Source organism: Suncus etruscus, chromosome 3 (genome assembly GCF_024139225.1).
Source record: "Suncus etruscus isolate mSunEtr1 chromosome 3, mSunEtr1.pri.cur, whole genome shotgun sequence".
In the NCBI taxonomy this organism is placed as follows: Eukaryota; Metazoa; Chordata; class Mammalia; order Eulipotyphla; family Soricidae; genus Suncus; species Suncus etruscus.
Window position 1 is genome coordinate 65,101,554 of NC_064850.1, and position 71,751 is coordinate 65,173,304.

The 71,751-nt window shown below is 50.3% G+C and overlaps 1 protein-coding gene across 1 annotated transcript; it reads left to right on the forward strand.

The window, feature by feature from the left end:
* The first annotated feature begins 3,185 nt into the window (after positions 1-3,185).
* On the forward strand, positions 3,186-51,667 carry LRRN2 (leucine rich repeat neuronal 2). The gene is made up of 2 exons (XM_049770627.1): positions 3,186-3,471; positions 48,714-51,667. The coding sequence occupies exon 2, from the start codon at positions 48,924-48,926 to the stop codon at positions 51,084-51,086; it is 2,163 nt and encodes a 720-aa protein (XP_049626584.1). The 5' UTR covers positions 3,186-3,471; positions 48,714-48,923; the 3' UTR covers positions 51,087-51,667.
* The last annotated feature ends 20,084 nt before the right edge of the window (positions 51,668-71,751 follow it).

A 71,751-nucleotide genomic window follows, 5' to 3' on the forward strand; every position in this document is an offset into this window, starting at 1 on the left:
CACCCTCAGATCGGACCCTCAAGGAAAGATGTCTTCAAGAAACAGGATCAGAAATGCTTAGTGTCATATTTTCCACCTAGCATGTCCTCAACAAGTATAACTTCTATTATTTGAATTAATATTTTTCCAAACCAAGCTCAGAGTATTCCCTTTCCCCAGGCAACATGGCATCGGGCAGAGTTTACAACTTTTGTTAAATCAATGTTTGTCCCTTCTCAATTCTACCAGGCGGGAAGGCACTGGGGTCAGCTCCGGAGTAGACTCCCACCTCCCTCCCCACTAGCTGCACTAGGAGCACTAGCTCCTCCACTCCTACGCAGTTGGAGTTACAGACCCAGCACTCAGGAATCAACTGCTTGGCAAAGGTGGCTGCTCTAACCCTCTTACTCTTTGATCATTAGCGATGAAACACCTGTGCAAGTACTCATGCAGAAGGGAAATCCTCCAGAAGCTTCCTGCCTAAGGCAGGATGTAGAGGTCCCACCCCACACGGGAGGAAGGACACTGGCCCTGGAGCTGGTGAATGACTATCAACATTTCCCCCTTGTCATTATATACTTATTCGGTGACATCTGCTCTCAGGAAGGTGGGGTGACTCCGCTGAATTGACAAACGTACATTGCTCCAAAGCATTGACCCTTTCCCTGAACTGACGAGACTTGGGGACCAGCCAAGTCTTTCATGGGCTTTACTCCCCGTTCTTAATGTTCTCTTTTCCCTGGTTCCTACTACAGCTTCCTCTTCCCATCTCTCCCTTCCCAAATAGTCTGTGCACAAGTTTATGGTTAAACCCCACAACCTGGAGTCCAGGTATTTAGCTACTGCCACTCCACCACCTGCTGCTGTGATAGAGAAAGGGCACTGTGGATCCGGAGAAGAACGTTCGAACACTGTTTGAATGTTGCTAATCAGATACTCTGACCTTATATTCTCCTACTTGTTGAATGGGAAAAGATCTGACTCAGTGGTAGGGCTAAAGCAGTGAATTTCAGCACCTGCCTTGCAAGCCCCTGGCCATGAGTTCAGATTCCCATCATCCCACATCCCCTGAACACCATCCTAGAAGCTGTAATGTCAGAACCTAAGAGGTTTGCTGTCTGCAATTCCCTGGCACTGTGAGCAATTTCCACCTGCATCATAGCCAGAGGTATGCAAAACACCATAAAAGCTCTGAGCATGAGCTCTATAAGCTTGGGTACATGTATCAGAATTAATAGAGGATGAGTCTGTAGATACTGGAGCAATACAGGCTCTTGCCTTGCATGTACTACATTTGGTCCCTGAGCCCTCCAGCAGTGATCCCTGAGCATAGAGCTTGAGCTTGGAGCCTGAGTACCACTGGGTGTGGCCCCCAAACAAAAAAATAGTAAATACAAATAATAAAAGAGGACAGAGCTTGGTGAGCACGTCATGAGACCCCTGCTGAGTACCACAGTTGAAAATGTACAAGTATCACATGCTGGCATCACTCACACACACACACACACACACACACACACACACTATTGGAACAACAATACAGGGAAGAGAGAGGCAGGAAAAAAAAGAAAGTGATGAGTGGAGAAAAAGAAGAAGCAAGTCAGAGAAAATGCGAGCTATGGAAACGCCTGGTATGGTATCTAGCATAGCTCTCTGTCCTCTGCCCTGGGGACAGCCCGTTCTCTGCTTGCCTTCCTTTTCCCGTCTCAGCTGGCCCCCGTTTTCTCTGCCAGTTCAAACCCCATCCTTCCATCTGGGCTCAGCTGGAAGCTCAACTCCTCCATAAAACCTGCCATGAATAACCTGGGCCCATAATGGCTTTTTCTTTCTGTATTTCTGTGGCACTTTCATTATCCTTGAAATGTTAAAATGTGTTTCATGGAGTTCCAACTAGTCTCTCTAAACTCCTCAAGGCCATTATGCCGCACAGCATGGGTGAGCCAGGGGCGAAGGGGCGGTTTCCCGGTATAAGGGGAACTGGGGAACTGAATACCTGCTTCTGGACTATGTGGCCATGAGACATCCCTCCCCTATCCCCCATTCCATCTCATGCAGACAGAAGCCACAGGCCTTAGAGAGCTAACTTTACAAAAGCCCTTAGGCATAAAGTCTCCCCTAGCTGTGCCCTTGGAGAAAGCCAGGCAGCACTTTCTGGGTCTGGCCAGAGCTCAGGAGAGTCACTGAGCATCTCCCAGAGAGGTACCCAGGCAGATGCCCCTCCTTGGTAGGACTCCCCATCCCATTTCCCCATTGTGGTTTCCCAGGCTCTGCCTCTGCCCCTCCGGAGGGTGGCTGCCAGCCAGCTCAGCTTGCTGCACTGTTCTGAGTGATTTCCACTAAGGTGTGAGGTCCCTGAGCCCAGATTCCATCAGGACCCACCCACTCTCCTAAGCCCCACCAAGGGCAGCCACCAGTCTTCGCCAGGCACCAAGCTGCAACCCAGCTGTGCCAGTCCAGTGAGGTCCTGGCCCTGCACTTCACCCGGTGTCCCTAATGCTACCTAGTCCTTCAAAGCCACATACCTACCCAACACCCAGAGATTTCTGTCCTCTCCTGAGGGTCTTGTCCAGTACCAACACTACCCATATGGGCCTATGCTGGGCGGAGACCAGCACTCCATAAGGTGATCCATCCCATTCTCTAGGACACCAGGAGCACACGGTGGGTGGGGGGGCAGATGCTTGGCCAGCTCTGTACTCCCGACTGTTCTGGGAGTGGAGACCACAAGGCTAACCTGTGGCCCTTGATGCGGGCGCCGGGACTGACCCTTGTAGCCTCTGTTCCCCCCCATCTATCAGTCTGTTCTTTGCAAAAGGAAAGGGGCGAGGCAAGCCCGCAGAGCACCCGCATTCTCGGCTCAGACCAGGTGCAGGGCCCCCCTTTCCTGCAGGCAAGCCTCGCCCGCCGGAGAACACACCCCAGTGGGCTGTCCCCCTCCCGTCTCTCCACGCTGCAGCTTCAGCTCCCCCACCATCCCTCCAAGGCGCCGCCCAGAGTGCTGCCGGCCTCGGGGTGCTTGCGTGCACGTTGGGGAGAGGGGGGGCCTGTGGCCACTCAGGAGTTAAACGGCAGCGGGACCGGCGGGGGTGGCGTGGCCTGCAGACGGGCGGGCGGAGGCGACCGACCGGAGCAGGCTGGAGGCTGGGAGAGCGGCGGAGCGGCGAGCCACAGCGAGCGGAGGAGGGGAGCGAGGGGGCGCGGGCCGCGGGGGGCCGGCTCCGTCGCTCCGTGCCCGGCGATCGCTGCGCGCAAGGGGGGCGCCCGGCTCGCCTGCCAGCCTCGGGCCACGTCGCGCGCGGGACTCGGGCGCTGCTGCCCTCGGCCTTCCCCCCGACTCCCTCCGTCCCTGGCGTCGCCCCCGGACAACTCCGGAGGAGCGAGCGCCCCGGATCCTTCCTTCAAGGGGCTGCGCTGGCGGCGATTAGCGGATCTGCCTCCCGGCCGGGGCTGCAGCGGACGGTGGCTCCCCCGAGCCCAGACGGCGCCCGCGGGGTGAGTGTGCGGCTCGAGACTGACCCGGGCAGTGGGGGGACGGGGCAGCGGCCTCCTGTCGGGCCGCGGGGTGCGGGGGTGCTGGGGCGAGGCGCGGTGGGGTGGGGACTGCCTGCACGCTCTGGACGAGGGGGAAGGGACCCCGGCCTCCTCTCGCCCAGAGGCCCGGAGCACCCCCAAACTGTTGCTAGGCAGAGCTGGAGGGAGGGTGTGACGGAGAGGGGCCCCTGGGGACCAGCCCCCTCTCCAGATCTCGCTGGCCGTGGTCGCCGTGGCCTTGGCTCTGTCCCAAGTCTCCAAAGCATTGACCTGCCTGGGGCTTCCCGCGGTGGAACATTGGGGGCGGAGAAGGAGCGACCCGAGGCTCGCAAGTGGCCAAGCCAAGGGTGGGGAGAGCGAGCGGGTGTTCCGGGAGGTCGGGGTGTCGCAGCCCCCATCTCCATGCAGAGGGCGTCAGCCACAGGTGGGCCGGCCGTCCTGCGGGGCGCAGAGACCCAGCCCTCCGGTGCATATAGACTGGAGCCTCATTGAGGTTGAGCCGCTGGGTTAAGGGGTGCTCTGCAGAAGACCTAGTCCCTGGAAGTCCTGTGTGCGGGTCCCCTTCTTCCCACCCGGAGCTAGAAGGGAAATGTCAGGCAAGCTTTGTGCTGCCCTGGGGCTGCCGCAGCAGCTCCCATCTGTTGGAGCTTTCTAAAGGCGGTGGGCAGGATCAGAGAGAGCAGCCTGAGACCTCAGGGAGGGGGCAAAGAAGGGGCCCTGCCAGCCTGGCCCCTCATCCTAGGAAACTGGGGATCCCCAGACATCTGGCCCTGGCAGCCTGCGATGGTCACTGGCGCAGGGTCCTCTTCCCCTTCCCCTCCCCTACAGAACAGAGTGTGTGTGTGTGTGTGTGTGTGTGTGTGTGTGTGTGTGTGTGTGTGTGTGTGTGTGTGTGTGTGTGTAGGGGCCGGGTGTATGTGGGCCGGGTGTGTGTGTGTGTGTGTGTGTGTGTGTGTGTGTAGGGGCCGGTTGTGTGTGTGTGTGTGTGTGTGTGTGTGTGTGTGTGTGTGTGTGTGTGTGTGTGTGCAGGGGCTGGGCCATCCCTAGTTCCCTAGTCAGAGATTCTTGCTTGGGGCTGACCCACTTCCCTGGTGGGGAGAAAATGGAGCTAGAATTGGAGGGGTGTGAGCTCCCCCTGGGCTGGCTCTACTGACCCCCCCCCCACACACACACACACACACGCACCCCAGATCAGGAACCCTGTGTTTAGAAAGAGGAAAAGCAGGGCTTTGGGGACTGAGAGCTCCCCCAGGACTGGCAGAGCACCCCCTAAACTCATACCCTCCCCTTGGCATGGAAAACCCCCAAGGAGACTCCAAGTAGTCACAAAACTCTGGAGCAATGTACACAGGCTGGCAGGTCATCCTCTCTCCTGGTCGCCAAGTCCCCACTTTCAGGGCCTCCCTTTTCTCCCCTCATTGTTCTTCTCAGCAAGCATCCCTTAGCTTCCTAAACATACTGCCTTCTCCCCACAGTCTCCTCTCCTCCACACTGTCCCCCTTTCCTTCAGCCTCCCTCCCTTCAAGGTCTCAAGTCAGCCCCTGCTCTAGATTCTGCTTCTGAGACCACAAGCAGGGCCTGTGTGCCCTCCACAGCCTCCACGCCTGGCATGCTCTCACAGTGGCTCTGCTTGGCTCCAGAGGGAGAGCCACGCTGGAAGGCCTGGCTCCTACCATTTTTCCTTCCTATCTCCCACCTCCCTGTTTTTAGTTGTAAAGAAATGGAAAAATCTATTACTTTGTTTAAATGTATTTCTTTGTCTATTCCACAATTTTATAAATACTGAGCACTGTTTGGGGAGGCAAGTGTACAGCAAGAAAACCTATAGATCAGAGTAGAGCTAACAGTGTATTTGGACTTGCCAGGCTGTTCCAAACCCCATTGTTTGGGATGGCTGTATGCTTGTGTTTGAGTGAGTGTGTGTGTGTGTGTGTGTGTCTGTAGTGTGTGTGAGAGTACATACATCTGTGAATATGTGTGATGTGTGAATATGTTTGCATGCCCATGTATGTGATGTGTGCAAGTGTGTGTACAATCCTAATGAATCCTCCTCATCATCACAGTGATACAGTGATGGCCATCACAGTATTAAAGCACAAAGTATCAAATAATGTCACAGTCCCAAAGCACAATACCCCAGGTTCCACAAAGCCTACAAACCCTGAATCCTTATAGCATGTCTGACCTGTTCCTCCCTCGTCAGTGATCTGGGGGCACTGAGGGAGAGCCAGTGCTTAAGACAGAGCAGGGAGAAGAATGAGGAAGAATAAGAAAATGTGCCCTTGAGGTCCTTCTCAGCACCAGAGAAGCTTTCTGCGAAGACCTCATTTGATCTTGCAAGCACCGATAAGATCTGACCGAAGATGACATTTTAGAGCTGAGACTATTCAGGACCAGAGAGACTAAGGCACTTGCCCAGGTCACAAAGGTCTCCATCCACTTTGAAATCGCAGTTTCCTGCAGACCTTTGGGCCTGTATTGGCTGATTGTGCATGACTTGTAGAGTTGTTCAGAAATTTCATTGTGACCCTGTGTTTCCGGAGCTTCCCTGGTTCTTCAGGCAGAGTATTCCGATATAGGAGCATGCCTAGTAGTTGCACAAAGATCCTCAGTGGTCAGAAAGGCTTCCTGGAGTAGATGGAGACCTGGGAGGGCATGTAGGAAGGTCTAGCTTTTCCTGATGTTGCCACATCAATGTGCAGCCACTCAATTGCAGCCAGGTGGGGTTGCTGTGAAATTGCAGTTTCCAGCAGGATCAAGCTGTGGGATCTGGGTTCTAGGCCAATAACGAGTCAATGCACTGCTATCCTCAGACGCCTCAGGCACTTCAGCATGTCTGGGCTCTGTAGAAGTTCCCGGGCCAAGGCAAGAGTAGAAGACTTTAGAGTTTCACTTTGAAGAACTACAGGGAAGAAAGACTAAGGACAAGCAAAGAGGCTGGGTATGGTGGAGAAGGGGAGTGACACTGGAACAGAGGGAAAAGGTTAAAGACAGATTCACTCAGAAACACAAACTGGAAAACAAGAGACTTGTAAAAAAAAAAAAAAAAGAGATGTCGGACAGCAAGGAGCTGGGATGGGGCTGCAGGGGCTCCCAGAAAGGCCCTCACCTGACCTCAGGGAGCTTTTCCCCCACTCAGTTCAACCACCTTTTCTAACAGCAGGACCAGGACAGAAGCATGTTCAGATTTTGCTCTGCCTTCCAAGGATACTGAGTAAGAACAAGGATTCCTAAACCCCATAGCTGGGTGACCTTGGACAGGTCACCTCATCAGGAAATGTTTGAATTATAACATTTGCCTGAGTAGTGTACACCTGGCATGGTGTAGGGGCTTTGACGAACCTGGTATGGAGTGGGAACTCTGAGCATGGTATGCCCACAGGGCTCATAAGTGTTTTTTGGTAGTGGCATGGCCTTGACACAAAGGCTTGAGTTTCTCTATTTGAGGTTTTGGAGTTAGTTCCAAGAGGAGGTTCTCTGTGGGGAAGACTCATAGAGGGTGTACCAAGGGAACCTGAGGTGCTGGCACATGCAGGTTGATCCTGGTAGCTACCAGCCATCCCAAAGTCTGTGGCCCTTCAGGGCAGCAAAGCATTCAGCTGGCTGCATAGTGCCTCCTACACACTGTAGCCTGTAATGATGTTCTCTGGGTGGGGATTGGGGCTCTCTGCCAGGCTGGTCTCTTAGCCTTCCATTTGTGCTTAGCCATCATCAGCCTCACACACCCCAGAGCCAGACTACTGCGACCCTGGTCCTCTAGCCAGGTGATACCTTGGACTGTGGGAACAGCCTTTCATGCGTGTCACCAGGCTGGTCTGGCCCAGTGCTTGGCTCTGCATTGCTTCTCCCCACACCTTCCCTGCTGCTCAGCATTTAATGGGCCAGAAGCGAGTCCCTGATGAAGATCAGGATCTTCATCTTCTCAGCTCCATTCACACTAGTGACCCAGAGCATGCAGCTTGTCCTAAGTGCCAAGAACTGGGCCAGGTGCTCTACTGCATGGTCCCAGCTATCCCCCAAAAACTGCATCTTCGGGGGTGTTCTTGTTTCTCTCACTTGAGCCAAGACTCCAGTCAGGTCTGAATGAGCTCCAAAGTACAGCAGTGGAGAAAATCCCTCTCTGACCGGAGGTCTCCTTTTCTCATCATCCCTGGAATTTGATATTCTCTGGGATGCATTAGTTCATCCTCTGTCTTCCTCCCATCAGATCATCAGATCCTCACTGCATCCCATCCCCTGAATACTGCTTCCCCTTCTCGAGAACAGGACTGAGAGACAGGGCCTCCCCTCTGCCTCTGAGCTTCTCTGTAAACCAGTGTCCCTTCCTCTGTCACACTAAGCACTTTGCTTAGGTGGTCTGGGCCAGACCAGACTCTCGCTGGACCAAGAGTCATTGGTAGGCCTCTGCCATAGGTCCTGGACCCTGGGTGATTTGTTGGGCATGGTAAGCGCACAGGACACAGAGTCCACATTCGACAAGGGAGGATGGATGCTGCTGGTGAGGGGACTGAAAAAGAACCTCCTTTCAGAGGTCTTGTGTGCTCACAAACATTGCAGGCAACCAAGTCTTTGAGAAGAACCACCGGGTCTTCTTATGGGAGTGCTCAGGGGGTAGAAGTAGGAAATAAAGGGCAGGGGAGGTTTGGGTTGGCCACAGAGGGCTCAGTATGTTTAGGAGGGCAAGTGATAATGCCTTGAAGAGGGACAGCCAACCGGTGGGTGGGCAAGCTGGAAGTGTGAACTCTGGGCATCGGAAGGAGGTAACTTTTCACCTCTCTTCTAGTGCCCCTATTTCTCAACAGACTTCTGAAAAGATGGTGAAGGGCTCTGGGATCTCAGGGGACTTCAGCAGCTCCTGCCCCTCAGGGGAATCTCTAGAAGGTTCCAGTGTTTTCCTCTCCTTAACCAGACAAGGTGTGGCCTGGACCTCCTCATCCATCTTTTCTTCTGCTCTTGTTTTCAGAGGGGGCCATGCCCTGCTGTGCTTAGGGGTCATTCCAGCAGTGCTAGGGGGCTTTGTGGTGCCTGGTGTCCAACAGGGCTTCCTGTACTCCAGCCAGTCATACTCTCTGGACACCAAAGATTTCTCAAGCTGCAGCTGGGGCCAGGGACTTGAGTGATCAGGAGCACCCATTGGACCCTGCCTTTGCAGAGCTTAATTTTATTATGACCCGGAGGCTGCTCAGGTGAAACAAGTAGAAAGCCAGTGAGGGAGGGAGTGTGGCTGCCGCAGGAGCCTGCTGAGATGGTAACTTGCAGCTCAAGTCTCAGTCAGTGGGGCCAGGGCTGCAGGGTCCCCGGATAGGTGAGCCCCAGACCTGGGCACGGAAGGAGATGGGCTTTCTACAGAGCAGAGGTGAAGGATTGGGAGGGGGACATCATCTCACCTTCTAAAGCCCCAGTGAAATGAGTTCAGTGGGTACTTGCCCTTTCATCCCAAGATGTTGGGGGTGGTCTTGGTATCAGAGGGTACAAAGAAACTGAAAGGTCTTTACTGGTAAGCAAACCTGCCGATGGGCTGGGGTGGCAAACTTGTACTCTCAAGAAATAACGAGGGAACAATACAGGCAGTATTTAAAACCAAGTGCTAAACTGTGTGATTTTGACTATAAATGTTATCAGAACTGTGAGCTGTGTGGGCGTCTACAGGGAGCTCTTCCCCAGGGAGGTGTTGCTGGTTCAGGCTGGGAAATGGGATGGGGTTTGATGTGCAGAACGGTTCTCCCGGGGGAGCCCATAGATTGGAGTGAGGGAAGAAGGGTGACCAAACTGGGAGGGGGACAAGACAGCAAGTGGGGAGCCCCTTCATTGTGTGATCACCCTTTCCTATCATCCAGGTTTCTGAGCCCCACCTAGATTCTCTGGGTGTAGGGATGGCCTTTAGAATGGAAAATCCTGCAAGTTCCTGTTCTTTGAAGCCTTTTTGCCCACTCTCCAGTTCTCACTGTTCCCCTCTCTTCCTCCAAACTCCCTGAGCCCGTCAATTCCTCTGTTGTCAGCAGGCCCTTAGAGCTCCACTGTTTCCCACTCTCAGCTTTTGCTCTCCCTCCTCTTGACCTGGCCTTCAATTTGGGAGGTTGTATCATGTTAGGGTGACTGAGAAGGAAGGAAATGGCACCAAACATTCCTCTGTCACCACCATGGGGCCGCTCTGTCCTTTCTCCTTTCAGGCTGAGTTTGTTCTCATCCTGCATGTGGAGGCAGCACTGGGGCAGAACGGGCTCCACGGGTAGTGCTTGCACCCCAGACCTAGGTAGACCCCAGCATGAGAGCCAGAGCCAAAGGTCTGAGGGACAAAGTCCTCAGCAGGGTAAGCTTCTGGCCTCTTTAGGCCCATAGAGTCTCCCACTAGCTCTGCCACAATGTTCCTGGCACCACCTCCAGGATGCCAACGAGCCGCTCAGCCTGGCTCACCACCAGAAGTCACCGGGCAGGAACTGCGCAGATTCCACTGCCCGGGTACATGCTCTGGTGAGTCTGACTTGACCTCACTGAGCCTCAGTTTCCTCCACTGTAGATGTGGGTGAATGGCCCCACTTTATTGGGGATGTAAATCTAAGCAAGAGATGACGCTGTTGAGTGCTTCAGAGGGAGTCAGAACTCTGGTTGTGACTCTGGCTGTGTCTCTCTCATATAATTCAGGAAAAAAGCCACAAAGCGCTGTGGAAAGCAGATTGCCCTGTGTTTTTGCAGTTGAGGAAATGGAAACTGGGAGATATTAAGTAACCTGCCCAAGGCTACACACAATCAGCAAGTGGCTGAGCCAGAAATCAGCCCTGAAGCTTCCTGATGCCAGAGCCCCCTCTCAACCCCCTCGTCTGCCGAGCTCATCTGTGTAAACTACCTCTCCCAAGCAGAAAGCTCAGGAAATGTCCCTTCCCGCTCTGCCGATTCCCCCGGGCCGCTCCCCTGAAATGAACGGCTTTCCCAGTACATCACATTTCTATTTCTTCCCCACAATCCCTGGGAGGGACTGTGGAGCAGAAATGGGAATGAGCTGCTGTTTTATACTGGGGACAGAAAAAGAAAGCTGATAGAGGGTGGAAATTTGCATAAAATCGTAAAGTCCAGGCTGTGATAACTACCCCGGGCACCTTTCTCTGGGCCCGTCTGGCCCAGGCAGATGGCATCTTGCAAGGGACTGTGCCATGGGGGAAATGAGAAGACACCAGTTCCAAGGGCACCTCCGACACTGCCAGCACTAGAGCGGGTCTCTGTGGACTTGCAGGGTGAGCTGGCGGGTTCGAAGCACTGTGTGCTCTGTGCTCTGGGCCCAGTAGGTCTCTGAAGTGCTGTCAAGTCCAGTTTCTGATGAACGGGCAAGAAGACAGCGCTGTCTGTGGGTGAAGGAGCTGGAGAGGGGCTGGGGTTGCATGTTCATGGCATCAATAACTTGTCTGCAGCCGAGTCAGGCAAGGAAAAGGGTTTGGGGAAAGAGGAAAAGAGAGGGACCCGAGCGATAGCGCAGCAGCAGGGCATTTGCCTTTTACATGGCTGATCTAGGATGGAACCTCGGTTCAATCCCCGGCATCCCATATGGTCCCCCAAGCCAGGAGCGATCTCTGAGCACAAAGCCAGGAGTAACCCTGAGCATCATTGGGTGTGGCACAAAAACAAAAACAAAAAACAAAAACAAAAATAAAATGTCAGCAAAGAGGAAGAAGGTCAGGCCGCAGTGGGATGAGAGAGGAGCTTTGGTACTGTGCACTCAGGTAACACTAAGGTACCCTTTGTCCTGGATTGCCCTGCCAGAGATCTCCCTGCTGTACCCAGCCAGGTTGGCATAGGTACTGGTCCTATCAAGGAGGCGGGCAAAATTCAGTGTCAAAGCAAAGTGACACCAAGTGTGGTGCCAGGTTTAACTGAGTTTCACCTGCTTTGGGGATGGAAGGAAATAGGAACCAATGTCTGTGGACAGGGAGAGGCAGGGTTCCTCTTTCCTGGAGTCATGGCCAGGCTGACATCTTGACTGAGCCCAGAGAAACCTGTTTGGGATTTGGAGCTTCTGACTTGAACAAAAAACTGTGTTTTTCTTATTTTGGTTTTTGGGCCACACTCAGTGATACTTAGGGATTACTCCTGTCTATGTGCTCAGAAATCGCTCCTGGCTTGGGGGACCATATGGGACACTGGGGATCAAACAGAGGTCCATCCTGTGTCAATCACATGCATGGCAAACGCCCTACCACTGTGCTATTGCTCCGGCCCTGAAACTGTGTTGTTCTATACACTGAGTTTCTAGCATGATCCAGCAGCAATGGACAATGAGCACAGGCTGCCATGGTTGGCACAGAACCCCACTGACCGTATCCCAATCTCCAGGAATTGCTTCATTTCTCTGAGTCCTGAGAAGTCCCATCTGAAACTATGTCTGAAACAGACCCAGTTACTTTGCCAATGATGGAGCCCAGGCCCTGAGGGTAGTGGCCAGGAACCCTGCTGCTGCCTCACAGGAATCCCCAGTTCTTCAGCTCATCTCAGCCGGGCATCCATTGTCAGCCACTGCCCAGTGTCTCTACCTATGAAGGTCTGGGAGGAAGCAACAGTGATTCCCAAACTTGAGAAGTGTGGGAGAGTGTGATGGAAATAAGCCCTGCCCTCAGCCCCTCTCTGGCCTCAGTTTCTCCAATCATAAGCAAGCAGCTCTGATAGGGGCAGACAAATGTCCTGCCCAGTCTGGCCCTGGGACTTGATGTCCAATGTCCAGTAGAAGGAGATAGAGGTCTCTGAAGCAGGGTGCGGGCCCTCACCCTGTGGGCCAACTATCTGGATTACAGCTAAGAGTGACAAGGGGGACATGCAGAGCTGGGGTGAGAGAGTTCAGAGAGCCTTGTCCACCTGGAATTAGTACTCCAGCACAAGTGTGCTGTGTCCCTCCACCAGACAATGTGGCCTTCCCAACACTCACAGTACACCTGAACCATGGGCCAGCCCCCGGGGCTGCAAGCTCTCATGTAGATCTCCATGGCAACCCCACATTTGCTGTTCTGGTTCCTAATGACTTATTGGCATGTGTGGTAATTTGCAGCGCTTGGCAGGCAGTACTAGGGGAGCTGGTGAGGAGGGGCAGTGAGAGGGACTCCGCCCTTCCTGGTCCCCAAGCTGATAAGCATCAGAGGAAAAAGCTTCTAGCCCAGGACCCTCTTTGAAGAGCTTCCTCTAGCCCCAGAGAGGCAGACAGATGGACAGACAGATGCAGAGCACAGCTGCTCACCTGTCAGGTAGGTGTGGGATGGGCGCTGGTGGTTGCTTGCATGGTGTGGTCAGAGCTCCTGTACCTGGATGCTTGGTCTGCTCCCACAGCTGAGAACCTCCAGAGCCAGAGCCTCTCTATACCCAGAGCAACAGAGGATGCGTGGCAGCTTGCCAGCCCAAGCTCAGGCCAGTAGCTAGCTTGCTGAATGGCTGCAGCGTGGACTCAGCGGTTGAAGACACTCTCCTCCCTCTTCTGCAAAGCTTATTCACCACAATGGAGCAAGGACCCTCAACAGTTCCCTGGCTCATGCCTCCTCTCTTCCACCCACCGATGATACTGTTGGCACACACACTCACATAGGTAAATACACTCACGTATGTACACACACACAAACTCACACATTTACAAACACTCACACACAAACTCATGAACACATATACATATATGCACTCACATGAGCTCACGCACATCCATATATACAATACGCACTTACAGAAACTCACACATTCACACTACGTACATAAATTCACTCACACACATACTCATGCATGCATTCACACATACTCACATTCACACATGCACTCACATGCTCAAGCACTCTCATACAATCGCACATAAACTCGCACACACACAGCCTTCGGTGCCAACTGTGAAACCTCTTCTAATGGCTCTGTGCTCATACCAGGTCTGGGACAATGACAGCAGCTCACCCTGGCCTCATTCTTGGCACAGAAGAGGCACCAATAAATAGTAGAAAATTCCTAAACTAATCTTAATCACCTACTCAAACAGGAGCAGTGAGAGATATTGAGACAATCCTTGGGCTCATAGGGCCTTTATTCTTTAAATATTTAAGGAGAGGTAAAGGCATTGGTATTTATTGAGCATCTACTTAGTGACAGCTCCATGCTACTCCTAGTAAGATTTCCAGGGGGGCTGCATGCTAGTCTCTAAGTCCATACATTATAGAGGGTGCTGAAGACTTGGGGCCAAAGATGGGGGCCCAAGGTCAGTGGTATCAGTGAGCTTCCCAGATTCTCTGGAGAGAGGCTGGCTGTGAAGCTCCCTGGGAAACAGCAAGGGTATTTGAGGACAGGGTCTCTGTCCTGTCAGCAGCCAGCATCTGCCCTTCCTCTTTGCCTTGTCCCAGGTGCTGGTCAGGATGCCACCAGGTGTGCTCAGTATGGCCTCCTCACACGTACCTGGAAGCCTTAGACTCAGCAGCTCTGAGCACCACGGAGGGCTCAGGGAATGTAGGGAGACAGGGCTAGGAGGGGAGATCGGAGCAAGTGTTATGGCCCAGGAGGAAGGCTCCTGCCTGCTGTTGACCAGTTCCTGGATCTCTCTTCAGCCCCATCCACTGATGGCCTGATTTCACCCTGTAGAATGCAGCAGGTTTCTGAATATAGTTTTTCCAAGAGCAACTCCTGTACAGACGCCACTAACATCCTGGATCTGGGTGTCCGCTGGCTCCTGCTCTTTTCTGCCATCTTTATTTCCTCTGCCGTTTCTTCTCTGCCAGGCGCCTTCTAGAACTTTCCTGCCAGCACTAAAACTTCCTGGGGCCTGGTGTCTCTGTACCCTCATCTGAAAAAGTCCCAGTTCAAATTAATCACTATCTGGATGCCATCTGCCTGCATCCAGATAACAGAAAAAGACACAGTGAGGCAGATTGGTAGCTCTAAAAATTCACCATCAGCAGCCCAGCTAATTCTTCAAAAGTGCCTGGTGTTCCTACCACTTCCCTCTCCTCCTTCCCAACACCTTCCCAAACCCCACCTCCACCCTCACTTGCAGCTGAGGACCTCACTTCCCACTTCTCAGAGAAGCAGAAGGGACCAGAACACTCACGACTTGTCCCCATTTACACCCCAAAATGCACCTGCCTCTGCATCATACATACGCCCTCCCCTCCTGCTCTACACAGGAGGCAGCATTCATTGCAGGTGTGTGTTCTGTATCCTTCCCTCCACACGTCTTCAACAACCTTACTCAAGCCCAACTCCATATCCAGGCACCACTATCTCTTTTCTCCAAACAGGCCATGCACACTCCACTTTGTTCATGTTGTCATGAACAGGGTCACAGCCCTTTGCGAGTGGTGCCCAGGAGTCTTGGTGGTGCATACTTAATGCACACTGCTTTGTACTCCCAGCTCTGCCCTCTTTGGTAACTGCACACAGCTGGCTATGATGCTCTGGAGAACACAAACCAATATACCTACCACCGAGGATCCCATAGGGATTTTGCTTGGCACATATGGGTGGCATTAGGGATCAGATTTGTGGTCTTCTGCTTGTAAAGCAGGTGCTTTTTGCCACAAGTCAGATTTCTTGACACTGTTGGCACTGGCTCTCTCATTCTGCTCCTCCCACTTCTTTGCCCTCTCCTCTTGCCTCCTTACACCTCACTGCTGAAACAGCTCTCCACATCACAGGTCAGATCGCTGTGCGCTCTGAGCCTTTCTCTCCCCTCACACATTCTTTGCCTTGGCTCTTGTGACCCCATGTTCTTGGCTTTTCTTGTTTTTCCTAAGTCATTTCTGATGACTCATCGTTCTTATCTCCTTTAAGCATCAAAGACTCTTGCCATCTGATTCAGTGTTTTCTTCCCATGGGCATGACCTGAGACCATCTCCTGAGTGACTTCCAGTATCAGATACATGCAGATGACACCCCCGCCCCCAATGGAGACACTGAGCTTTTTGTTTGAACTTCACAGCTTCACAGACACATGCCCAGTTAGATGGGATGTCTCAGGAAATCCCAGAATTAGCATAAAGACCAGACGGTTATGATTCTTCTCCTGTTCAGCAGTGTGTGTTGTCCAGTTGTGTCCTTCCCCCTGCTTCTCCACCCCCTCCAGTACCTCCTCCAGGCTTGCAGCATTGTGAGCAGTGCCAGGATCTTTGTCCAATCCCCCTTCCCCCCCATGTTCAGTCCTTCACCAGCTCTTGTCTCCAAAATAGCACCTAAATCCTTCAATGTCCCCATTTTCAGAGCCTTCTCTTCAGGCACCTCAGTTCTTCCCTGGGCCACTGTAGTCATCTTATTGGTCTTTAAATGGATATTTTGTATAAAAGAAATGGGGGCTGGGAAGATAGTACCTCCATTAGGGTGTCTGCCTTGCATGTAGCTCACTAGGTTTGATCCTCAACATCCCAGAGGTATCCCCCAAGCACCACCAGGTGTGTGACCCCTGACTGCAGAGCCAGAAGCAACCTGTGAGCATCACACGGTATGACCAAGAAATAAAAAGTCTTGGCGAAAAAGCCAGAGGGAAAAGTTGAGCATAGTTTTGGTAGACCCGATGACCACAGCAGCCAGTGTTCCCTGTAAAGAATTTCCTCCCTCTCCCCTCATCCTAAAATTCCTTGGCGAGCCAAGACTCTGGCCAGATTTGGAGATTAACTGTGCCTATCAGAGGCACAGACTTCCCATAACCCAAGGTACTTTCGGGAACAATCACCATCGTTTTCCACATTTGAACTGTCTCCACACTCTGTAGTGCAGGTGCTCAGTGTTTAGTTTTTTGTATTCCTTGAACCACCCAATAGAGAAACTGGAGCATTTGTGGCAATGATGTGTTCCAGTGGGGGAAGCACTGCTCAGAGAACTTCAGTGGCTTGCCTATAGCCCTGAAGGGCCATCCAGAGGCTTGACTCCAAGGTCTCTGGAGTCTGCACACGTGCTGACAGAAATGGCAGCTGCAGGTTTGTACCATCCGGCAAAGAAAAAAGTGGTCCCAGCTGCCCAGCTGGGCCAGGGGTGGGTCTATTGTGTGCTGCCCTCCTATGGAGTACTGGTGTGATGGTGCCAAGTTAGCTTTTGGGCCCTCTGCCTCCCAGACCCACACAGGAGAGACTAGTCTGTCCTAGCAAGCCCCTTGGAGAGAGCCAGTGCATCCTGAGTGAAGGTAGAAAGGATCATGGAGGACACAGAACCCCACCCTAGCCCCTGACACCAGGCATAGTGTCCTAACTCTTCAGGCACATGCTATGTCGCTGGTGCAACTCTCCCCTCTGTGCCAGCCTCTCCCTCCACCTTTGTCTGCCTTACAGATAAAACCCACTGTCTCTGGTTCATCAGCTAGCCCAGGGGTTCCTCGTTCTTGTGGATCTTCGGGGACTTTCTTCCAGCTGGAGTCTTTCATTTTCTCATTCCTCAGCCTCAGGGATGAGCTCTGTAGATAACACTTCTGAGAGCCTTTCCACTGTGGACTTAGACCTTCCCCCAACGGCGATGTTCATGCCTCTCTAGGCCAGACTGACATGTGTCCTGCTGACATGCCCTGAGCTGAACAGCTGCCACTATATCTGAGCTGGGTACTTGTCCAGTACTTTGTGTGAACTTTCACCCAACTTCGAAAGAACCTCATGTTTGTGGTTACTATCATCTGTTTCCTTAACTTTGTCCTTTTAAAAAACCTTTACTGATTTATATTTTATTTTAAGCACCACGGTTTACAAAGCTGCTCTGCATAATTTCATAAATAAAAGTTCCAACACCACATCCTCCACCAGAGTGCTGGCTTTCCTTCACCATTATTTCAGTTCACACAGACATAGACACACACACACACACACACACACACACACACACACACACACCATTCTCCTCATCAGGAAGACCACATCCTCCACCAGAGTGCTGGCTTTCCTTCACCATTATTTCAGTTCACACAGACATAGACACGCGCACACACGCACACACACACACACACGCACGCACACACACACACACACACACACACACACACCATTCTCCTCATCAGGAAGACCACATCCTCCACCAGAGTGCTGGCTTTCCTTCACCATTATTTCAGTTCACACAGACATAAACACACACACACACACACACACACACACACCATTCTCCTCATCAGGAAGCCAGTTCTGTTTCTATTGCCTTTGTGCATATTTTCTTCCCCTACCATGTTTCTTTTTACCTTGCACAGGAGATACATAATTCCACTTATAAGTAAATTACATGATTTCATCTTTTCTTATGGCCAAGTAATATTCCATTATGTAGATGGACCACAGTTTCTTTATCCAGACATTCATTCTTGGACACTTGGGTTGTTTTCAGATTTTGGCTAGTGTGAACTGCATAAATGTCATTTCTGAGTAGTGGCTTTGTCGTAAAGTAAGATAGATTCACTAGAAATAAAGGTAGCACTTTGCCTTGTAAAGATTCATTAGAAGTGCAAAGAGACACATAAGGGGTCCTATAGGAATCTCTCCAATAGGAATTTTTTCTTACCAGAGCATATGCCACCAACATGTAATTCACAGGTCTTGTCCAAATTTCCCCTCTCCATGTGTGCTGCCCATATGAGAATACTCACCAGCACACACTAATCTCTTTAACCAAGTACCCCCATCCTAAGCCCTGGGTACTCAGATCGGTTCTTTTACCCTATGATTTTGTTTCTGCACAAAATTATAAAAGAGAAGGAAAACAACTTAATTTCCTTGAGGTTCACCCAGATTGCTGCCTGTTACCAAGTTTGTTTCTTTTGTCACTGAGTTGCCTTCTATGAAAGGAGCATACCAATTTGGCTAACCATTCCCCTACTGGAGTACATTCACATCATCTCATTTCTAAGTGAGAACAGTAGCTTGTCCAAGCTCACACAGCTGCTAAGGCACTTCATGTTTAGAACAAGCAGGTACTTAGTGGTTGTTCCTTGTACCAAGCTCAACTGAATAAAGGTTCTTGGTTTCTGGTGCACTAAGGTCCCACTTAGCCCCCAGCATGCTTCGGCACTTTTTTGCCAATAGGATGTAATGAAATAGTATCACTGTTAGCACAGGTACTAGCAACGTCTGATTTACCCTGTGCCTACACATCCACAAGAGAGAAATAATCCCTCCCAACATCTTACATAACTGAACTTTCTGTTTTATTTGGAATATCAGAAAAGCAAAATTGGGACAGTAAATATGATCATACAGAGCTAGTGTTTTAGTGCCGAAAATGCCCAGAGCTATTGTTTCCAAATTAATATATGCCATATTTGCATGGTATTTGCATCTGACTTGCAGGTGGCTCACTTTATCAAAATGCAGAGAAACCCTTCCAGCTCCTGCTTCTTGTCACCCCACCCCCGCCCTCCCAGCTGTCACTGGCCCAACTACGCCTGCTCCTAGCTCCCTGTTCAAGGCTGTGGAAATGCTTCCCCCTCCACACCCAGGGGAAGAGTCAGCCAGTGTTTGCAGTGGCAGAGCAGTCCAGCCCTCACACCTCAGTGGGGCCTAGGGAAGTTTCATTAAGGATTTGTGGTGCCTCAGGTGTGGAGAGACAAATTCGATGAGGTGATTGGAAGGAGCCACAAGTTGGACTGATCCCCACGCTGGGCACAGTGCCCAGGAGATGGGCTTGCTTAGCATTTCTGCCATCCCTCTGCCTGGAAGGGGAGGGACAAGTGCCAAGCACATGGCCCGGGATACCAGGGCACTTTGAGGGAGTCTGTCAAGTGTCCTCATTTTCCACCAGAGCAAGGCCTTGCCAGAGGAACCAAGCCAGATGAACAAACAGGAAAGGCAAGGCTGGCCCATTCCAGAGGGTGAGAAGGACCAATCTTCCGTAAACTGCTCAGGGGTTATCCCAACCACAAATCACAAACAATGATACAGCAAACCAGATTGTATGGTTCCTAAGTCAGAGGTTGTACGAAACAAAGGGACCAAGGAAACAGGAAAGTGACCTGTGAGGAGCCGTGTCCCACAGGCCTGGAGAAGTAGGCTTGGGAGCATGGGATGCCAATGTGCAGGGAATGGTAAAAACAGAGTGTTCTGACAGATGTTCTGACAGATGATGGGATCTAGGGACCTCTCAAAGCCATTTGGGCTGTGACCACCAACTCTGGGGAGTCTGAATTATCTGTGGTCAAGGCATGGCCAGGGCAGAGTCAGGAATTGTTTTCCTGGCTGGGGGCCACTTGGCTGCCACATGTCATTTCATCAATGTCAGGGGAATCCAGTCAGGCTTTGTGCACTGGATGGAAAGCAACAGGCATAGGTGATGTTCAGGTGAAGCAGAGGGTGTGCCGCTCTGATATAACCTCCTGGCCACTCTCAAGAGAGCAGCCAGACCAACCAAGCTGTTGGAGAAGGGCTGATGGGCATGTAGGGTCATCTTGGGGCATAAGTGAAGGGTCTGAGTTTGGGCCAGTGTTTTAAGGATTCAAATGGAAGTTTGGACCCATATACATACACACACACATACATACATAATTTTATTATATTTCTATTTGGTTTTGGTTTGGTTTGGGCGGGGCATACTCAGGGGCTACTTATAGATGCCTGGGGTTCAAAGCCTTGGGCATACAACCTGGGGCAAATGCTTTGCCTATGAACCACATCCCACTCTTTTGGTGTTTTATCAAATGGGGCCACTCCCTGTCATGCTGATGGGCCACTAGACAGCAGGCCATGCCTTATGATGCTCAGAGAACTCCAGGAATGACTGTGTCCTGTGGTGTTGGTAGGGAGGGAACTCGTATGTTGAGGATGGAATTCAAGGCCTCACATGTGGATGAGCTCTATTCCTGGCCCCCTTTATCGTTGTTTTTAAAGGTGGAGCAAGGGTGAGAAAAGGACTAAATTTCCTGAGGAGGAGGCATGGGAAAAGATTCTTTCTCTGATTAAGGAAAGTGAATAAGGGCAGGCGGGGCAGATGGTAGGGTGCAGTCATGATAGTGAGTAGAACTCAACTAGACCTTGAGGCCAGCAAGGCCATCACTCCAAGGACAGGGTGTAGATGGCAGCACCAGCAGAAGCATCTAGAAAACAGCTCTGCTTAGAAAGCCACAGCAACCAGGGAGAGAGGGATTGAGGATTGCAGCAGAGGTCTGGGGCAGCATCGATGGAGCCCTAACAGGCTGGTCTGTCTTTTCTTTGTCCCCTGCAAGGCTTTGGGAGGACAGGTGGATGTGGAGAGCACTGCTAGTTTTTCCACTGAAATCAGTGCAGCCATGACCTCAGTGACCTTTCCTTCTAGGAGCTGAGCACCCCAGCTCTCCTGGGAGCCCCTTCTTCAAGGAGACCTGCAGGCAGGAACCACCAATGAAGAGCTGGGTATCTGGCCTGGAGCCAGGGCTGGGAGCTCTCCACTGTTGTCAGCTTGAGGCCATTCCTTTTCAGCCTGACTTATCCATGATCGGCTTCTAGAAGAGTCCCATTTGCCCTCTGCTGCTCTCCCTGCACTGTTTTCATTTTTCTCCCATCCTCAATCTTGCAACAGCAGCTTAATAGCCTGTGAGAGGGGCAGACTAGGGAGATGAATGCTGGCCGGCGGGCGAGGCGCCCTGCCTCTCCATTAAGGAGGGGTGATGGAAGGCAGGAGCAGAGATATGGGTAACCCAGGAAACACAAACAGACACAACAAGTAGCTTGCAGAATAATCCAAAGAGCATTCACACTTGCGCTTGGAGGGTGCAGCAAAGGTTTCAGAGGCCTCAGGTTGCAGGTTAATGAGGGCGGACTTGGGGAGCACAGGGACCAGCTACTTGTCTGGGGAAGGTTGTTTATTTATTTATTTGTATTTGGGCCACAGGCAATTTACTCCTGGCTCTGTCCCTGGGGATCACTGCTGGTGCTCAGGATCTAACCCAGGTAGGCAGGATACAAGGCAAAAGTCTTATCCACTATTCTATTGCTCCAACCTGGGCAGATTTTTCTTTATCTGATGGTCAGTTTCCACCCGTATAATGGAACACACAGAATACAAGGTGCTTGTGAGACTCAAAAATGTTTATTTGTGACTTGTCAATAGTGGGTGAGGAGACATAGGGGGGATAGGGAGGGTGATGGGACTCAGTCTTATGCACCTGAGTTAAAATTCTAACCATGCATTCGTGGCCTTGAACAAACTGGTGAGCTTCACTGGATCCCACCTGTCTGAGGTGTGTGAGTGACCCTTGTCAGAGAATCATTACAAGAATCACTTGAGAAGATGTTTGCAAGGAGCTAGCAAATGTAGCTGGCCAGATGTTCTCTCATCCTCTCCCCACACCCTGTCTTCAGCTCACCCTTCCTGCATTGCATCCTCCCATGCCTATCTCACACACTCCAGCCACGCAGCTTCCCTGGCATTTCTCTCCAGAAATACCACCACTGCACCCTCTGTAGCCTTCTCTCTCACCACATCTTCAGTCCTGACATTATTTCTATCCACTCACAAGGGCTGGCAGAGGCCCTTTCCACAACCCCATTGGGTCTTTAGGCCACTCCACAAAAGCCCACCTGTATGTGCCCAGCCTCAGCCTCTGTTAAAGAGCTACAAAGGAACCTTTGTTGGTAATTCTCTTCCCCCAAGAAGTTGTAGCTCTGTATTATCCCAATGAGACCAGAGAGATGCCCACTGTCATGTGTTCTATTCTAAAGATACTTCCCATGGGCCACAGTGTGACCAGTCTCTAGCATCTCCTACCCAGGGCATCTAGGAGCCCTTCATTACCAGCTACTCTGCCTGACCCCGAGAAGTCTGGCCCTTAATGGCTCCCAGGAAGCGCCATCTCCCTAGGGAGGAAGCTATGCTAACAACTATGCATGATCGCACTGGAAACCACTGTCTGCCCCCTTTCTAATTGAACCCCTGATTACAGATGCCCACAGATTCTAAGAGTGCAACATGATATTCTATGCACAGGGTAAAATTACACACACCCAGATCTAAACAGCATGCCCTTGCCCCCCCACTTCTATAGGCAAAACCCCCCACAAGAGGGAAGCCCATGCTCCAAACTTGCTTACTAAATTTCAGAGAATGAAATTGGGCTTCTTACACCCCATCTGCCTGGGCCTCATGCTGTCATTCTTTGTTTTGGTTTTGGGTTCACACTCAGTTGTGCTCAGAGATCACTACTGGCAGGCTTGAGGAACCGTATATGGTGTCAGGGACTGAACCCAGGTCGGAGATGTGCAAGGCAAGTGCCCTGCTCACTTTACTATCTCTTAGGTCCCTTTTCTCTGCCACTTTTAAGGCCCAGCCACATCGGGCCCAGTCTCTATAGTTGTAACAAGGCAGGCACGAAGGAGGTGGTGAAGGAAGAAGGGAAGAACAAGGAAGCTATCTCATCACAGCCTCCTCCATGCTCTTCATGGACTGTGGAGATAACCTGGTCACCCCCATAGTGCTCCAGTGCCTCTGAACCCTCTCAGGGTTGCGAGAGCCTGGGCCCTCCCCTCACAGTGTCTCTGTGGCAGCTACTGGGGACACTGATTTGTTGTGCGCACTCGCCAGAGCAAACGCACATTCCCCATGAAATTGGCCAATTTAGGCTACAAATGAAAAGACAAATGAGATGGAAATTGCACAGAACAAACCCACTTCTCCTCAGTGGGATCCATCATGACATGCTGCGCCATACTACCTGCTTCAACTCGGTGAGGTGGAGGTCACCAGGGTTTCCCAGGATGGGAAACTCCTCTCAGCTAGCCTGATGGCAGAGGAGTCCCTGAGATGCTTTTTAAGGGGCATCTGGGGGAAAGAGGGTGACACAAAAGAAACTTCACAGCCTTCTCAAAGGAGGAAAAGCTCAAAAAGAGGCCATGGGCCGGGCGTGGGCTAGGTGTTAGTAAGTCAACAAGACTTGGTTTAAGGGTCCCCCCAATTAGGGGAGGAACAGCAAGAAAGGGAAAAGTGGGTGAAAATGACAGAGAACAGCCAGGCAAGACAGGGGCATGTGTGATAAGAAGGAATAGCAGGTGGCAGGGAAGAGGGCAGAGCTGGAGGTGAGCACAACCAGAGGGAAGAGTGGGAGCAGAGACACATGGGGAGGAAGGGTTAAAGGAGGTGTGAGGCTGCCCCTGCAATCAAAGAAGCAGGCTAGAGGGGAGTTCCAGGTGGCTTTGTAAACTGACCACCCTATTCTTGCTCCATTGTCAGACTGGGAAGGGAGTGCCTGCAGGAGAGAGGATCCACAGCCAGAGTCCAGCCCCGGGCTTCATCTCAGCTGACCTCCAAGCTGAGGGAGTTGCAGGGGAGGAATTTGTTTTTATTGGGACCCGAGCTAAATGCAATTTTCATACTAATAATAATAGCAACACTTACCATGAGCCAGACCATTCTAAGCGTTTAGCCTGTATTAACTTATTTAACTGGTAAATCTACTGGAGGGAAATACCTAAGCATTCTAGAATCATACACAGGAGACTTTGGTATGGTCTATCTCCTCCACCCTCTCACACTCTCTCACTCTCACTTACTTAAAATGAACCATGAGATCTGACCACTGAGCCCACTTTGCTGAGGCACAGGGAGGCCCAATAGATGTCCTGAAGGATAAGGCTGGTCCTTTGTTGTCTGCAGCCCTCCCTGAGACTGCATTTTTCCATTATTAGAACCCAAGCTCAGGCATTATACCACTGGGATGTTGCTAAGCCCTCTATCACCAGGGAACTGGTTTCCATAGCAACAGAAGTACACTAGACCCTTGACATTCTCAATCGGTACATCATAGCTTTTGATGAATCCGTGCATTACCGACCACCACATATTTTTCCCCACAAAATGCAGTAAAGTATGACTATGAAATGCAACAATGAAAGCCAGTGAGCACAAAGGCACCCTCTTATGATTCTCTGTGAGTCTCTGGGACCTGGTGATCTGGCACTTACAGTCAGCATGGCACAACTGCTCAGTCAGATGGGGATATGAGGGCAGGAAGCATCTTCACCCCAGGTAGCTTACTCTGCCTCCTGCAAACAGGTGCTAAACTCCTCTGGTTAATAGGAAAGCACCTTAAGAGCAAAGGAAATTATTTTTGTTGATCGTGTTAGGTTTTGTCATTTTTTTTGGAACACACCCTGCAAACTTTCAGGGCTTATTGGCTTTGCCCTCAGCAATTACTTCTAGTGCTTCTTGGGAAACCAAATGGGATGCAGGTAAACCTAGGTTAGCCTTGTGTTAGGCAAGCTCTCTGCCAGATCTCTCAGCTCCAAGGGGGAAAAGGAATTTAAAAGCAGCAACCCACAGCCTGAGGATATAGTAAAGGGGAAAGCTCTCACCTTCCATGCAGCTGACCCAAGTTCAACCCCAGCACAACTGGGTGTGACCTACTACCCCACTCCCCCAAAAAATGAGGCAGGAGGTCAAGAGAAAAGAGCCAAAATGGCAGTGATGCTAAGATTAGAAAGAATCACAATGAGAAGAGCTGAAAAGAAATACTTGGATTCCTGTCACAGAACCACAGTGAGGCAAAGAAGTTGGGGATGCAGCAGAATACCTGGATTGGGCCCAAACAGGACATTGCGCCTCAAAGATTCCCCATCCTTTATTACCCCAGACCAAGCCTGGCTTTGTCCAGGTATCCTGAGAGAAATCTCCAAGCAGCTTAAGCCCCATCCCACAGTTTAGGAACACGAGTTGGGTGGGTAAAGACTGGAAAATGGGGCTTTGCCAAGCATTATACGAGGGGCAGCTTCTTGCCCTATGGCCTCTGGGAATGCTTGTCATATTAGGGGTCTCCTCTGAACCTTCATGAGACTATGAGTCTGTGAAATGCCACCCTATAAAGATGAGCCACAGCCAAGAACTTTTATTTTTGTTCTTGTTTATTTTAGTTTCGGGGTCATACTCAGTGGTACTCAGGATTTACTCCAGGATCTCTACTTAGGGATCATTTCTGGCAGTGGTTGGGTACCATCTGAGGTCCCAGTGATCAAACCCAGGTTGGTAGTGTGCAACCAAGTGCCTTCCCTTTGGCCCCTCAGTGTTGTTTAAGGAAAGAGTCTAATACGGAAAAAGCTGGGGATAAAACAGGCAGAAAACAGCTGGAAGAAAGCAAGGAAATACTAGGAAAGCCCCTGCTGCCCTTCAGGGCTCCCCCAAAGGGGACAAGAGACCAGCCCCTGTGCAGGCTTCATTCATGCTCAAGGTGTGCCAGCTACATGTTTGCAGAATTATCTCACCATCACCATTAGGCAATTCCTAAAGACATGCATCATCCCCAGAGGAACCCCAAACTCAGCAGTGTTTCCTGTCCTCTCTCCCCACCCATCTTTCTATCAGTGTCACTTCCTGGACATTTTCTTGTGGGCCCCAGTGGGTAGCTTTTGGGGCTGTTGCAGGCCTCACATCACCTCTAACTGCCAAGATGTTCAAAGGGCCTTTTCAGCATTGCATTAGCTCTTCATTGCTGTTTATGGCTAAGTAATAGCACGTCGTATGGATATTTCACATTTTATTTAGACACCTACTCATTGATGGGCACTTGCATAGTTTTTGTTTTTTAAAGCAATGCAGAGAGCAAACAGGAGCTTAGAAATTGACGATCTATTCTATTTTCTTCCCTGAAAACAACTGCTTCCCACATTGCAGCTCCACCAGGCATGGAGCACAATTAATGACAAACTCACAGAGACACAATGTTTTGAAATTTCAAAATGTCAAAGATAAAGTGAAAATTCCACAAGTAGACTTTAGGCTAGCAGCCGACTTCTTGAAGGAACCCTGGAAGCAAGTAGATGAAGCTTTAAGTAAGAGAGAACATTCTTTCCCACCTGAAATTACGTATTCGTTAACTCACAGATTTGCTATGGCAGAATAGACATTTAAAATATGCCGCCGTTCAAGAAATCTGCCTTTTTTCAAAAGCTTCCTGAGAATATAGCCCATGAAGGGATAGATGAACAGTCAGAACATTTCTAGACACAGGGACAGGTCAGAGAGGAGAGGTACCATGGTGATGTCAGTGGTGACCCTGGGAGATGGAAAGGAGATTCACTCCTATCTCTCCGTGCTTGTCCACTTTTCTGGTTGTCAGTAATAACACAGCTCTGTCTGTAACTGGTCTTTGGGTTTTGGGGGTCATATCTGACTGTGTTTTAACCTCAGGGACCACTCTTAGTGATGCTCAGGAAACCTTATGGGGTGCCAAAGACTATTTTGAACCCCACATTCCTGTTGGCCAGCTTGCTCCATCTTACATCTCTGGTCAGGAGATTGGGAGCTGGATTTGGGCTCATTTCCTGACCATCAGTCTGAGGCATCCTTTGAGGTGCTTGTGCCTGGCCCTGTGGGGGCCTGAGCTCCCAGACAGAGCTGGAGAATTGACAGGACTGGGTGGTCTCAGTCATACTTTTGATCTTCAGATCAGCAGCAAAAGACCACCAAGTTCCGCAGGTCACTTTCCTGCTCAGGGTCTCAGTTTTTCCTCTTTAAAAACCAAAGTGATTTAGTGAGTAGTTCTGACCTTCCAAGGCTCTACCTGTCCCAAGAGGTCCAGGGAGGAAAAAGGCAGCTGGGGACTCTGAATTATCTGTGGAACAACCTGAGAACCACCTTCTAATGCCCACTGCAACCAATTCTGCTCTCCACCACCACCCCCAAGCCCTGCACAGAGGGCAGAAGAGCTGGTTTCACTTCACCCAGGCCTGGTCAGGTGCCAGAGCTGTTGAACTGCCAAGGCAGGTGAGTGTGGGGTGACAAGCACCAGGCAATCCCTGCACACACAGATTCAAGAAGTTGGGTTGGGGGGCTGGGATTAGAATGGGAGGCGCTCCTAATGGAAATCGCTCCCATTTATCCAGTATCTACTCCACGTGGGGCTTTTGGACATCTCTAATCTTTACAGCCACCCTCCTGCAAAGTAGGTATTATTACTCTAATTGTACGGAAGAGAAAACTGAGACCCAGAGCAATTAGCTTGCCAGACATCACACAGATAATGAGACACAGAATCAACATCTTTGCTCCCACTACACAACTCTGGCTCCTGGTGGTGTCTTAAAGTACTCTCCGCCTCCCAGCCCTGTCCGGTGCCCTGCTGAACAGGGAGGGACGGGACATGTAAAGGAGGGGATGCAGAACCCCAAGGTGCAGCGCTGCTTTCCCTCCCCTCTCAGGCTTTCTTCTGCACTTCCACTGAAAGGGATGCTTGTCCACACACCTGTCCTCTCTCCCAGCCTTCTTTCTTTTGGCTTACTAATTAAAAACCTAATCCCCCCCCCCCTCTTGTTGCTGGCAGGGAGCCAGCATCCCTGGGAAGCTGTGCTAGCACCTGCACCTGAAGGCACCAGGTGCTGCAGAGCCCAGCTGAGAGGGGAGCAGGGCTGGATGGGGAAGAAGAAGCTGAATTCCTCCAGGTGTTTGGACGGATGCTGCATGAACCATAGTGCCAGCTGGGGAGAGGGCCCTGTTCTGTCAGCAGTTGCTGGGGTCCCCATCCTGGCTGACTCTCCTAGAACCCTCTGTGGTTTTTGTATGGAGCCTCCTAATCTCCCAGCCAGTCCAGCAGCCAAACCCAACCATCCACAGCTCTCCCTGCCTTCTGCTGGCACCTGGTCTCTGCTCTGAAAGGCTCTGGATTAGATAAATCCCCCCACACGTCAGGCGCTCAGCCTGCGGATGGTCCCTGTGTGCTGCTTTCATGTCTCTTTAGAGTGACTGCAGCATCATTACATGTTAATGGTCTGATTGTGACCTTCCTGTGAACCCCCAGAGAAGAAACTGTCTGCATTGCTATTGCCCACCCCTCGCCAGAGTCGTCCTTCAGCAGTGAACATCGGTGTTCAAAGAGATTGTTGGGTGGAGTAGTAGCACAGCGGTAGGGGCATTTTCTTGCTTGTGGCTGACCGAGGACAAATCAGGTTCGATCCCAACATTCCATCTGGTTCCCCGAACTTGTCAGGATCGATTTCTGAGTGAGAGTGAGGAGTAACCCCTAAGCACTACCAGATGTGGCCAAAAAAAGAGAGACTGTTGAACATTGAGTGTCACAAAGACTGTATGGAAATAGGAGTGCCTGAGGGTCAGGAAGAGATTCCCAGAGTCCCACCCTCAGCTGGACAGAAGCCAAGTGACATCCCTCTTCCACTTTACCCCATACTATTTGACCACAGGCTTCTGCTATCTCCTCCCAGGTCACCAGCCTCCCATCCCAGGACCCCAGTATCTCACTTCTCAGTTAGGACCCTGCTATTGGAGATGTGGAGATAGAGAGGAAATGAGGAGATAAAGGCTGGACTGTCTAGGCTCAGCTGGGTTCAAACCAATCCTTCTGGGACTTCAAACAATTAATTTCCCCAATCTGTGAACCGATCAGCTTCTAAGGGAAAACAATTAGCCCACTGCAAATTGTAATTGTCATCTCACTCTTGATTTTAATTTGGACTAATGAGGGCTAAGTGATTCCAGCTCCCGCCCTGTCCCCACGCCCCAGCCCTGTGCCCTCACCTGCCATCAGGCATTTAATCCTTAGCTGCCCACCTTGCACAGAACGGAACTTTGAGGACTAGCACAGGCCAGGCCAGGTATGACACTTGCCAGGAGGAGGGTGGCAGAAGAGCAGCACAGGCCCAAGGGAGCTGCCTGTTTAGGAGGCTCCCAGGCAATCACAGTTTGATTGAATGGAATTGACTACTGGCTTTCTCCTCTGTCACAGCCTGTTACCTCCACCACTACGTCCCTTGGGACCTGGCTTCCAGGAGCATCCATCTGCCTCCCATAAACCAGGGTGCCTCTGCCTAGCACACTTCCCCACCTTCTCTGTCCCAGCACCCCAGAGTGATGAGGCTAATTGTGTACAGCTAAGAGACCTTGGGCACCCCCCCCCACTACGCCAGTCACAAGTGTGATGTGACCTTGGAGAGTAGCCCCCCTCAATTTAGTCCATAAACCAGGAAAGAAGGGGACTTGCTGAAGGTCACACATGGCCCAACAAGCTTATGGCTTCGTCTGTTTTCCCATGGACCCTTCTCTCCTCTGACCTGTGCCTCGCACTACCCAGCACAGCACATGAAGAATGCAGACTCCTGGGTTCATTTCCAGTTGGATGGGTTTGAGTCATTACTTCTCATATTTTTTTTTCTTTTATCGTGGTAGATGGGATAGAAATGCTGGCCAGGGTCTACTGGCTTCCAAACATTCCTAAAGGCCCTTCTTCCTGCGCTCTTACCTGAATCCCTCAGGTGAGGAACCTGAGCCCACTCCCTTCTCCCCTTGGCTCTAGTTTGCATTCTTGTGAGAGCTTTGAGTCCTGACTATGCCATGGACTCCTCAGTGACTTCCATCATTTTCTTCCTGTCATACCATGCCTGGGGCCTCAATCTCTGACTCTGAGACAGAAAGAGCCTCCTTCCCTCACAGATGAGGGGCCAGCATGGCTGGCCTGAAAGCCCAGGGTGATAGGCAGCAGCCTGCATTCTGGTCACCATGACTGGCAGCATGGTATCCAGGCCACACAGAAAGAATGACAAGTGTGGTGGTTCTAAAACCAAATTTAGAGTGCCATGGAGAAGGCAGGAAAGTCCAGCTGTGGTCTTTACAGTGTGTGGGCAGCAGGCCTAGTGGGCAGTAATGTCTTGTCCATTGAGTACCAGCACACCCCATTTGGGTCACGACTGCTGTTTGCCTCCTACTATGATTCCAAGGCAGACCCTAGGGTCCAGAGAGTCGTTTAATTTTGGGAGGCCTCAAAGGGTCTCTGCCCCATTCCCATGATCTCGAAACCCAGAAACGCTGGTTTACAGTGTGTCACTTTCTCTAACACTCAGTGGCCTTAGAAAAGCCAAGCTGCTAGTTTGTGCACAGCCCAGAGAATATTCTGGCCCAGATATAGGCATATATATATATATGCATATATAGGCGGGGAAATTTACTGATCATCCAGTTGGCAGATATGCCGGAGACTTTTCTAGTACCACTTATGTCTTCACAAGCTCCTGTAACATTGTGCAACAATATTTGGGGGTTTGGTGGGTTGGGCCGCACCTGGTTAAGCTCAGGGGTTACTTCTGGCTATGCACTCAGAAATCGCTCCTGGCAGGCTCTGGGAACCATATGAGACACCAGGGATTGAACCTAGGTCTGTCCTGGTCAGCTGCATCCAAGGCAAATGCCCTACCGCTATGCTATCACCCCGGCCCCATGTAATATTATTTTTATGTTCCATAAGAAAACAGAGAGAGGGTAACAGACCAACAGGCCTTAAGTAGTAGAGAGAGGATTCAAACCGAGTCTTTCTGATTCATAGCGCTGGTCAATAGAATCATCAAGTAACTAATTGTAAAGTAAGAAATAAATGCAATTGGGGCTGGAGAGATAGTAAAGCAGGGAGCACTCTTGCCAATCTAGATTTGACCCCTGGTGCTCCGAGCCCAGCCAGGAGTGGTCCCTGAGTACATAAACAGAAGAAAACCCAGATATGTCCCAAAATTAAAAAGAAAAGTAAAGAAGTAAATGGAATTAATACTAGTTTACCTATTAGATCTAAAATATTATCATTTTGAAATGTAATTGGCATGGCCTCTTATCACTGAACTATGTTTTCCCTGTCAGATCTTCAAAAGCTGATGAGCATTTCCATGTACAGCATAGCCTACTTTGAACTGGTTCATTTCGAAGCTCACCAGGCACACCAAGGCCCCCTGCTGGACGCTTGGCCTTGGTTCCTTGTGGTTCCATTGTGCTGAATCATGGTTGACTCAGCATGAGGCCCTTCCACTTACCTCTGTGCCCTGAACTTCCCTTTCTCCCCAGGGCACACTTTCTCTCTCCCTCAAGTCACTCCTGCAGAAGACCTTTAATGTAGTTAGACATGAAACCTTTGCATAGGTGAGACGAAGGTGACAAATATTCTTCATTTGCATTCAGGCTCCTTTGGCTTTGTTGAGTGGCATCTCTATCACAACATCGCATTTGGGAATGTCAGCGTGGCTTTGATGCGTCATCAGTCACCCTGGTGGCAGCTGGCAGAGCTGTGGTGGCCTGATACTTTGAAATGCCTTATTTAGTCAGCGCCCTGAAATGTGTCACACTGCCGCCCCCTCCCCAAATCCTCTTCTTTCTACAACTTCCCGGCCAAGAGACAACTTTGTTCCTTTCCTCCTTGTATCAGAATATTTTGGCTAGAGCCATAGTACAGCAGGAAGGTACTTGCCTTGCACACAGCCTACCTGTGTTGAATCTCTGTTATCCCATATGGTCCCCAAGCTCTGCCAGAAGTGATCCTTGAGCGCAAAGCCAGAAACACTGTCATATGTATTCCTCCCCACAAAAAAAAGAGCCTCCTAGACCCACCAACCATGTTCCCAGGCCCCTCCTGTTCCTCAGGACCCAGTTCTGCTTCCTTGACCTTCTACCTACACTGGAAGCTGAGGAGGTTGCTACTAACTGGGGTACATCTCCCAGGGTCTGACCTAGCCCCACTCAGGGAGAAAACAAAATGTTGGGCCAGATAATCATCACTCCCATCCCCAGAACATAGACTGAGCCGACTTCACTGTCTACTTTTTTCAATTTCAGCAGAAATTAAAACTTTATTTAAAACCCAGTAAAGCAGCACTTGCAAGAAACAACTCAGAGGAACTGGGTTGAATCAGTTAGTCTAGTGTATTAGTGCTTTATTTCATCTGGTCACAGGTAAAGGAAGTCCAATGCAGCGGGCACAGCAGCTCTCCCTGTGTCTGGAGTCACCCAAATTTCTCTCCTTGCAGGCCTCCTCCTTGCATCCACATTTGCTCCTACTCTTTCAGATGAGCTTTTAACCAAATAACCTCTGGGTCCCAGGTGGCTGGCAGGTCGGGGGAGATATAGGGCTGGCATAGTCCTGCTCTTCAGATAAAAACATGGTGTCTGCTTCGAGGCCTGCTTGATCACCTGAACCCCACATGGACACCCCTAACCCACACCCCATTGCAGAGGAAAGGTTCTGTTCATTCTGGATTATTGGTTGTTTATCGGAGAGCTGCCTCACACACTCTCAGGACTAATAGGGCCTGTCCTTGTTTCTGTCTCCATGGAGCACAATGGTAGCTCTTCTTAGAGGTAGATTCTCAGTCTGGAGCCAGACCAGGAAGGGCTGGGAATGAGCTGTAGAGGGATAATCTGCAGTTCTGCAGATTAGCCAGGAACCCAGGGTTCCTTCTCTGCCACCACACTGCCCCCAAGCACCCCCGAGAGAAACCTCACCCAAAGCACTGAGCCAGAAATGTCCTCTGATCATGGCCTCAGGTGGCACAAAACAAAAACAACAGCAGAGTAGAACAATCAGGCATAATGTCAGCTCCCCACAACCCGTGAGTAACCTAGAGAATCTGCCATCTCTGAGTCTAATGTCCTCCCTAGAGCCCACTTGAGCTAAATCCCATACTCCCAGGAGCTCACGGTCCTGGCTATGGCCCTCCTCTCTTCTCTCTGGGCAAGTGGAGAAAGTTCTGGAATGATTGACAGAAGCCCTCCAATCCTCACATGGTACAAACCAGTGGTCTTTAACCAACCACCAGCCAGCCACAGGGAACAAACACTGAAAATCACTGGGACATGTGGTTGTAACTGCTGGTCCATGGGCCACTGTGCAGGCCAGTGCTGGTCCATAGCTGTGAAAACATCGAAGGCCAGTGCTGTAAATGAGTCAGAGTCTAAACCTAGTAGTCACTCACCTATGTGTCTGGTTTAGACCAGGCTTAGGTCTGATCCAGCAGGACTCAGGCTGGTTACCCTGGCAGGGTCCCCAGGCTGTCTGCAGGAAACAACTGTTCACAGGGTGGCCACATCATCATCCTTCATCCATGCCCACATTATAGTGCACCAAGCACAGGCCAGAAGGGTACTAGGGGTGTGAGAGGTAAAGGCAGCCCCAACCCTGCCTAGAGAGATTCAGTCCAGGCCCCTCCAGGACTGGCTAAACTTATTTGCAGGGAGGGAGTCAGAGGAGGTGGCATTTGGAGGATAATGAAGCAACCCGAACAGAAACTATTTTGAAAGCCTAAAAGCATAAGAAAGGAACCCCCCTCCCCCCCCCCCCCACACACACATCAGAGACAGGGTCCTGCTGCTAAAACCAATAGGCATGAAGGGCATCAGGGGCTCTCATCACTGGGGAGCTGAGTGCACAGGACATTGGAAGCCCAGTGAGGTATCAGGAGAGAGGCCTGAACCTAGGCTTTGGGGAAGGAGTCCCAGACAGCATGAAGGGGAGAATCTGGAGGCCTCTCACTGCCAGTCCACAGACCCCCTTCTTCTGGGAAGAGCTATGGGGAGAGACCCCTTTTCATCTACTCAGCCTCCCCCATTTCACAGTTAGGGATAGATTCTTCAGATTTCGGTCACCTCCTCAAGGTCACAACAAGGAGATGGATTCAGGATTCGAACTCAGGCTTCTCCTTGTCTAAAGGCTTTGTTTGCACTTAGCACTCAGCTCTGCAGAGCCTCTGCCTCTCTGCCTCCCTTCTCCTGGCTCCAGGCAGCCCCAGGCTTTGGGGAATTTCTGTGACATTGATGCTTCCTTCACCATGAGAAGGCTGTCATGGGGATGACAGGGAACAGGAGATATGGGGCTGTCACACTGGAAAAATGAGGTGCCAAGAAAGACACTTCATCACTGCCCTGGATAAGAGGCACCACAGCTCCGCCTGGCAGACTGGCCTGGTTCTGCAGCAGCGGCACCCGCCCCCCCCCCCTCCACAGCCCACTCCCCTTTCTAAACCCTAACCCAATACTGAGTTTGGAAAGATGAGCTGACCTGGCCGAGGAAGGGAGCCCTACTATGAAATTTAAAGGGGGGTGGGGGTCATAGACTCCCAGTGAGAGTCTGACAGAAGCTCTGGGCCTTCTCTCCAGAACACAGCATGTGCTCACATACATACTCGCACATTCTCACATGCATAAACATGATGGTACAAGTATCCCAGACCCTGCATCCACTGTGGGCTGAGAGTCGTGGCTTCTCTTAGAAGAGGCTAAGGGAGAAGTTTGTGAGAAAAGGGCCTGCCCATGGCTCCAACTCTGCCCATCCTGGCATTTCTTCTGCTGCTGGAGGAAGCAGAGGAAAACCCCCCAGCACCAGACCTTCCTTGCTTCTCAGACGAGTGCACATGGGGCCCTCCGGGTTTCTGTTCACAGCACCCAAGGCCTTCCATGCTCAACAGAGTATGAGCTGGGTGGTTGGGGGTGCAGCAGGGCCTCCTTGCACAGGATTCTCCTAAGCCTCTTCCCGCCTGGCCACACAGAGCTTCCTGTCTCCAGGCTAGTTTCCAATAGAGCAGCTCAACCCCTAGTTTAAACTGGACATTTGAGGAGGACGCTCAGGGGCAAGCCAGCCTCAGCCTCTATGCAAACAATGCTGCCAGCCTACAAGACAAGCTGTGCGAAGGGTCCCATTAGGCTGCTCCAGTATTCAATGACTGTGAGGGGAGGGTTAAGGGAAGCAGAACCTCTCAGGGAGTCCCATGTGTACTGACTTGGCTCCCAGCTGGGCGAGACAGAAGCACTCAGGCGCCCAGGCCCAGGGTAGGGCTGTAAAGCCAGCAGCTTTGCTGCTTGCCCAGAGTTTTGAGCTCTGGGGAGAGAGGCACTGGAGAAATAAAAGCGATAGCCATGTTAATTATTATTATTATTTTTATCATTATTATAGAGGGAAATGTCCCCCCTGTTAATTTCCCTGGGAAAATGTCTGTGAAAATGAGCTGGCACTACCCAGGCCTCATGCCCAAGAGAGCCAGCGCTGGCAATAGACAACTTCCAAATGAGCTCCTGAGCTGGCTCACCTGGCCGAGCACTGGCCTCAGGGCCTGCCTCCTCTCTGACACACAGGCAGGCGCATGCAGCATATCCAATACACATGCCAGCTCATAGTGCCATGTTTATCACACGCCTGCGCACAATGCACAGTCTCAGGTACATGTTTATGTGTTCCTGAACAGACTCACACACTCATGTAGTAGCCCACACACATGCTCATGCACACATGTGCCTATACACACAACCTCACACGCACACTTGTTCACACACACTGGAGTTACAGATTGCTCATATACACATGCTCATATGATGCTAGCTATGAACATACATACACAAACTCATATACTCATACATGTGCTTGTGTACACATGTTTATATGCATGTGCTTATGCACAACTATATTCAAATTCATATGCTCAGACACACATGCTCACATATACATAGACATGCATGCTCCTTCATGGCTACACTCATATTCATACATGTGTGCCTGCATTTGCACATGTGTATATTTGATCATGTACATGGTGCTTGTATTCACATGAAATCATGTACACTCATGTTGATTGCCCACATGCCCATCTGCTTCTGCATCAGGGAGGCTGATTTGCTGTGGCAGAGCTTGATGGTGCTGAAGACCTTTCCACAGGCCCCAAGTGCGAATGAGGGATGTCTCCGGGTCTCCAGCAATGTTCAAGCGCAGTCTCTCGTGCTTTCTGTATGTGCATGACCTTGGAAAGTCGCTCTACTTCTCTGTGATTCCATCTACCCTTCAGTGAATGTCATAGAACTGCTGTGTGTGGTCCCAGGAAGGAAAGCTGTGAGAGGCAGCACACCAAGCTCAAAGCCATAATAGCCATCGGAGTGCAGGGCCGCTGTTTCCCTTCTCCGCAGATAAGAGGAAGCAGCTCAGTGCCTAGGAGGGAAGTGGAAGAGAGCGGATTAGAAAACTCCCTTGTTTGGGGGTGCCCTCCTGGACCAGATCACTTCCTGCCAAGCCCTCCCAGAATAGTTTCCCTGGGGAACTGAGCAGGTGGAGCTTATATCCTGTAGGCTGACTAGGGACTCCCTGTGGCCACTCTGTCTGACTAGCCTTCCTGCACATCCATTGCCCCCTGTACCACTCAGGAGTTACCAGAGGATGCTTCCTCTCTTTGCAGGTGTGCTGGGAATAAAGCAGGGAGCCCTATGGAAACCTCAGAGTCCCATAGGGACCTGGAAGCAGGGCCTGGAGGAAGAGCAGTGAGCACAGCCCCATTCAACCCTCCTCACCCCTGCTTCACTCAAGGGTGTGTCCCTTCCACGAGAAGCCCAGCATTCCCAAATCCCTCTCTCCCACTCCGATAATGCTTACACATCCTTAAGTCTGGAGATCCAGCCCTTAAACCTGCTTTTCAAAGGAAACATGATTATGAATTTCTGCTCCATCAACTTATAAATTTTATTCAAAAGCTCTTATCAGTAGTTATATATATGTATCTCCATTGTATAATATGTTTACTCAGCACATGCATTTATTTAATTCTGTGTTTGCACATTCACATTATATAACTACTTCACAAACAGTCTTGATATTGCATATATATATGTGAATGGGACTAGTAAAAGCGCATTATTCCTGGCTGACCTGTGACCTTGACCAGAGGCTTGTCTTCTCTTAGCCAGTTTCTTTGTCTACACATGGGGCATATTAGGCTGGAGTTAAGGGATCATGAGCTGGGCTGCAGATTCAGCTCAGTGGCAGGCACATGTCTTGCATGTATGAGGTCCTTTGTTCGGTCCCTGGAATGGCTAAACAAGGGAGAGCAAGATTGTGAGTGGCATGTGCCTAGCAGAGGATGATTTTTTTTTTTTTTTTTTTGGTTTTTGGGTCACACCTGGCAGTGCTCAGAGGTTACTCCTGGCCCTAGGCTCAGAAATCACCCCTGGCAGGCACAGGGGACCACATGGATGCCGGAATTCGAACCACTGTCCTTCTGCATGAAAGGCAAATGCTTTACCTCCATGCTATCTCTCCAGCCCAGAGGATGATTCTTTTTTTTTTGGTTTTTGGGCCACACCCGGTAACGCTCAGGGGTTACTCCTGGCTATGTGCTCAGAAGTTGCTCCTGGCTTGGGGGACCATATGGGACACCGGGGGATCGAACCTCGGTCCGTCCAAGGCTAGCGCAGGCAAGGCAGGCACCTTACCTTTAGCGCCACCGCCCGGCATAAGTAGACTTTTTTTTTTTTTTTTTTTTTTTTGGTTTTTGGGCCACACCCAGCGGTGCTCAGGGGTTACTCTTGGCTGTCTGCTCAGAAATAGCTCCTGGCAGGCACGGGGGACCATATGGGACACCGGGATTCGAACCAACCACCTTTGGTCCTGGATCGGCTGCTTGCAAGGCAAACACCGCTTTGCTATCTCTCCAGCCCGCCAGAGGATGATTCTTAATGAGATTGGCTGGGAGTTTTGCCTTCTCCAGGGCATCTGTCTTTACCCCATTGGAGGGTGCAGAGACTGAGCAGGGGAGGGGAGACATCCCTAGCAAGATCTGAAATGGGTCTCCACTTCCTTTCTCCTGAAGGCCATGCACAGAGGGTGCCCAGCAGTGTTTGCAGAAGAAAGAGGATTTCAGCCTCCTTGGGCAGAGTCCTGAGCTTTTATTCTGGGCTCTACTATCAGGCTACCTGGCACCAACCAGACAGAGGAGGCCCTGCTGGCCTGAGCTTTTGTTTAGAGATGAGATGTCAGAGGGCTAGATTTCACTCCACCTGCTCTTCCAGTATGAACCCTTGTGGGTGAAGAGCTGAGGGGACAGGGTGGTCTCAGCGCGAGGCCAGCAGCAGGTTTCAGAGCAGGAGGCTCAGGATAGACACCCACCACAGGAGCCAAAGCCTGGCCCCACCTCACAGGCTAGGGATCTGTGACCCTAACATGACTAGGATGAGAGGCTGAGCCTTCAGAGCATGTGGTGAGGCTTGAGGCTTCGGAGTGAGTTTTCAGGGCACCTCATACATGCCAGTCTATAGATTAAGGGATTAGAGAACTGGAGACATCTATTCCACCAGTCCCACCCTGCCATTGTTCCCTGAGCAGAATGTCCCCCTACAACGCCTCAGTGTGCAGGTGAAACAGGAATATGGCTCTGCTAGGAGGAAGCAGAGAGCTGTGATGAGCACTGGGCTCCACAAGCAGCCAGTTCCCACGCATCTGCACCTTCTTACTTGGTGAGCAAGTTTCTAAGGTCATTCAGCCTCAGCAGCCTTATCCATAAAATGGGAAAGTTCTCATAAAAAGGTGAGAGGATGTGATGAGATGAAGCCAGCAAGTATGGAGCCTGGAGTTGGCCCACAATCCCACAATAGTGAGAAGTGAGGCCTGAAACTGCAGTTGAGCTTGGCTTCACAGGATGCTTGTCAAGTGCTCCACGCACAGAATACAGGGAGTGATCCCAGTCTCTACGATGCTGCTGCAATCCTTTGCCAACGCCCAACACAGGCAGGGGGGAGAAAACCGCCACAGTCGAGGTCCCCCTATGCTCTGTGAATGCTTCTGTGAAGCAAAGGGAGGCCAGGGAAAGCAGAGAAAAGGAAACTAAAGCAAAATTTCCCCTGTCCTCCCCCTGCTCCTCAGCTCCTGGGGGAACTGAGCTGCATAATACAATGGGATTTAATAAAATGCCTTTAACTCACAAAGTTTGTCTGCTGCCAGCTCCTTAATTAAATTGCCTAATGCTGCTTTGCAATGGCAGCACAAACTCCTGTGTTTAAAGAGCACCGTGTTGCCATGGCAGTCCCGGCAGGGCAGGCCGGCAGAGGGGCGCATACAGATGAGCAAGTCCGCCTGTGCCCGCAGTGTCCTCCACCTCTCTCTCTCTCTCTCTCTCTCTCTCTCTCTCTCTCTCTCTCTCTCTCTCTCTCTCTCTCTCTCTCTCTCTCTCTCTCTCTCCCTCTCTCTCTCTCTCTCCCCCCCTCTCTCTCCCCCCCTCTCTTTCCCCCCATCTCTCTCCCCCCCCTCTCTCCCCCCCCCCCTCTCTCTCTCTCTCACACACACACACACACACACACACACACACACACACACAGAGCAATCTACTGCTCTGCTTCTGCTCAAATGCCTTCTCTTTCTCATCCATCTCCAGGCCTGCTTCTCAGGCTCATGTGGGCATCTCTTGCCACCTTCCCAACTGGGCAACTGCACTCTGGTTTTCCTCAGAGAGGATCTCCTCCTTGCTAAGAATGCTCTGCCAGAGAAAACCAGGCTTTGGCCAGGGCAGAGCTGCTCTGGCTGTTGTGTGCTGGGACACTGCCCTGGACAATATCCTGGATTGAGGGCAGTTCTGGGGGTGGGGGGCAGGGTACTGGGCAACCCCAGCCACTGGCTCCTGCTACCATAGACAATATCCCCACCTTTCCATGAACACCCAGCCATGACTCTGACAGGCTGCCACAACCTGGACTCAGACCACCTGATTGAAAAGGGAAGCATTCTCTAATGCGGCTGAAGAAATAAATTCCCATTTGGTATGGGGCTTCCTTTCTATGTGGGGCTTCTTAGTCCTGGCCCACACGAAAATCACTTGGAGGGATTTTTCTTCTTAACATTTGATCATGAAAAATTCTAAATATACAGGAGAGGGGAAGTGATTCCACAATAACCCTACCAATTAGATTCTTCATCTTACCTTCTACTAACTTGTTTTATTACATCTCTCTCCATCTATTCGCCAATCCATATTGTTTTTTGTTCCTTTCAAAGTGAATTGCAGACATCAATAGTACTTTATTATCAACAACTATCAAGTTCAATTTTGTTCAGGGTTGTTTTCCCTTTGATATAAAATTTAAATATAAAGAAACTCTGGAGCTTTTATTCAGTCGCTTGCCTGAGCCCCCCCCCCCCAACTCCCACCCAACCCCTAGAGAAGGCTTTCATTGGTTTGGAGTAGGAGGGAGGCTTGGGTTGTTTATTTGTTTCAGATGAGTTGGTTTAATCCCAGATGGCACAGAATACAGCATAGAACAAACACTGGGGCAGAGCACATTTTGGCAGCATCCTTGACTAGGTTTGCTCTGACCTCACAACCAAGGTAGAAAGGCTGCGTAACTGAAGAGAAGAGGCACCGTATTCTTTCGTCTTTTGTTTTGTTTTGTGTTTGTGGAGGCAGACTTGGAAGCCAAGGCTCATGCACACAAGGGATGATGAGCCACATTCCCTATCCTTAATTTTGGGTTTCGTTCTGTTTCCTTTTTTTGTTTGTTTATTTCTAAAGTTTGTTCTGAAACATACAACAGGGTCTAAAACACTTCCTTCAAGCTCTTGTTGGCAACAGATGTGAAGTTGAGAACACAGATGTTTAAACAAGCATGGAATTACTTCTCTGCCTCTGCTCAAATGCCTTCTCTTCCTCATCCAGCCAGCTCCAGGCCTGCTTCTCAGGCTCATGTAGGCATCTCTTGCCACCTGCCTAACTGGGCAAAGGTCTGCCACCTCTCACCACACCAGAGTATTTTAAAAGATCCTCAGGAGATTCTGTGTGGCCCCTGAGTTGAAAACATAAAAACAGTAGGAGGCAGGATAGAGGCTCTCGCCTCCCCCAGTGCCTGGGACTACGCCTGACTGTACTGCCCACCTCACTCCCATACTGGTGCCCTAATAACAGTGGAGGCCATGCCTACCCCTCGAGATATACAGGACACCTCTTATTCTCATGCTGATCCTCTGGGGGAAGGGCAGGGGATGTCTCATGGTTCAGGATCTTCCCCAGGGACAGAATCCATGTCTGTTTTAGACTCTTTGGGCATTAGTGATGCAGCCCCATTCACAACTTTCCTGACATGGGTTCTCATGGCAGGGGTGAGGGATGAGGGGTGTGGAATTGAGGGGTGAAGAGATTAGAAGTGATGGGATGAGGGGTAGTGTGAGGGAGTGAGGAATGAGGGCAAGGGGTGAGGGGTGAGGAGGTAAGGGTGAGGAGTGAACATGTAGCGTTATTCTCAGGACCATCATTATTATTTTACACAGTAGAATAATGCTGTGAGGACCTTTAAGATCATGTGAGGGTTAAGGGTGAGGAGTGAGGGGATGAGGGTATGAGTGAGGAGTGAGGGGTGAGTAATAAAGGGGTGAGGGGGCTGCTGACAGTGACTCATGAAGATGGCAGTGAGGGCAAGTCCTGTGCTCACAGCTGAGAACAATGGCAGCCCTAAGGATGGGACACTGACCTTGTGAGATGCCTGCATTAGAGTGCACATCATGAGGACAGTGGAGCTCAGGGGAGAGCTTGTGAGAATGGGGTGGTGCTGGGATGGCTGCCTGCAAGCATGGTACATATACACATAGCACTATCAGGGATCTGATTATCCGCAGTTTTGGATCCCCACTGCTGCTCAGAGAAGTTCTACTCAGTACCCTGGAGAGGCCTGGGTAGGTGTCCCTGTGGCCACTATCAAGAGTGTGAGGTGCTGATAGTATAGTGGGCAGAGCACTTGCCTTGCACAGGGCTGACCTGGGTATTATCCCCAGCATCCCAAATGGATGGTATCTCTGGAGTAAGCCCTGAGTACTGCCAGGTATGGTTTCCCCAAAAAATAAAAGCATGAAGACTTTTTTTTGGGGGGGGGGTTGCCCCAACCCAGGCGCCCTCAGCATGAAGTTTCTTAAGGGCGTTCATTTGAGGGGAACAGTTGGGAGCCATCATGTTAGTTGTCACGATCAATAGAGATTTTATTGGCTTCATACTTGCATCAGCTAAGGGAGATAAGGGGAGAGTGCGCCAGGTTCCCCTCCTTAACCCACATCAGCAGTGGGCAGAGAAAGCAAAGTCCCAGACCCATCAGCTGACCTGGACAGCCGAGAGATGAGCCTGCTACAGCACTGCCTGAATATGCAGCCTTATTCTCAGGAACATCATTATTATTTCTACACAGTAGAACAATGCTGTGAGGACCTGTAAGATCATGTCAACCAGTTCTTTCATTTTACAGTGAAAGGGTGAATTGGGCACTAACAAAGCCCTGATGAGAATGATAATATTATTCTTTGTGTATCTGCCATGTCCAGTGGAGCCGGGCAGCTTCTTCACACTGGAAGGGTTGTCCTAGTACCCGGAGAGAGATGGAGTATGCTCAGGACTTTGCTCCCTAGGTCACATCTGCTCAGATGTTAGAGCAGTGCTGTCCTTCAGACAATAGTTCTGAGAACCTCCTCCCCCAGACACTGCATCAGTACAGAATCTCACCAATACCTGAGTAGCTTCTAAGTTCTTAATACTAGGGTTTCATTGCTTCATCTCTATCCAAAAAATGAAAGTGCTGGGCAGGAACCATAGCACAACTGAGAGAGCATTTGCCTTGTACATGACTGACCTGGGGTCAATTCCTGACATCCATATGGTCCCCTGAGCACCACCAAAAGTGATCCCTGAATGCAGAGCCAGGAGTAACCTCTGAGCATCACCAGATATGGTCCTGAAACCAAAACAAACAAAAGGACAGGGGATACTGGCCTTCCCATTTTTCAGAAGAGGAGACTGAGGCTTACAGAGGTTGAACATCTTGCAGTAAGTGGTGAGTGGGAGCCAAAATGCAGAGCCCTGTATTCATTTCTTCAGCCTGCAAACCAGTGGTTTAAAAACAGTCTCACTTTTGGAAGCTGAAAGTCTGCTCTTGGGTGTCTACAGGGCTGTGCTCTCTCTGAGGCCTGGGCACATCTTACCCCACCTGCTTTGGTGCTGCCCTTTGGTCCTTGGTTCAATCTGTCTTCACATCACATGAAAGTTCCTCCAAGCCACTCTGTCTACACTGTCCTCCTCTTCTAAGAACACATCATGGGACAAGGCCAACTAAGCCAGTGGGCCTCATTAAGCACCTCTATTTCTACTGAAACTATTTCCACAGGCAGGCCACATTCAGAGGACCTTGAGAGTTAGGATTTGGGCCGGAGAGATAGCCTGGAGGTAAGGCATTTGCCTTTCATGCAGAAGGTCATTGGTTCAAATCCCGGCATCCCATATAGTCCCCGTGCCTGCCAGGAGCGATTTCTGAGCATGGAACCAGAAGTAACCCCTGAGCACTGCCAGGTGTAACCCAAAAACAAAAACAAAAACAAAAAAGAGGATTGAATAGTCCTTTGAAGATGCATACCTCAAATTTAACTACCAGCCCTGTGGCCTCCCTGACCTGCCCATGCACTCCATGAAACCCACCACTTCTCTCTTCCCCATCTTCTGCTCCTTGGCACAAACATTACCTCTCCTGCAGTGCCAAAAGTGGGCCTGGGAGAACACTCACCCTGCACCTTCTCTAATTATACCAGCACTAAGAAATATCATGAGATATGGGTGGGCTTGTTGTCATTTTGTTCCCAGACAGTAAAAATCATTAAGACTTGCTCTTAATTAGTTTAATTTTGAAGCTTCTAAATATTGACTTAACCTACACTCCTTTGTACTTGCCGCAATCACTGAGTGATGCCTATTATTGATCACAGATGGAGCATTTCCATCTACCAGGCTCGGGGCCACTGGTTCTATGGGGTGTGCTATACTTGGGAGGTATTGAGCATCAAGAGGAGAGAGGCCTCTGCCCAGTATTAAGAGCCTTCCCTTGGAGAAGGGCAGTTCTGCATAGACCTGAGGTCAGTTTCTTTCTCTTGGATTGACCCAGGTCCAAGGGAGATTGAATCAGAGTTGGCTGGAATCTTCTATTTTCTTCCCTTATGGACTGAGGGTTGCTGGGAAGTGGAGGCTCGAGGAGAATAACATGGGGTTAGAGTTCAGAGCCTGTTTAACCAGCCAAAATCAAGCTTGAGTCCATGATTTTCCCAGTCTTAAATTGCTGTTCACAGAGTGCAGAGGTTCTAGTTCTGTCTCAGGACATATCAGGATGTTTTTGGTGTCCTCAGTGCCCACACCCACCCTGCTTCCATTAACCCACAATAGTAGGGGTTCACTCCCCTGAAGGTCACAAACACTGAGACTGGTCAAGGTGGTCTCTAGCACTAAGCACTGTAGCAGCACCATTTCCTCCAGTTCTCACATGTAGCCTTTAGCCTGGCTATTCAAGAATAATCTCCAACGGGGAGGGCATTTGCCTTTTATGCAACAGAACTCAGGTTCAATCCCTGGCATCCCTTTTATCCCCCAAGCACTGCTCTGAGTACAGAGCCAGGAGTAAGCCCTAAACATTGTTAAGTGTAACAAAAATGACAATAAAGAATCGTCTCCAGTGGCCCTTGGGTCTGCTAAATAAGGCTTTGGGAGCCGCTGTAAAAATAAGGGGATCCAGTGACTGCAACATCTTCCCAATGGCAAGTGGTCTTAGAAGAACACTATGTTCCAGACTAGCCCCACAACATTTGCCCCATGCTCCTAAGCAGCTCACTTATGAGCCTTTCCATGGGAACAGGGTATGGAACAAGGTGTGGGACAGGGTATAGGTCTCTGGAGCAGGCGAGTGAGGCTTTTCCCACACAGGGCAGTGAGATTTAGTAGCATTTCTTGTGCATGCATTCCCAAGCCCTGGCAGCCATATGGCCATATCCCAGCCTCAGCTGGCCCCTCTTTCAGCCCTTTACCCATAACCAGTGTCCAGACCACCTTGGTTCTGGCCTCTTCACCTCATCTCTTTGTCCCTCCCATCCTGAGGATCTAAAAGCCGACCCACCAGCTTCCTGAATTTGGTGTCTCGTGGCCCCAATTTGTGTCAAATGCCTTCCTCTCTAAGCACTACATGAGCTCCTGGTTTCCATAACTTTGGGAATTCTCTTCTAGCAACTCTGCAGCAATTAAACCTGCTAGCTGTCAGGCCCATTGAATGGTGTACAGCCAGTGCTTTCCATGGGTTTTCTCTGGTCTTCTCACTCTCTTACTGCAGCCTCTCTATACCAGAAACCCAGGCTGAAAACTGCGGTCAACAAGTGGAATAGTGTTTCCACAGATGGCAGGACAATCCTGTGGGTTAATGACTGAGAGCCACTGCTTCAGCTGTGCCTTGGGGTGCTAGGGAAATAGGTGGGTTTTATTCTTTGGTAAAACAGGGTGTTTTTCTGTGACTACCCTGCTCCTCACATCCTACCACCACAACACCAGCATACAGGGCTGTTTCGCTGTGGCAGGCCGGCCGATGAACACACAGGTGGGAAGTCCTATCAGGGTAACAGAACTCACTGTCTTCAGCTAATACTGCTCTGGGCTCACAAGCTCTGGGACTTAGCTGGAGACACCTCCTTATAGTCTCTTCAGACCTGTGTCTCTCCTGAGCACCCATCACGGAGAACCATCAGCCCCAGAGAAACATCAGATTCAGAGTCATTCTAGTACACAACCCTGACAAACTGTCCTTCAGGGTCCTGCTATCTGAAGCACTCCAAAAATCTGCCTCCCCAAAGCCTTTCTGTCACCAAACCAGAACTAGCCCCCAGACCTATCCTGTGTCCTCTCCTGCCCTTCCCAGCCCTTGTCTGTATCTTCTCTGGGGCTTCTGAAAGTTGGGTAGGGTCAGGATAGATGGAGGGTGGAGATGCTTGGACAGAGCCACCTCAAAGCAGCACAGGCCAGGCCTCAGCTGGGGTTGTCCCACAGAGGTTCTCAGGAACAGGACACATGGTCAGTAGTCAGACAAGGCCTGCAGGAAGTGAGAGGCCTGACAGGCCACGTCCTTGCTATCCTCATAGGGAGGGAAGTCCAGCAGGGCCTGGATGCAGCCATTCATCTCAGGTGGCCAGACAGCTGCCAGAGGGAGAGGAGGGAGCCCCACACTGCGAACCGGCTCCTTCCTGTGATTTATCTCCCAGCTCCTCTGGCAAACCTGCTGATGAGACGAGTCTCCTTTTCTCTCCGCCTCATCAATTTTCATTCTGATTTCATTTTCCTTTTCCGTTTGGCCTTTCTCCTTGCTTAACTGGCCTGCTCCCCATTCTCTCTGCCTGCCTTCTCCTCAGCACCCCCAGGCCCCAAATCCCCTCCCAACACATCATGAGGTCTCTCCCTCTGTACCACACACCCTAAAAAACCCAGCTCTTGCTGTTGTTGAATAGTTTCTGGCAAGCCAGCCCCAGAGCAGCCACAGGCAATGACCACTGTGAAGATGTAGCAAGGAGTGAGCTGGTTTAGGGGGCCTGATCAGGAAGAAGGTATGTGTGTGGGCTCCATGGAATGGAGGCTGCAGGACAGGGCTTGTGCTAGTATGGGCCAGCCAAGTACTTGGCCTCAGACAAACAGACAGGCAGATAGACCTGAGGTGTGGGAGCTTCAAACATGGAGCACATGGGACTGAGGGGATTCCTGGGAGTACAGGTTGAGGACAGAAATGTGAACGGGCTCTGGTGTGGGCCATCAAAGAGGCCTGACCAAGATGACCAAGTCTTCAGGCCCAGAGAGGTGCTGACTCTTGGTACCAACTTTAGAGGTATGAGTAGCCCTAGAGGCAGAGGAGGCCAGGAGGGGTCAGGGTTTGAGTGAGGAGCCTCTGAGGCAGCTAGGTAGAGAACTCGGGGGCATCATAGGAGGAGAGTTTGAATAAGGAGTGATAGCATAGTAAGGAGGTGTTTACCCTGCATGTGACCTATGAGAGCTCAATTCCAGTCAGCCTATATGGTTTCCTGAGTACCACCAGGAGTGATCCCTGAGGACAGAGCCAGAAGTAAGCCCTGAGCACAGATGGGAGCTAGATCAATATAAAGTGTTTGCCTTGCACACAGACAACCAGGTTTGATCCTCAGCACTACATATGGTTCTCTAAGCATCACCAGGAGTGATCCCTAAGTGTAGAACAAGGAGTAACTTCTTAGCAGCATTAGGTGTGACCCCAAAACCAACAACTAAAAAGAAGAGGCTAAGCCAGCCTTTTCAGTCCCTCTTGTCTCCTTACAAGAAGGTATGTTTGGAGAAGGAAGCTGAGGAGATAGAGGTCACCCAGAGGTCTTCCTACCATCTCCCTACAGCAGGCCTCAGGATCCCAGCTGCACATTCCAGAGACAGGGCCTGTAGGGTAGAAAGAGGAAATCTCTACCCTCTTGGAAACACAGATCAGGCAGGAGATTGGGGAGCTCTAACTTCTTGAAGAAAGCAGGAGGTGTCAGTTCTGAACTTGGGGAGCCCCAAGTACCACAGTAAACTGTTTCCAAAGACCTATCATATTGTTACATAGAGAAGGGAGGGAGGGATCTGGTCCCAAGGAGGAAGCTGGCAGATGGTGCTACTGGTACTGCAAGTTGAGCCAGGTTGGGACTTTGTTTCTAGTGGAAAACACCAATAAGAACCTTCTGGAGTACTGGAGAGACCAGTGAACTGGCTTGTGCTCCATCTGCAGATGCAGAGATCCATGAAGTTGTCTGTGGCCCAGCAGCTCTGTAGACATGCTCTCCTGTATACATGTCTAAGTCAATCAAAAGTTTCTTGTTCAAGGGAGATGCAAGGAGTAGGCTTTGAGTCAGGGTGAGAGGCAACAATGATGGGCAGAGGAAGAGAAGCAGTCGATGCCCTGCTTCTTTGCACAGTAATTCAGAAAGTTGGACATCAGCCCAAGGTCTGACAGGCAGGTGAACACAGGTAACCTGCCCAAGGTCACAGGGAAGTGGGACTGGCTCCACCGCTGACACACACCCTGCTCCTTTCATTTGCGTAAGTTATTTATAGATTTCAGGCCCTGGGAGATAAATGCCAGGTCTTCTCCAGCTTTGATACCTGTCATTTGGTATTAAAAGGTGAGAGTGAGGGGCCCTGGGAACTTCCTAGGGTGCTAGTGTCCTCAGATCAGGTCTCCTCCCCCAGCTCCGCTCTTCCTCCCACCAGCACTTATCTGCCTGCTGAAGCTGAGTTTATCAATGCTATACTCGATTACGCTGTCCATCTCTCTCCGCAGCTCAGAGGAGCTGCACTCAAGCAGCCAAGGCTGGGCAATTCATCACTGTGGTTCTCCTGGCCCCCCACTACAGCTCTTGGGGTGTGGTGCAGGGCTGGGAGTAAGAGATCGTCCCCCGTACACTTGGGGAGCAGCTGTGCAGGGCTGAGCAGAAAAGGGAGAAGGGAAAGGATACAGCAGTGCAGGCCTGGTTCTGTGCTCAGGGATCACTTCTGGTGGGGCTTAGGGAACCATATGTGGTGTCGGGGATCAAACCTGGGTTATCGAGGGGCTGGAATAATAGCGCAGCAGTAAGGCGTTTGCCTTGTACACGCCCAACACAGGACGAACAGCGGTTCGAATCCCAGCATCCCATATAGTCCCCCGAGCCTGCCAGGGGTGATTTCTGAGCTCAGAGCCAGGAGTAACCTCTGAGCACCACCCAGTGTGACCCCCCCAAAAAAAAACAAAACAAAACAAAACAAAACAAAAAAACAAACCTGGGTCATCACCTTCCCTGGTGTCCTATAGATCCCAAAGATGCAGATTCCTGCCCCTACCCCAGCGGGTCACAGAAGGGGACAGTAGTCTAACGACTAGGATAGAGCTCAGGAGCCTGATTCCACCCATGCCCACCCTCCCATCACTTTGGCCCCCAGAGTCAAACAGGCAATTTCCTGTTCTCTCCCTGAACTGTTCACCTCTTCTTGCAGGGCAGCCCCCAGGAATGCAGCGATGAGTGAGCAGGCCCTGCCCTGGTGGACAAGGATGGAGCGCTGTCCGCATGCAATCCCTCAGCGAATGACCACCCTGAGAGGGGGGCTCCCCGGGCCCTAACGGGGCTGCAACCTTCAGCTTTGAGTTGCTCACAGCAGCAGGACCCCAAACTCTCCGTGGGTGCTCCCTGGCCCTGTGGCTCCACCATGATGCTTCTCGTAGCCCCCCTCCTGCTAGCTTGGGTAGCCGGTGCAACGGCCGCTGTGCCAGTGGTGCCCTGGCGGGTGCCCTGCCCACCACAGTGTGCCTGCCAGATACGGCCCTGGTACACGCCCCGCTCGTCCTACCGCGAGGCCACCACCGTGGACTGCAATGACCTCTTCCTGACAGCCGTGCCCACCGCACTGCCCGTAGGCACCCAGACCCTGCTGCTTCAAAGCAACAGCATCGTGCGCATTGAGCAGGCGGAGCTCAGCTACCTGGTCAATCTTACCGAGCTGGACCTGTCCCAGAATAGCTTTTCGGATGCCCAGGATTGCGACCTCCGCGCCCTGCGCCAGTTGCTGAGCCTGCACCTAGAGGAGAACCAGCTGACGAGGCTGGAGGACCAGAGCTTTGCGGGGCTGGCCAGCTTGCAGGAGCTCTACCTCAACCACAACCAGCTCTACCGCATCGCACCCCGCGCCTTCGCTGGCCTAAGCCGCCTACTGCGGCTGCACCTCAACTCTAATCTGCTGCGGGCGGTGGACAGCCGCTGGTTCGAGACGCTGCCCAACCTGGAGATACTCATGATTGGCGGCAACAAGGTGGATGCCATCCTGGACATGAACTTCCGACCCCTGTCCAATCTGCGCAGCCTGGTGCTAGCGGGCATGGGGCTGCGGGAGATCTCCAACTACGCCCTGGAGGGGCTGCAGAGCCTGGAGAGCCTCTCGTTCTATGACAACCAACTGGTCCGGGTGCCCCGGCGGGCACTAGAGCAGGTGCCTGGGCTCAAGTTCCTGGACTTGAACAAGAACCCTCTCCAGCGGGTGGGCCCTGGAGACTTCACCAACATGCTGCACCTCAAGGAACTGGGGCTGAACAACATGGACGAGCTGGTGTCCATCGACAAGTTGGCCCTGGTCAACCTCCCAGAGCTAACCAAGCTGGATGTGACCAACAACCCCCGGCTGTCCTTCATCCACCCGCGCGCCTTTCACCGCCTGCCCAGGATGGAGACGCTCATGCTCAACAACAACGCACTCAGTGCCTTGCACCGGCAGACCGTGGCATCCCTGCCCCACCTGCAGGAGGTAGGTCTCCACGGAAACCCCATCCGCTGCGACTGCGTCATCCGCTGGGCCAACACCACGGGCACCCGTGTGCGCTTCATTGAGCCCCAGTCCACCCTGTGTGCGGAGCCACCTGAGCTGCAGCGCTGGCCAGTGCGGGAGGTGCCCTTCCGGGAGATGACAGATCACTGCTTGCCTCTCATCTCACCCCGTAGTTTCCCTGCCAGCCTGCAGGTGGTCAGCGGCGAGAGCCTGGTACTGCACTGCCGAGCTTTGGCTGAGCCGGAACCGGAGATCTACTGGGTCACACCAGCTGGCGTTCGCCTGACTTCGGCTCACGCTGGCCGGAGATTCCGGGTGTACCCTGAGGGGACCCTGGAGCTGCGGAGGGTGACAGCAGAAGAAGCTGGGCTCTATACATGTGTGGCCCAGAACCTGGTGGGAGCGGACACCAAGACGGTCCATGTGGCTGTGGGCCGGACTCCAGTCCAGCCAGGCCACAAGCCGGGCCAGGTGCTGGAGCTGCGGGTGCAGGAGGCTCACCCTCACCACATCCTGCTCTCCTGGGTACCCCCACTCAATACCATCTCCACCAACCTTAGCTGGTCTAGCACCTCCTCCCTTCATGGCCAGGAGTCGGCAGCCACTGCCCGACTGCCTCGGGGCACCCATAGCTACAATATCACCCGCCTTTCGCCGGCCACCGAGTACTGGGCCTGTGTGCAAGTGGCCTTTGCAGACTCACACACCCAGCTGGCTTGTGTGTGGGCCAGGACGACAGCGGCTAGACCTTGCCACAGGGCCTTAGTGGACCAACCTGGGCCCATAGCCATCCTGGCCCTTGCCATTCTCCTGCTGGCCACTGGGCTAGTGGCCCACTTTGGCACTAGCCAACCCAGGCCAGGGGCAGGCAGGCAGCCTCTGCTTCCAGTCTGGGCTTTCTGGGGCTGGGGTGAGCCCTCGGTCCGGGTGGTGTCTGCACCCCAAGTACAACTCTGGAATCCAGGGAGGAAGCCATCCAGGTACCCAGCAGGGGAGACATTGCAACCACCATTGTCACAGTCATCAGGAAGCCAGGCCTGTTTCCAGCAGTAGAGACACATTTTGCCTGGTGGGGAGAGAACTGAGCCTCAGGCTGGGTATTGGGTGACACGGAGCCACCTAGTCACAGAGCCACGGAGCCACACCACTGAGGCGGCACCAAGACTACTGGGGCCCCCCTGCCTGCCCTTCTGGGGACCCTCTGTTGCATTCTGGGGGCAGCTCCACAAACTAGAACTCTGGCTTGACACCCTACCCCTGAGCTCTGTGTGTGCGCAGAACCTCCAGTCCCCAGATAGCCCTGCCATGTCCCTTGGCCTCAGCCACAGATACGTCCCTCCTCATTCCTTTCTTTGTACAGTTTCGGTCACTTACTCTTTCCTCTCCTGGGCAGGGACTGGAGGAGGCCTTGCCTTCCACCTCAGGGGCCCGCCAGCCTGATCTGAAGGACACTTGGGGAGAAGGGCCCCCAAGAAGGCCTCCGCTCAGGAGTGGGGTAGCCACTGAGATGGCCTTTCTACTGGGTAATTTTGTACCTTTGTGGAGAAATGTGTCACCTTCCCCAACCCAATTTACTTTTTTCCTGTTTTGTAAAAAATAAAAATAAAGAATAACAATAAGGGGAGGAGGAGAAAGGAAGGCAATCCTTTGAATGGAGTAATAGGAGAATAGGCCAAGGGCTGGTCCAGAAAAGGGGTCAGAGTGATGGGAGGACTCAGATATTCTCTTTGGGTTGAATTCTGACCTGTCTCCATGCTTGTCCCCAGAGCTTTAGGATCTGTGAGCAGAAGCACAGGGTGGGAGGGACCCAGCCCCACCGTGGAGAAAGGAAACTGGAAGTCTAGGATGGGCTGGAGAGAAATGGAGGAAAATGCAGAGATGAGGTGTGGAAATTTCCATCAGCCAACAAGAGAGTCACCCCTTCTCCCTCTGATAAGCAATTAACATGCTGGTGCAAAGGAAGCACTTCCCGGCCTACTTCTAATTAAACAAACCCAAGAGGCAGAGGCATGCAGAGAATTGCAAATCATCAAGACAGCAAGAACTTTGGCTCATTGGGGCTGGAGGGGGTGATAGAGGGTTTGAGAAAGAGAGGGCTATGGGACAAGGAAATTGCTGCATTTATCTCTCTGGTCCATTTCAGTATCATTTGCAAAGAGCTGGTTTGCTTTGCAGTTTCAGTGTTTGAACCGGATCAAGTTCTTGGGAAGAATGTAAACAGGAGATGGAGAGAATGTGGAGCAGAGGAGAGGCTGCTGGGCCCAGAGAAGAACTACAAAGATAGCGCTGGGCTCTGTGATGCTGAGCCAGGTCAGGGATTCTAAGGCTGTTGCGGCAGCATGGAACCTGAGGCCAGGCTCACAGGTACACTTAACCGATTTGGTACTAGACAGGAGGGGATCAGGGACACACAGATGAAGTCACAAGGCTGGGGCCTCCAGGCCTCCACCACCCCCATACTAAAGGAGGGGCTTTACCTACAGTCCTCCCCAATTTCTTCTCCCCCCTCTGCTCTCCTCCCACCTCCCTACTTATCTCACATCCCAACCTCTCCTTTCCCTCCCCTCCCATCTCCATTGTTTTTCTCTCCCCTCTCCCTTTCTTTTTCTTCCTCTCTCCCCTATTCTCTCCTCCCCTTTCTGCCATCCACTCCTCCTCTCTCCTTCCTTTTCCTCCCTTCCTCCCCTATCTGGCTGGGAGTGTTCAATGGGCTCAGGTACACCTGTGGGAGCCCCAGGAGTTGATCCTCAGCACTACATGGTCTCCAAGCACATGCCAGAGTGACTCAAAGAAAGAAGCAAACAGGGAGGGGTCTGCTCCTCCCAGATAGGACTCACCCCAACACCCATCTGGAAGGCCCCTCACACTAACAGTCCTTAGAATCACCCCAGGGCAGGGCCCACTCAGGCATTCTACTTCTACATCTGGGAATGCACCTAGGAATTTGCATTTCAATCATGTTTTCAGGTGATGATGCACTAACTTAAAAGATGCTCCACAAAAACGGAGACTCCCCAAGCAAAGACCCACAAGTTCGTGATTCCAGCTCCAGATCTCTCAACCCTTCTCAAGACCATTCCCTACTCCAAGACCGTCCTCAGCAGGCATCTATTGGGAAGGGGAAAAGACAGAAAGACCATTACTCTGACCCCTCACATTGCTGTTTCTCCATTTCAAAATGGGGCTCCCTCTCAGCTGACAGATATATCCCTGAGTGGGATCTGGCTTTCCCTTGGCAGCACCCTGCCACTTGCCTAAGTACCTCAAGTTCACTTTCCTTCAGTACTCAGGATACACAGGCTGAGCCCTGAGCACCCTGCTCTGGAACCTACAGGGAAGGTGAGCTATGGGGGTTCCTGGAGAGCAGCCAAGTCCCACATCAGGATCCATCTTGACCTCCAGGATGCAGCCCCTATAGATGGAGTAGACTGGAAAATCATTAAGCTTTTTCCTATGGAAAACTCCCCGAGTCTTGTGACAAACTTCAGAGTTCTAAGCCCTAGCTCACACCACCTCCACTGCACCCACATTTCCCAAGGAGCCCTAGGTTCGAGTGTTACACCCCAAGAGTGACTGCCATCATGCACGCACAGCCTGAGTGGGCTGTGCAGAACTTTACTCACATGCCCACACCCCAGGAGGCCCTTTGTCCTAGAAGAGCTGAAGCCCCTGCACAAGCTCATCTGGGTGTGCCCAGGGAGCCTAGCTATGCCCAGGGCCAGCACAGCCAGTGCAGCTACTACAGCCTCGGGCACTGGGTGTCTGGTCTCGACAGCAATCGCAGGCTGTTTGAAAACAAAGCAGCCACTAAGACTGATCTCTACTGTCTGGTTCCATAGGTTTTGCTTTTTTGCTTACCTTTATATATTTCAGCTTTAACTTCAACTGTTGCTTAGTGGCTGTTTTCCTGTCTATCATGATGATTTCAAAACTGTTCCAGAGGGTGAATATGAATAATATTCATAGATAGATACATTTTCCTGATTTTTCTGTCCATCCACAGGTGACTGTGCCAACCCATTTTTTTTCTCCTTTTCTCTCCCCTTATTTTAAGCACAGTCCTGAAAACAAGACAGGTACATACAAATCTCTGGGCTTATGTACCTTGAATTTAGTGAGGGGAGCGAGTTGATAAATAAGACAAAAAAAAAAAATAAAGCCATATGATTAGGAGCCAGAGAAATACAGTGGGTAGGGTGCTTGCCTTGCATGCAGCTGACCATGGTTAGGTCCCCAGCACATCATATGGTCCCCCCAAGTCAGCCAGGATTGATCCCTGAGCGTAAAGTCAGTTGTAAGCTCTGAGCACTGGTGAGTGTGGCTCCAAAACAAAACAAAACTAAAAAAAAAAAAAAAAAAAGGTAAAATAATACAGCAAAAAGGTAAGGCTCAGTACATGCCTCACAAATGTGAGGTTTGGGATTCGATTCCTGGCACTGTCATAGATACATATATATATATATATACATACATACATACATACATACATACATGGATAGATAAAGGCTTTCAAACATAGAAAATAGATACAGAGGGGTCAGAGTAATGGCGCAAGTGGTAGGGCATCTGCCTTTCATGCACTAACCTAGAACCGACCACAGTTCGATCCCCCAGCGTCCCATATGGTACCCCAAGCCAGGAGTGATTTCTGAGTGCATAGCCAGAAGTAACTCCTGAGCATCACGAGATGTGGCCCAAAAACCAAAAAAGAAAAAGAGAAAAGAAAAGAAAATAGATACAGAGCAGAGCAAGCATTGTGGTCATGAATATACAGTAACGAGGACTAGAGAGGGAACCAGGCCAGAGAAGGGAATATGGAGGGGTGTATGAGAAGGTGGCATTTATTGAGTTTGGAGAATCTCAGACTTATGGGGGCAAGAGTGAGTAGAAGAAACAGCAAGGGCAAAGGTCAACAGCAGGACAGCAGAGCAGGGAAGGACAGTGTGGAACAGGGCAGGAAGGGAGAGATGAGACCCAGGGCCAGCACATTCAGGGTCATTGTGGTGGCCTTCAGAGCCATGGCAAGGACTTGAGCTCTCCTCCCAGTATGGGAGGTTTGTTTGACTGAAGGGGTCTCTCTGGTTGCTAGACAGAGAACAAAACATGGCAGTGGGGGGCACAAAGAACAGAGCAGAGCCCCCAGAAGTGTCTCCTGCCCACTGACACTTCTGGAGTAGGCTGGGAGCACCACACCACTCCTGACTAAATCTTCTGAATCTCAGCTTGTGCCTATTTGGGAAAGTCAAAGCCACATCTTCTCATCTCTATCTTGGCTGAGCACTTTCAAAGTCAGCTCAAATCAGGGCTCCGCCAGCATGGTCTCCTGTTCAACTTGGACACACTGACCCTCACTGCAGCTGATAAGGACCATTCTCACTGGCCTGTGGTCCCTTCCTGACTGTGTATCCTCCAAGCACAGAGGAGACAGGCAATGGCAGAGCCCCATTTCTGTGGTTGTGCTCATTGTTCTGTGGAAGTTGCGGTTGCCACACTGCAAAAACACTAGAGAAAAGGCCGCAGGCAGAATGAATGCTCACAGCCAGCATGAACTGCATATCCCATTCCAACTTTGGGGGTATTTTTTTGCTTTGGGGCCATATCAGTGGCTTACTTCTGGCTCTATGCTCAGACATCACTCCTGACAGGACTCGGTACTGGGGATATGTGCTGGTGGGGCCCAAACCCAGATTAGCTTCATAAAAGGTCAGCACCCTCTCTGCAGTACTGTCTCTGCGGCCCTATTCCCTCCTATCTTTTTTTTTTTTTTTTTTTGGTTTTTGGGCCACACCCATTTAATGCTCAGGGGTTACTCTTGGCTATATGCTCATAAGTCGCTCCTGGCTTGGGGGGACCATATGGGACACCGGGGGATCGAACCTCGGTCCATCCTACGCTAGCGCTTGCAAGGCAGACACCTTACCTCTAGCGCCACCTTCCCGGCCCCTCCCTCCTATCTTAATGTCACCAAAGGACACATATGCATCCCTCACAGGTTTCACAACTGCCAGGCAGCCTTTGACCTCTCCTAGACATCCTTTTGTAATTGCCCTCATGAGTCAGTCCCTGGCATTTTGGTGGTGGAATTTTCTAGTGCTCTCATGAACACGCCCCTCCCACGCTGTGCCCATCCCCTGCATCTGGCACCATCTCCCCTCCCTCACAGCTGCCTCCCAAATAGGTCTGATTAACTCCATGTCACGAATTTAGATCTCAGGGTTCAGTGATTTATCCAAGTTCACGCAGCAGGTAGGTAGCAGAGTCAGATCTGACAGCTTCTAAAAGCTTCACCGTAACCGCCCAGCTCCACCATGTTCAAATTCAAGTACATTCAAAGTGTGTCAACAGTTTTTCAAGAGCACAAGAACATCTAAAATTGATGTACAGACCTGAGAGAGTTTCCTGGGCCACTTATTTTTAGCTGCTGTCCTCTTTAAAAAAAATACTTGGAATAATTTGTGATTTTATTGTCAAATTTCTATGAACTATATTCTCTTGAGAACCAAAATCTGGGATTCTTTGCCCTGAATTTTGGAAACACTGTTGTTAGATGGCATCTCAGTGTCTGATTTTGGCCTTTCCATAAATTCTCATATTCAGATGTGCTTCCCTGAAGTTCTACTGGGTCCCCACTCCCGTCTGTCTGTCTGTCGGGCAGAGGTTTATCTGAACCAGGTGCCTCTTTACCTATCAACTTTATCAGGGAGGAGCAGAGTGGAGCCAGAACTATGTGGCCAGTTTCCATGCCCATGGTCTCAAAACATCATCTGGCCTCCAGGTCCATCTTGCATCACCTCCACCCTAGAGCAGGGTTCCCATAGACCCTTCCAGCTAGGCCTCCTCATCACCCCATACCAGAGTACCCCTGAGCTGGCCTCCTGTGCTCTCCATCCAAAACCTGCCCTAGCTACAGTCCCTCTGCCTCAGTGTCCCTTATGCCTGTACCACATACCCCAGTCTCCAAATACTCCAGGTCTCCTTCTCCAAAGCCAGTTCCCAGACTAAAATCAGTATCCCCTCTGTCTGCAGAACATATTTCCAGTTTTCACTGTTCCCAGCCCTCAGGAGATTCCAGTGCTATCTCAGAAAGCACCACTGCTGAGAAGCACAGCAGAGAGCACATGGAGGGGTGGGGCATTAGGGACCATTGCTCATCCCCTTGGGGGTCCCCCCTCAGAGAAAAGAAATGACCAGACCTGCCTGTGGGAAGGGAAGAGATCCTGGGCAGCCGAAGAGAGCACTGGGCTCGGCGCCACATCTCCTTGGCCCTAGTGCAGTCATTGACAGATGCAACTGCTGGGAAATGTGGTGTGGGAAACTCCAAGAACATGGTGCTGGAAGCCAGAGGGAATTCTTGGGCCCAGCTCCTGTGTTCTGGCATCCACAAAAAATGCCAAGACTTGACCAACTTCAGTGCTGGGTGAGGACAGGAACAGGAATAGGAGGCAGACGAGGCAGAGGAGCTGTGAGGTCTACAGAGGGCCCACAGCAAGGGCCTGCTCTACCCCCCCCCCACCCCATCCTTGTTGTGGCCCTGCCTGGCTCTGGGAGTGGGGAGGGAAACAGAAGGGCCTCTAGCTCTGAACAAATTGGCATGGGGGTGTGAAATGGTGGGTTGTATGTTCCCCAAACCCCAGAGAGGGAGAGGGATCTCCATGCTCCAAGTCCAGGTAGGACAAAAGACGCAGATCCAGCAGCAATTCTGATTCAGGAAATAATCCACACACAGTTGGGAAGAAATAGCAGGTCGGAAACTCACACCACAAACTGTTCACACACAAGCCAGTCATTCCACCACGTGAAACCACGAGCCAAGATGGCAGCTTCTCCTGCAGGCCTCCAAGGTAACCTTACTAGGAAAAACAAAGCCCACCTTTTTTTTTTTTTGGTTTTTTTGGGCCACACCCGGTGACGCTCAGGGGTTACTCCTGGCTATGCGCTCAGAAGTCGCTCCTGGCTTGGGGGACCATATGGGACGCCGGGGGATCGAACCGCGGTCCGTCTCCTAGGCTAGCGCAGGTAAGGCAGGCACCTTACCTCGAGCGCCACCGCCCGGCCCCTAAAGCCCACCTTTAAGGGGAGGGGAATAAGCCAGATGAGGAGGCAATGGGGAAACATCTTTTTAACATGTAAACCAAAGGAACCAATCTAGAGACATATAATTAGAAGGCAATATGAGGACCAATACAAAGGCCTCTACCAACATTAGGTACACATTCACCCCCTGCAGCGTACACTTCCAAACTGCCCAGTCCATGGCCACCACAATGGACTTACAAGGTTCCTGCTTTTATGCACCTCTGAAGTTTGTTTGGTTGTTATTTGGAGGGTGCTTGTTTTATTTCATTTGGGAGCCACACCCTGCAGTGCTCAGGGCTTACCCCTGGCTCTGCTCTCAGAGGCCACTCCTAACAGGTTCAGAGACTATTGGGTATATGGGGATGTGCGAAGTTCTTCAAAGAGAATCTCTATTAGTACCATTCAAAATTAGCCCCAAGGAGCCAGAGCGGTGGCGCTAGAGGTAAGGTGTCTGCCTTGCAAGCTCTAGCCTACGACAAACCGAGGTGTCCCATATGGTCCCCTTAAGCCAGAAGTGATTTCTGAGCACATAGCTGGGAGTAACCCCTGAGCACCAATGGGTGTGGCCCAAAAACAAACAAAAAATAGTCCCAAGCCCAGAAAGGTGCATAGCTGTGAAACTGGAGGGTGGAGGGTGCTATGAAAACCGGAACCTCCCACAGCCTGAGAGTCTGCCAAGATGAGCTAGGCTCTGGCAGCCACCATGTCCTTCACCAAAAAGAACTGGGAACCCTAGGTTGGGCTTCTCCATACAACATGAAAATGAAGTGTGTCTCAGCGTCATAGTCCCCTGTGTCACAGTCACTCAAAGCCTCAAGTTTTCTGCCCATTGACCACACAAACTCCCTAGACAAGTGATGGCTAACCTTTTTGAGCCTGAGTGCCCAAACTGGCGCACATTGCCCAGTCCTCCCAATGGCCAATTCAGCCCTGTTGCCAGGTGAGCTGTAAAGCAGACACCGGCACACTTGCCTCCCACTGGGCCAAATATCTTAATTGCAGACCTTTCCGAGTACCAGCTGCAAGGCCTTCGCGTGCCACCGCTGGCACGCGTGCCATAGGGTCACCATCGAGGGCCTAGACTATTACCACACACCCCTATTCACTCTGTGCATCCCCAAACCCTGAGCATCACATTTAATCACTGAGCCAGGGCCCGGAGAAATAGCACAGCGGCGTTTGCCTTGCAAGCAGCCGATCCAGGACCAAAGGTGGTTGGTTCAAATCCCGGTGTCCCATATGGTCCCCCGTGCCTGCCAGGAGCTATTTCTGAGCAGACAGCCAGGAGTCACCCCTGAGCACTGCCGGGTGTGGCCCAAAAACAAAAACAAAAACAAACAAACAAACAAAAAAGATCACTGAACCATACCACAAAATCTGCTTGTCCCCCATGTGCCCCAGGAAGCCAAGTGCTGAGAAACCCAGTCTCAAGCATGGCTTGAGTGGATGACGCAGAGTCACTCCACCTGCTCTCTCTCATCACTTTGTGTCAGGCTCCAACCCCACCACTCCTCTGATGGCCTCACACATGGGAGCCGTGTGCACACATGTGTCCGCCCAGCTGTGTGAATGTCACCTCAGCTCTGCCCCAGTCCCCAGCCCACACGCTGTGTGTCAGATGCTATTTTAAGCTCCTAATGAAACAGTTTTCGAACAAACCCTGGTATTGTGCCCTTTGCTTTCCCAGATCAGGGGTGTGGGGCTCCCAGATGGAGTCATATGTGGGCACCAGATGAGAACAGCAAACTGCAGGCGGGCTGGAGTGGGCAGAGATAGTGCGGGGTTAAAGCACTTGTAGCAACCCCAGTTTGACTTTCAGCACTGCAAATGCCCCCCCCCCAGTAGATCCAGAAATGACCCCTGAACATAAACCAGAAATAATCCCTGAACACTGTCAGGTGTGACTCCAAAAAAGAATCAAACTTCAATCCAAGTCTACCAGGAGACCCCAGTCACCCCTCAACAAACAGTGTGGCAAAGGAGGATGAATGGTCTGGACAGTGGCGGCATTTAGCCCCTGCTGAGATGAAGGCACTGGCTTTGGGCTGGTGATCAGTCGCAGGCTTGGGGGCAAGGTTGCTGCTAACCCAGCACTCTGTCTCACTCAAAGAAGGCACCAGGTCCTAGGGCATGGCTTAGTGAAGTAGCCCCTACCTTGTGAGCGCAAGGTTGTGAGTTTGACCCCTCATAACACCCACATATACAGAACTTGCTCCTGGAGGCTGTCATGGGTTCTCTAGTCCTGAAAAGGAGTGTGCAGTCCTCGACCCATCATATCTAGTTGTGTGTATATTAGCATGCAACTAAACTGTCCTGTTAAAGGGAACACACAACAAGTAAGTGAGAAGCTGATTTTCATTTAGACATGTGGAATCATGCCACATGAGCTCATGCCACAAAAGCCAAGCTCCACACTCACTAACACAGGTTTATACTCTGTCTCACAGCACATGGTGACTGTTAGGTGACCTGCTGCAGACAAGTCCCCATGGTGACAGATATTTCCTTCAAGTTATTTTCAGGCCCCCCTGTCATTGGAAGCCCCCCAGATCTTATATTTGACAACCTTATCCAGCTCCTGTGTTTCCCATCTGGTCCCTAGGAGGAATTTACTTCTTACAAACTTATCAGGTCCATTTTGCCTTGGGAGTAATTTTTGTTTGTTTCTTTTGGGGCTATACTCAGCAATGCTCAGGGCTTACTCAGGAATTACTCCCAGAAGTTCTCTGGGACCAATGTGGTACCAGAATTTGAACCCAGGTCAGCAAACTCCCTCCACACTGTACTATCTCTCTGGCCCCATGGAGAATAATTTACTGCCTTATTCAACACTCTGAGTCATTTACTGCCTAGAGTTTTATTTCTAATTCCTGTTTCTGCAGAAGATTTTCTATTTTCTTTTTTGTTGTTGTTGTTGTTTTGGTTTTCTTTTTTTGTTTTTTTTTATAATTTTTTATTTTTCATTATGAGAACAAAGATGCAAAGAGGACAAGGTAAAGTTACAGTGGAAGGACAGTCACCCATAACATAATTCTCAGAGGTCCCCTTGCTGATATCTTAACTTTGAAATTTCAGCCAGAAAACATTAAGATAAATAAGACAGAATTCATGTACAATTACTTTGTCCCTCAAGTCCCCAGATTGTAACACATTATAATATTTCTTAACAGCACACAAGGTAATCTAAAGCCATAAAACTTATGTAACTCCTTAAACATTACAGGCATAGTATTTTTCTACATTTCCATGTACATGCATATTAGCTTAAGTTAACCTCAAATTTTAAGCGAGTTCTTTTTAAGGATTAGAGTCAAAGGAGCACAGTAAAAATGTTTTGTTTTGGGGCCACACCCGTTTGACGCTCAGGGGTTACTCCTGGCTATGCACTCAGAAATCGCCCCTGGCTTGGGGGGACCATATGGGACGCCAGGGGATCAAACCGTGGTCCGTCCTACGCTAGCGCTTGCAAGGCAGACACCTTACCTCTAGCGCCACCTTCCCGGCCCCAGATTTTCTATTTTTTATCTTCATCACAATGAAACTCCTTTAAGCACCAAAAGAAAAAAGTGTGCAAATGCTGAAGTCATAAATGTGACTCTGCAGGCAAGCATATGACCATCCCAAACCCCAAACAAACATGTATGACAGGATATTCTGAACCCCAGCCAGCATGTGGACCCCAGGAACTGTGGCCAAATGCATGGACCCTAATTCTGAGGATCCCTTCCTGCCCTCTAACAATAGAGGAAAGAAGGGGGAAAAAACCAAACTTAAACAGTAAATGAAATCTCTATTTAAATGGGAAAAAAGAAAAAGCTATATCTGCCTGGTGTCTAGAATACCATTGGGCCTCTCCATTCTGGTTCTGAGTTTGCAGAAAACAGATCTAAAAACTTGCATTTTTAATATGTTCCCGAAGAAGTGTGGCTGGGCCAGAGACACAGCCAGTTAATTCATGTTGTTGTGAAGCTTAAATGAGAAAATATATGTAAAGCACTGGCGCGACAGAAAGTCCAGGTTTCGACCTTGTCAGTGCATTAAAACCAAGGAGAATCTTAAAAAACTCCTGAGGCTCAGCATACAGACCAATTAAGTCAGGGCCTCTGGAGCGAACTAGAGACTTGACTACCCAGTTTTGGCTCCCAGAAGACATCAAAATACAGGCAAGGTTGAGAGTCACTGTAGAAAGAACTTCATACATTTAAAACTTATTTTATTAACTGTCCAGCTGCCCCTTTATTCAGACTCACCCAACACTGGGAAGGACCAGGGGAGTGGGGTGGCACTTCCTTAACCTTGGCTTTGGCTTCCAGAGAGGCTAGACAGCTAGCTCATTGTTTAATAGCTTAGCCACCAGCCAGATGCTCATTCTTTAATCATCTTCCAGTCACTATGGTGTACTTGTAAGGTACTTGGTGGCTGGGCGTGCCCTGTTCAGGGAGTAGGTCTAGGGTACAAAAGAAACACAATCTCCACTTTGAGCTTTGGCAAGAGTCCTCCAGCGCCCCCTGCCTGTCATAAAAATGACCGACTTGTCCCAGCACCCTCATCACCAGAGTGCCCTGCTCTTCCTGGGACTGAACTGAAGTGGGCCTTGGATAACCTCAACTCTGGAAGCAGCTCCTTGCTGCTCCCTTGCTGGACAAGCACTGCAGGAGTGAGGCCTTCCAGGGCAAGCAGACACTGCAGGGCCCAAAGGCTGACACCGAAGGCAGGGCAGCTAGGCAGAGTTTTCACCACAAAAGCCAACATGACCCCAAAGCACTCACTGGTAAACCAAACTCACTCTAACTTGACCCTTTACTCAAACCTCTGTTTCCTTCTTACTTGAAGTGGTCTAGAGTCCCCCTAAGAAGATGCCAGATTCACTCCCAGCTCAAGATACCTGAAAAGAACACAGTGGCTGGCACAGTTGAGCCCAGGAGCACGCAGAGGCCTCGTAGATCTGCTATCCCAGCCATAAACATACTTCCTGTGACAGGAGAAAATGATTTTATTGACGTCTCCTTCTCTTCTGAGATGGCTTAGAACATTTTATATATAGTGCACCCCCTTTTCAGATTGACTATTGTCTCCTCGAGGACCCATCTCCCACAATTAACTCACCTATAGAAAGCAGAAATCTTCTCAGCACCCAGAGACACAATAAAAAAAACTCCCCAAGAGGTGTTAAGCAGGTCTCTATCTCTGTCTCTGTCTGTCTGTCGCTCTCAGCCTCTGGTATCTTAGTCTGATCGGCACACTCTTTAATAAACTCTAATAAAATTCTCCCACCCTCACTATCTCACGCTCCTGGAGAGACTCTGACCACCTGCTCTCAGACCTGCCACCTGAGTTTCAGCTGCCTCCACCTGGCCCAACCTGCTAATGGCAATAGTCCCTGTCCTTGTCGGAGTGGCTGGTGAGCACCCACCAAACCAACATGAGGCCTGAAAAAAACAATGGAGTGCAAGATCATAAGTCCATCTCTAGTCCCTTCAGTACGAGTATGGCTGAACAGCTCTTCAGGTCAATACCTCTGGTACCACGTGAGCTGCTGCACAGCAAGCCATGTATGAGCACTGTGCCAAGCTGTGTGTGAGCACCAGTCAGGCTATACAACCCTGGAGTGCACTTGTATGAGCCTCATGGTGATGCCCCTGAGTCCTCAGCCACCATTATGTGCCCCACCAAAAGGCCCTGGATCACATGTGAGGTCCACAGTGACAGAGGGAGAGCTCAGAAGCCCTGCAGCATTGATTAGTCTGTGGCGAGCCCCACAGTCAAGTGTGCAAAGGCTTCATTACTGCACAAGGACACACTACAGCCACCACCGAGCAGAGAGTAAACACAAGTCAATTCAGAGAGACCATTTCACATGAGTCTCAGTTTGCTCACACACACCCACCTGTGATATGAAATAATTACAAAGTAGATTGAAAAAAGAATATTGATGAGATCAGTGTTGGGGCTTGTTTAATGGCCCACAAATGTAAAAATAAGATTGAGGAGAGGAGCTGTTAGCCCAAATTAGGAAAATTGAGTCTTCTCACCTGAGAAAGTGATGTGGATGTTAGAATGAAGAGTGTTCCTGGGAAGGATGGGCACTCCTGGGGCAGGAGCACTTCTGTGAAAGAGTGAGCACTCCTCTGAGAGAAGGAGTGTTCCTAGGAGAGATCACTCCTGAGGCAGAAGGGGAACTCCTGAGGGACAGAAGGGAGCCCTACAATATTGTCACCAAGACCCTCACTGAGATCCTGAGTTGGGGAGACTCTCCATGGGCTGAGCACAAACTTTGCATGCAGGAGGCCTGGGTTCAATATCCAGCACCATGGGAACCCCTGAACATCTCCAGGAGTGACATTGCCCAGGGGTAGTCCCTAAGTACAGCCAGGAGTGGCTCAAAACAAACAAGCCCCTGCCACAAAGACCACGAAAGCAGAGAGACCTCTCCATGGGGGAGCATCCAGGGATGAGGGTCCCAGGAGAGGTGAAAGTGCAGCAGGGATGCAGCTCTTGTGATGCCAGAACTCCATAAAGTTTGCAGGCACTGGCTTGTTTGGGAAAAGGGTACATACCACATATTTGCCTGCTTCCCTAGGGCTCCTCTAGGGTGCCAGCACAGCACAGCCAGGAAAGGCCCCAAGGCTAGAAGACCTGGAGTGTCCACCTAGTCATATAGAGATACTCCAGGACCACGTTGATGGCAAAGGAGGGTCTGGGGGAGCACTGGGTGGCAGATGGGGGGTCCCAGAGGACATTTGCAAGTCCTGGGTGCTCTGAGCCCATTGTGCATCCGCAGGATCTGGCTGCTTCCCACTTGAGCAAAAGGCACTGAGCCTCTGAGGAAACCCTCTACCTGCATCTAGCCTGCCCCACTGACCTCAGCTCTGCTTTCATAGAGACATGGTGTAAGATGAGACCCAGCTATTAACCTAAAACAAAGGTTTTCCCCATCTTCTTCTTTTTTTTAAACCTACTCTTTTTTTTTTTTTTTTTTTTTTTGGTTTTTGGTTTTTGGGTCACACCCAGCGGTGCTCAGGGGTCACTCCTGGCTGTCTGTTCAGAAATAGCTCCTGGCAGGCACGGGGGACCATATAGGACACCAGGATTCGAACCAAACACCTTTGGTCCTCGATGGGCTGCTTGCAAGGCAAACGCCACTGTGCTAGCTCTCCGGGCCCTTAAACCTACTCTTTTGATATATAAAATCCCACCTGGATCACCTGACCTTCCTCCTCCTGGTGGAATTTCTACTGGGAGAATTTATATTAGCTTGGTGAGGCAAGAAGCAACTGATTCCATGACTCTCTCCTGACTGGCTTGGCTTCTTAATTCCTCGTAGCTACCCTGCTTCTTCAGACTCATTCACCTGAAGGTCGAACTATGGAGTGTGGGGTGATTTCACAACATGGGGATTTATTTTACACATGAGACCCCATAGTTAGCTGAGGGTTTCCCACTGCTCAACTCCCCCTGTCAGAGCACAAAGAGGAACTTAAGGAAAAGGCATCCTATATGTGGGCTGAGAGGCCTCTGTGTGTGTATATGTGTGTACATGTGAGTGCATGTGGGTTTGTGTGTGCACATGTATGTTTGTATGTGCATTGTGTTTTCTTATATGCATGCATCTGTGTGCGTGTGTTTTGTGTGCATTTGTGCCTATGTGTTTGTGTGTACGTGTGTGTCTGTGTGTGAATATGTTTGTGTGTGCCTGTGTGTACTGAGTACTGTGTACTGAGAACAGGAGGAGCAAGCACCTTTCTAGGGAAGAGCAGTGGTGATTCTGCACAGGGTGTACAGGGTGTAGCTCCCCTCCCACTCCTCAGGCCACCCTCACAGGAGCTAGACTGAGGTCCTGGAGATGAGGGCAGGGCTCACAGAGTGCTTGCCCCTTTGCCCCTGGGAGACAGGGCATTGTGAATAACCGCACATTCCAGTCTTGCTGCTAATTAGGGTTTTTTGATGATCAGGGGTTCAGTTCATCAGACCAGAGAGTGCAGCTGGGCTTAGCCGGGTCTCCCCAGGCAGTACAGGAAACAGACTTAGTTTTTGAGTATCTTGACCACTGAGTTCCTAGCCTCTCTGTGGCCTGGAGTCCTGGTTTTTTTTTAAATCAAATTATTCTTATTGTAATTGAAAACATAGCCTGGAGTGATAGTGCAGCAGGTAAGGTTCTTGCCTTGTACACAGCTGACCTGGATTGATCTCTGGTTCCCATATGGTCCCCTAAGCCCTAATAGAACTAATCCCTGAGCACAGAGCCAGGAGTAATCCCTGAGCCAGCCAGGTGTGGCCCAAAAACAACAGCAACAAAAATAAACACACAGGGCCCAGGGGATGATTCTGTGGTAGAAGCACCTGCCTTGCAAGAAGCTGTAAGTTTGTTTCTTCCCTGGGGCCACCCACATGCACCAGGCATGAACATGGTCCCAGCAGCTCTGCTATTGAGGACCCCTGGATCCACACAGCAGTGTGTGCAAACACCACAGCTAAAATCGGTCCCATATGGCCCCCAAACATTTCCAGAACTGGTCTTTGAAAAAAGAAAGATTCAGTGATCCCGGAGTACAGCCAGTTGTGGCCCAAAATAATACTAACAGAATTAGTAAAAATAAATAAATAAAATAAAAATAAGTGCAACCCCAGCTAGAACTGCACATGATTGAGAGCAAGTACCCAGTGAGCATGTGCACCAGCGACATAGAAGGCTCTATGCAATCCCTGAGCCCTCCATGAGCTTTGCCACGAGAGCACCAAAGCTTTTAACCAAGCAATATCACCCCTGACACCCAGAGTGCACTAATGGGGAAGAGGGGGAAATTAAATGATAAAAAAAGGCATAGTTGGCCATCATGATCATTTATTTGTACAGTTTGGACTTTTTTTTTTTTTTTTTAGTTTGGACTTTTACTATGTGCATTGCACTGGGGCTCAGCCAGGCTCCAGAACTTAATTCTGCAGCACTGAGACTGAATCTAGTCACGGCTTCTGGTTTCCTCTGGCCCTAGCCCTTAGCAACCTCTGTCCTACTCCTCTTTTCTTGAATCTGACTCCTCTACATGCTCAATTATAAGCATTGTTCAGTTTTGGTTTGGTTTTGTCTTAGCAGGGTGGGGAGTTTTCCCCAAGCAGTGTCCAGGGGTTTAAGGGTTGGTCCTGGTAATAATCAGCCAGCCAAACTGATAGCTCAATGCAAGCACCCAGAATGCATTGCTGCTTTGGTGACTCCCTGGGTCATCCAAGCAGTGCTCAGGGGCTTTCAGGGCTGCATGGAGGACCACATGGTAACAAGGTTCAACCCGAACGATGTCTCTAACCCTGATTTATACAATCCTTTCATTGAACACAACACCCTCCAGGTTTCTCTGGTTTATGGCGTTTATTGGAAGTAGAGACCCAGCGACACTCCACACACTGCCTGATTGTGGCAGACAGTGCTCAAACAACCTAAGTGTGGGCAGATTTCATCAGGATTCTGTGTCCACTGCAACAGAGCATTTCTCAGAAGTTGGATCACTTCTCCACAAACTAATCCTCTTCATAATTTTGAGAAACTGCCTTCATTTTTCCAGCAGCTGCTGCAGTTTCTGCTTCCCCATCAGCAGGGCACTGGGACTTCAATTGCTCTGCTCTGGTTAGCTTTGAACAGGTATGAAGAGCCAGGGTTCCCTACTTTTTGGACTAGAAATGACTAGTTGAGCCAAGTCCCCATATCTGGCTCTCATGGGATCTCACCAGCATGACTCAAGCCACGATTCAAGCCCCCCAGTAAGCCTACAAAGAACAAGCACCAAAACACTTGTGAAGCAAATGAGTAAGACATGGGCCAAGAGCCATCATGCTTGAATAATGGTTCCCAGCAGGAGCTCTTGGCCAAAACAGACTCTGGGCCAGAGAACAGTGGGTCTCATACCAGAATCAACACCGTGTCCCCCACACCCACCCCAGATACACACAAGCTGACAGGGGAATGAGCAGTGCAAGGGGCTGGTCCAGGGAGAGGTGACAGGGAGCAGACAACGTGTGTGGGTTTCCCATCTCCCTAAGGGATGACAGTTTCCACTCATCTTCCAGCCCCATGCTTTTTTTGTGGTGGGGAGTCAGAAGCTGAAAGGCTCATGGAAAATTCAAAGCTGGTCCCCTCACTTCTGCTGGCACGTTACAGCTCTGCACGGCCCTCAGAGGAGCACTGACACAGAATTTCTGCCTGGTGCTCAGCACATCTGCTGTGCTGCTCCCTCCCACTCAGGAACCCACAACACAAATGTGCTATAGTTGTTAGAACATACCATAGTGTCTGTCCCTGTCGGGATATTGCATGCAATGTTCTTTCCCTTTAGAACATTCTCCCCCACAATATCTTCTCTCTCTGTTTCTGTCTTCATCTCTCTCTCTCCCCATTCCCGGTAAAGACCTACGTTCCTAAGATATTCAGTTCCATGATCAAAGCAGAATCTTGTTCACTTTCACCCAGAACACCTGGAACACGGCTGGGTGCAAGATAGGTGTTCATTCTAAGTTTGCTAAAAACAAACAAACAAACAAACAAAAATGGTCAACTATATGCAACAAAAAGGGAACTCAGACTTCTCTTTAACACTATGCACAAAGGTAAAATTAAAAATGCATTAAAGACCTTGATACCAGACCTGAAACCATAAAGTACATAAAGAAAAACATAGGAGCATGACATCTTCAAGGAGGAAACAGCATTGTTCAAGAAAGTAGAAGCAAAAATCAACAAATGGTACTACATTAAACTCAAACTTTTGCACTGCAAAAGAAACAGTGTCTAGATACAAAGGCTACCCATGGAATGGGAGAAACTATTCACCCAATAATCCATCAGATAAGGGGTTAATATCTAAGATATACAAAGCACTGATAGGACTTAGTAAGAAAAAAAATTTAACCTCATCAAAAAAATGGGGAAAAGAAATGGACAGACATTTCATCAAAGAAGAAATACATATAGTCAAAAGGCACATGAAAAAATGCTCCACATCACTAATCATCAGGGAGATGCAAATCAAAATAACGATGAGATATTATCTCACACCATAGAGACTGTACACATCACAAAGAACAAGAACAACTAGTGCTGGCACAAATGCAGGACACCCAAATGCAGAACAGAGGAATGCGGGCACACATTCGCTGATGGTGGGAATTTCTATTGGTTCAGCCTTTTTAGAAAACAATATGAATATTACTGGAAAAAAAACTAGAAATTGAGCTCCCTTATGATCCAAAAATACCACCCCTGGAAAACACCCTACGAAACCAAAAACACCATGCAGAAAAGCCCTCTGCATTCCTATGTTCGTTGCAGCACTAATTACAATAGCCAGAATCTAGAAACAACCCAAATAACTGAGAACAGAGTGTAGATAAAAAAAAAACTGTGGTAAATATTTTTGTATTTTATATATACTTTGTATGAGACTGACAGTAGTGATGATGATATCTGAGAACTCAGTGATGATGACAATGTCTATGCTGATACCCTCACTTCAGATATAGCTGAAACTCTGTTTGAACATACTGTTTTGGGGGCCCGGAGAGATAGCACAACGGTGTTTGCCTTGCAAGCAGCCGATCCAGGACCAAAGGTGGTTGGTTCGAATCCCGGTGACCCATATGGTCCCCTGTGCCTGCCAGGAGCTATTTCTGAGCAGACAGCCAGGAGTAACCCCTGAGCATCGCCGGGTGTGGCCCAAAAACCAAAAAAAAAAAAAAAAAAGAACATACTGTTTGGGCATGATGATGAGGAATCCAGTTTTGAAGGATTTTAGCCTTTGTGATTTAGCTTGATTTCCTGTTTAGCTACGGTTTTCTGCACTTTATTTAAAGTTTTAAAGTTATTGTTGCTAGTTTAGAGTTTTCTTTAGCAATAAATATTGAAAAACATTTAGAAAAAAGAAATTATGATACGTCTACACAATGGAATACTACACGGCAGTTAAAAATTGAAGTCATAAATTTTTCTTACACACGGATAGCTAGGGAAGAGTATGTTAAGTGAAATAAGTCAGAGGAAGAAAGATAGACATAGAATTACCTCACTCATTTGTGGGTTATAATAAAAATAAAAGATAGTATAGCAATAATATTAAGACAATAGAAATGAAGGCCATGAGGACCCAGTCCAAGGTAGGAAGCTTGCCACAAAGACCAATGAGAGTAATTAGGATAGAGAAAGGTCACCTATGACAATAATAGTTAAAATTGTTCATTTTGGACAGAACTAGCTGCTGAAAGGGGATATGCATGATACTCCTTCATTAACAATAGTGCAAATTACAGTGTCTAAAATGAAAAAAAAAAAAAAAGAAGAGAGAGAAAAGTAAAATGTCTGCCCCAGTGGTAGGAAGGTGGGGGCAGGGGATGGGGGGGGGGAATTAGGCACATTGGTGGTGGGAAATGTGCTCTGGTGAAGGGTGGTGTACATTGTATGACTGAAACAATTTTTAACCATGGTGCTTAAATAAAGTAATCACTAAAAAAAAAAAGTAGCTAGTCCAGGGCTGAAGAAACAGTACAGTACAGAGGGGAGGCACTTGTTTGCATGGGACTAACTCAGGTTCAATCCCCGACAACCCATATAAGTACCCCAACATTTCCAGGAGTGATCTCTGTGCACAGAGTCAGAAGTAAGTCTTGAACACTGCTTGGTGTGGCCCCAAACCAAAATTAGCCAGACCACTTGGCTCTCTGGTTTTCAGTATCTTCCCCAAATTAAGGGAGCTGTTGTTAGAAAAAAAGGGACCAAGTGTGACCTCAGGGTGTGACCTGTCCACATCTCCTGGGCTCTTCCCTGAAGGCCATATGAGGTCTGCTCCCTAGACCTCAGGCCTTTAAATCCTAGAGTCCTGCTGGGCAGAAACTGCCCACACACAGCAAAGCCTAGCTGTATAAGAACCTCAGGGAGTTAGGGTGCCTCCACCCACCTCAAACATGGGCTCTAGGATCCCACACCCTGGGAAAGAACTTCCAGACGGGAGTTCAGAGCTTGAGGATCTTGTTGGCAGTCTTGGCTCTGCTTCTGCCATTAGCTGAGCAGTGCATCCCTCTTTATACACAGCCTGCACCTCTGAGTGATCTGTTTCTTTTTTTTTTTTAACTTGATTGATTGACTGATTGATTTCTGGGCCATACATAGCAACACTCAGGGGTTACTACTGGTTCTGCACTCAGAAATCACCCCTGGCAGGCTGGGGACCATATGGGTAGCCCAGAATCAAATCGAGTCCCTTCCAGATTGGCCACCTGCAAGGCAAACACCCTACCACTGTGCTATCTCTCTGGTCCCTGAATGATCTGTTTCAACAGACATCATGGAGGGAGATATGTGGAGAAGGGTAGGAAGGGGACAAGCATGGATGGGGTAACTGGCACTTGGGTAGGCCAGTCTCCAGGGCAGAGCTGAATGGAAAACAGAGGTGAAGCAAGTGTGGCTGGGCTCCTGTCTCTCACACAAAACCACTGTCCTCAAAGAACTGACTTACTAAGCCTGCCTAACAGGAGCTGCAGGACTAGGCTGTGACTGGGGCCTAGCATGATGGACCTAAGCCTTGGCTGGCCCGAGGGACCTGGGATAGTAGACTCTTCACTTAGTGTCACTCTGGGTTTTAACTGTTCTATCATCCCAGGCTGACCC

Coding starts and splice junctions, on each gene's coding strand:
- LRRN2 (XM_049770627.1), top strand. CDS start 48,924: ATGATGCTTCTCGTAGCCCCCCTCCTGCTAGCTTGGGTAGCCGGTGCA.